This window comes from Pseudophryne corroboree, chromosome 12 (genome assembly GCF_028390025.1).
Source record: "Pseudophryne corroboree isolate aPseCor3 chromosome 12, aPseCor3.hap2, whole genome shotgun sequence".
Taxonomy (NCBI): Eukaryota; Metazoa; Chordata; class Amphibia; order Anura; family Myobatrachidae; genus Pseudophryne; species Pseudophryne corroboree.
In genome coordinates this window covers 1,242,286-1,314,374 of record NC_086455.1, presented here as the reverse complement: position 1 = coordinate 1,314,374, position 72,089 = coordinate 1,242,286, and the positions used below count along the sequence as shown (strand labels likewise).

Below are 72,089 nucleotides of genomic sequence, written 5' to 3'. Positions count from 1 at the left end.
GGCTGTGGGAGGAGTATTGGGAAGGGGTACACCAGGTATATCACCTGGGAGGGAGAGGCTGTGGGAGGAGTATTGGGGAGGGGTACACCAGGTATATCACCTGGGAGGGAGAGGCTGTGGGAGGAGTATTGGGGAGGGGTACACCAGGTATATCACCTGGGAGGGAGAGGCTGTGGGAGGAGAGTTGGGGAGGGGTACACCAGGTATATCACCTGGGAGGGAGAGGCTGTGGGAGGAGTATTGGGGAGGGGTACACCAGGTATATCACCTGGGAGGGTGAGGCTGTGGGAGGAGTATTGGGGAGGGGTACACCAGGTATATCACCTGGGAGGGAGAGGCTGTGGGAGGAGAGTTGGGGAGGGGTACACCAGGTATATCACCTGGGAGAGAGAGGCTGTGGGAGGAGTATTGGGGAGGGGTACACCAGGTATATCACCTGGGAGGGAGAGGCCGTGGGAGGAGTATTGGGGAGGGGTACACCAGGTATATCACCTGGGAGAGAGAGGCTGTGGGAGGAGTATTGGGGAGGGGTACACCAGGTATATCACCTGGGAGAGAGGCTGTGGGAGGAGAGTTGGGGAGGGGTACACCAGGTATATCACCTGGGAGAGAGAGGCTGTGGGAGGAGTATTGGGGAGGGGTACACCAGGTATATCACCTGGGAGAGAGGCTGTGGGAGGAGAGTTGGGGAGGGGTACACCAGGTATATCACCTGGGAGGGAGAGGCTGTGGGAGGAGTATTGGGGAGGGGTACACCAGGTATATCACCTGGGAGAGAGAGGCTGTGGGAGGAGTATTGGGGAGGGGTACACCAGGTATATCACCTGGGAGGGAGAGGCCGTGGGAGGAGTATTGGGGAGGGGTACACCAGGTATATCACCTGGGTGGGAGAGGCTGTGGGAGGAGTATTGGGGAGGGGTACACCTGGGAGAGAGGCTGTGGGAGGAGTATTGGGGAGGGGTACACCAGGTATATCACCTGGGAGGGAGACGCCATGGGAGGAGTATTGGGGAGGGGTACACCAGGTATATCACCTGGGAGGGAGAGGCTGTGGGAGGAGTATTAGGGAGGGGTACACCAGGTATATCACCTGGGAGGGAGAGGCTGTGGGAGGAGTATTGGGGAGGGGTACACCAGGTATATCACCTGGGAGGGAGAGGCTGTGGGAGGAGTATTGGGGAGGGGTACACCAGGGAGAGAGGCTGTGGGAGGAGAGTTGGGGAGGGGTACACCAGGTATATCACCTGAGTATTGGGGAGGGGTACACCAGGTATATCACCTGAGTATTGGGGAGGGGTACACCAGGTATATCACCTGGGAGGGAGAGGCTGTGGGAGGAGAGTTGGGGAGGGGTACACCAGGTATATCACCTGGGAGAGAGAGGCTGTGGGAGGAGTATTGGGGAGGGGTACACCAGGTATATCACCTGGGAGGGAGAGGCCGTGGGGGGAGTATTGGGGAGGGGTACACCAGGTATATCACCTGGGAGGGAGAGGCTGTGGGGGGAGTATTGGGGAGGGGTACACCAGGTATATCACCTGGGAGGGAGAGGCTGTGGGAGGAGTATTGGGGAGGGGTACACCAGGTATATCACCTGGGAGGGAGAGGCCGTGGGAGGAGAGTTGGGGAGGGGTACACCAGGTATATCACCTGGGAGAGAGAGGCTGTGGGAGGAGTATTGGGGAGGGGTACACCAGGTATATCACCTGGGAGGGAGAGGCCGTGGGAGGAGAGTTGGGGAGGGGTACACCAGGTATATCACCTGGGAGGGAGAGGCTGTGGGAGGAGTATTGGGGAGGGGTACACCAGGTATATCACCTGGGAGGGAGAGGCTGTGGGAGGAGTATTGGGGAGGGGTACACCAGGTATATCACCTGGGAGGGAGAGGCTGTGGGAGGAGAGTTGGGGAGGGGTACACCAGGTATATCACCTGGGAGGGAGAGGCTGTGGGAGGAGTATTGGGGAGGGGTACACCTGGGAGAGAGGCTGTGGGAGGAGTATTGGGGAGGGGTACACCAGGTATATCACCTGGGAGGGAGAGGCTGTGGGAGGAGTATTGGGGAGGGGTACACCAGGTATATCACCTGGGAGGGAGAGGCCGTGGGAGGAGTATTGGGGAGGGGTACACCAGGTATATCACCTGGGAGAGAGAGGCTGTGGGAGGAGAGTTGGGGAGGGGTACACCAGGTATATCACCTGGGAGGGAGAGGCTGTGGGAGGAGTATTGGGGAGGGGTACACCTGGGAGAGAAGCTGTGGGAGGAGAGTTGGGGAGGGGTACACCAGGTATATCACCTGGGAGGGAGAGGCTGTGGGAGGAGTATTGGGGAGGGGTACACCAGGTATATCACCTGGGAGGGAGAGGCTGTGGGAGGAGTACACCAGGGAGAGAGGCTGTGGGAGGAGTATTGGGGAGGGGTACACCAGGTATATCACCTGGGAGAGAGGCTGTGGGAGGAGTATTGGGGAGGGGTACACCAGGGAGAGAGGCTGTGGGAGGAGAGTTGGGGAGGGGTACACCAGGTATATCACCTGAGTATTGGGGAGGGGTACACCAGGTATATCACCTGGGAGGGGGAGCACCTGGGAATGAGCAGGTAGGTTCCGGGATGTGGAGGTGTAACGCTGTGTCTGCCTGTCCCTGCCAGTAACCTGGGGTGGCTGTACTATGGATATCTGAAGGAAGACGGGACGCTGATGGCCGTGAACACCATTGGAGCCTCCCTGCAGACACTGTACATTGCAGCCTATCTGGTCTACGCTGGGGACAAGGTAAATATGACACATGTAAGTAATCCTGCTTCTGATTGGCTCTATGATCGCTAATCTTCTCTCTCAGCGTTACCAGCTCTACCAAGTCCTCCTGGCCCTCGGGGTCCTGGTTCTGGGGTACAGTTACTTTTATCTGTGGATCCCTGAGGTCAGCGCTCGTCTCACCCAGCTGGGCCTGTTCTGCAGTGTATTCACCATCAGCATGTATCTATCACCACTGGCGGACCTGGTAAGTGGGTTCCTCACCCGCACACCACACTGGGGTAACTGCTAGTTATGGAATTGTACTCGTGACCTCTGCCTACTCATAACGGAGTACTAGTCATATGTTACTGCGGGATAAACACACTAGTAGTGTAATACAGGAGTGTTAGTGCACACTAGTAGTGTAATACAGGAGCGTTAGTGCGGGATAAGCACGCTAGTAATGTAATACAGGAGCGATAGTGCACACTAGTAGTGTAATACAGGAGTGTTAGTGCACACTAGTAGTGTAATATAGTAGTGTAAGTGCGGGATAAGCACACTAGCAGTGTAATACAGGAGTGTTATTGTACACTACTAGCGTAATACAGGAACGTTAGTGCGGGATAAGCACACTAGTAGTGTAATATAGTAGTGTAAGTGCGGGATAAACACACTAGTAGTGTAATACAGGAGTGTTATTGCACACTACTAGTGTAATACAGGAGCGTTAGTGTGGGATGAGCACAATGGCAGTGTAATACAGGAGTGTTATTGCACACTAGCAGTGTAATACAGGAACGTTAGTGCGGGATAAGCACACTAGTAGTGTAATATAGTAGTGTAAGTGCGGGATAAGCACACTAGCAGTGTAATACAGGAGTGTTATTGCACACTACTAGTGTAATACAGGAGCGTTCGTGTGGGATGAGCACAATGGCAGTGTAATACAGGAGTGTTATTGCACACTAGCAGTGTAATACAGGAACGTTAGTACGGGATAAGCACACTAGTAGTGTAATATAGTAGTGTAGGTGCGGGATAAGCACACTAGTAGTGTAATACAGGAGTGTTAGTGCGGGATAAGCTCACTAGTAGTATAATACAGGAGGGTTAGTGCACACTAGTAGTGTAATACAGGAGTGTTAGGGCAGGATAAGCTCACTAGTAGTGTAATACAGGAACATTAGTGCGGGATAAGCTCACTAGTAGTGTAATACAGGAGTGTTAGGGCGGGATAAGCACACAAGTAGTGTAATACAGGACTGTTAGTGCGGGATAAGCTCACTAGTAGTGTAACACAGGAGTGTTAGTGCGGGATAAGCACACTAGTAGTGTAATACAGGAGTGTTAGGGCGGGATAAGCACACTAGTAGTGTAATACAGGAGTGTTAGGGTGGGATAAGCTGAGCGTTAGTGCACACTAGTAGTGTAATACAGGAGTGTTAGGGCGGGATAAGCACACTAGTATAATAAAGGAGCGTTAGTGCACACTAGTAGTGTAACACAGGAGTGTTAGGGTGGGATAAGCACACTAGTAGTGTAATACAGGAGCGTTAGTGCGGGATAAGCACGCTAGTAATCTAATACAGGAGCGTAAGTGCACACTAGTAGTGTAATACAGGAGTGTTAGAGCACACTAGTAGTGTAATACAGGAGCGTTAGTGCACACTAGTAGTGTAATACAGGAGTGTTAGTGCACACTAGTAGTGTAATACAGGAGTGTTAGTGCACACTAGTAGTGTAATACAGGAGCGTAAGTGCGGGATAAGCACACTAGTTGTGTAATACAGGAGCGTTAGTGCGGGATAAGCACGCTAGTAATGTAATACAGGAGCGTTAGTGCACACTAGTAGTGTAATACAGGAGTGTTAGTGCACACTAGTAGTGTAATACAGGAGTGTTAGGGTGGGATAAGCACACTAGTAATGTAATACAGGAGCATTAGTGCACACTAGTAGTGTAATACAGGAGTGTTAGTGCACACTAGTAGTGTAATACAGGAGCGTTAGTGCACACCAGTAGTGTAATACAGGAGCGTTAGTGCGGGATAAGCACGCTAGTAATGTAATACAGGAGCATTAGTGCACACTAGTAGTGTAATACAGGAGTGTTAGTGCACACTAGTAGTGTAATACAGGAGCGTTAGTGCACACTAGTAGTGTAATACAGGAGCGTTAGTGCACACTAGTAGTGTAATACAGGAGCGTTAGTGCACACTAGTAGTGTAATACAGGAGTGTTAGTGCATACTAGTAGTGTAATACAGGAGTGTTAGGGTGGGATAAGCACGCTAGTAATGTAATACAGGAGCGTAAGTGCACACTAGTAGTGTAATACAGGAGTGTTAGTGCACACTAGTAGTGTAATACAGGAGTGTTAGTGCGGGATAAGCACACTAGTAGTGTAATACAGGAGTGTTAGGACGGGATAAGCACACTAGTAGTGTAAGACAGGAGTGTTAGGGTGGGATAAGCTCACTAGTAGTGTAATACAGGAGTGTTAGGGCGGGATAAGCACACTAGTAGTGTAATACAGGAGTGTTAGGGTGGGATAAGCTCACTAGTAGTGTAATACAGGAGCGTTAGTGCACACTAGTAGTGTAATACAGGAGTGTTAGGGCGGGATAAGCTCACTAGTAGTGTAATACAGGAGCGTTAGTGCGGGATAAGCACACTAGTATAATAAAGGAGCGTTAGTGCACACTAGTAGTGTAATACAGGAGTGTTAGGGTGGGATAAGCACACTAGTAGTGTAATACAGGAGCATTAGTGCGGGATAAGCACGCTAGTAATGTAATACAGGAGCGTAAGTGCACACTAGTAGTGTAATACAGGAGTGTTAGTGCACACTAGTAGTGTAATACAGGAGCGTTAGTGCACACTAGTAGTGTAATACAGGAGTGTTAGCGCACACTAGTAGTGTAATACAGGAGCGTAAGTGCGGGATAAGCACACTAGTTGTGTAATACAGGAGCGTTAGTGCGGGATAAGCACGCTAGTAATGTAATACAGGAGCGTTAGTGCACACTAGTAGTGTAATACAGGAGTGTTAGTGCACACTAGTAGTGTAATACAGGAGTGTTAGGGTGGGATAAGCACGCTAGTAATGTAATACAGGAGCATTAGTGCACACTAGTAGTGTAATACAGGAGCGTTAGTGCACACTAGTAGTGTAATACAGGAGCGTTAGTGCACACTAGTAGTGTAATACAGGAGCGTTAGTGCACACTAGTAGTGTAATACAGGAGCGTTAGTGCACACTAGTAGTGTAATACAGGAGCGTTAGTGCACACTAGTAGTGTAATACAGGAGTGTTAGTGCATACTAGTAGTGTAATACAGGAGTGTTAGGGTGGGATAAGCACGCTAGTAATGTAATACAGGAGCGTAAGTGCACACTAGTAGTGTAATACAGGAGTGTTAGTGCACACTAGTAGTGTAATACAGGAGTGTTAGTGGGGGATAAGCACACTAGTAGTGTAATACAGGAGCGTTAGTGCGGGATAAGCACACTAGTAATGTAATACAGGAGTGTTAGTGCACACTAGTAGTGTAATACAGGAGCGTTAGTGCACACTAGTAGTGTTATACAGGAGTGTTAGTGCACACTAGTAGTGTAATACAGGAGCGTTAGTGTGGGATAAGCACGCTAGTAATGTAATACAGGAGCATTAGTGCACACTAGTAGTGTAATACAGGAGTGTTAGTGCACACTAGTAGTGTAATACAGGAGTGTTAGTGCACACTAGTAGTGTAATACAGGAGCGTAAGTGCGGGATAAGCACACTAGTTGTGTAATACAGGAGCGTTAGTGTGGGATAAGCACGCTAGTAATGTAATACAGGAGCATTAGTGCACACTACTAGTGTAATACAGGAGTGTTAGTGCACACTAGTAGTGTAATACAGGAGCGTTAGTGCGGGATAAGCACGCTAGTAATGTAATACAGGAGCATTAGTGCACACTAGTAGTGTAATACAGGAGTGTTAGTGCACACTAGTAGTGTAATACAGGAGCGTTAGTGCACACCAGTAGTGTAATACAGGAGCGTTAGTGCGGGATAAGCACGCTAGTAATGTAATACAGGAGCATTAGTGCACACTAGTAGTGTAATACAGGAGTGTTAGTGCACACTAGTAGTGTAATACAGGAGCGTTAGTGCACACTAGTAGTGTAATACAGGAGCGTTAGTGCACACTAGTAGTGTAATACAGGAGCGTTAGTGCACACTAGTAGTGTAATACAGGAGCGTAAGTGCACACTAGTAGTGTAATACAGGAGCGTTAGTGCACACTAGTAGTGTAATACAGGAGCGTTAGTGCAGGATAAGCACACTAGTAGTGTAATACAGGAGCGTTAGTGCACACTAGTAGTGTAATACAGGAGCGTTAGTGCGGGATAAGCACGCTAGTAATGTAATACAGGAGTGTTAGTGCACACTAGTAGTGTAATACAGGAGCGTTAGTGCACACTAGTAATGTAATACAGGAGTGTTAGTGCACACTAGTAGTGTAATACAGGAGTGTTGGTGCACACTAGTAGTGTAATACAGGAGTGTTAGTGCGGGATAAGCACACTAGTAGTGTAATACAGGAGCGTTAGTGCGGGATAAGCACACTAGTAATGTAATACAGGAGTGTTAGTGCACACTAGTAGTGTAATACAGGAGCGTTAGTGTGGGATAAGCACGCTAGTAATGTAATACAGGAGCATTAGTGCACAGTAGTAGTGTAATACAGGAGTGTTAGTGCACACTAGTAGTGTAATACAGGAGCGTTAGTGCACACCAGTAGTGTAATACAGGAGCGTTAGTGCACACTAGTAGTGTAATACAGGAGCGTAAGTGCACACTAGTAGTGTAATACAGGAGCGTTAGTGCGGGATAAGCACACTAGTAATGTAATACAGGAGTGTTAGTGCACACTAGTAGTGTAATACAGGAGCGTTAGTGCACACTAGTAGTGTTATACAGGAGTGTTAGTGCACACTAGTAGTGTAATACAGGAGCGTTAGTGTGGGATAAGCACGCTAGTAATGTAATACAGGAGCATTAGTGCACACTAGTAGTGTAATACAGGAGTGTTAGTGCACACTAGTAGTGTAATACAGGAGTGTTAGTGCACACTAGTAGTGTAATACAGGAGCGTAAGTGCGGGATAAGCACACTAGTTGTGTAATACAGGAGCGTTAGTGTGGGATAAGCACGCTAGTAATGTAATACAGGAGCATTAGTGCACACTACTAGTGTAATACAGGAGTGTTAGTGCACACTAGTAGTGTAATACAGGAGCGTTAGTGCGGGATAAGCACGCTAGTAATGTAATACAGGAGCATTAGTGCACACTAGTAGTGTAATACAGGAGTGTTAGTGCACACTAGTAGTGTAATACAGGAGCGTTAGTGCACACCAGTAGTGTAATACAGGAGCGTTAGTGCGGGATAAGCACGCTAGTAATGTAATACAGGAGCATTAGTGCACACTAGTAGTGTAATACAGGAGTGTTAGTGCACACTAGTAGTGTAATACAGGAGCGTTAGTGCACACCAGTAGTGTAATACAGGAGCGTTAGTGCGGGATAAGCACGCTAGTAATGTAATACAGGAGCATTAGTGCACACTAGTAGTGTAATACAGGAGTGTTAGTGCACACTAGTAGTGTAATACAGGAGCGTTAGTGCACACTAGTAGTGTAATACAGGAGCGTTAGTGCACACTAGTAGTGTAATACAGGAGCGGTAGTGCACACTAGTAGTGTAATACAGGAGCGTAAGTGCACACTAGTAGTGTAATACAGGAGCGTTAGTGCACACTAGTAGTGTAATACAGGAGCGTTAGTGCGTGATAAGCACACTAGTAGTGTAATACAGGAGCGTTAGTGCAGGATAAGCACACTAGTAGTGTAATACAGGAGCGTTAGTGCACACTAGTAGTGTAATACAGGAGCGTTAGTGCGGGATAAGCACGCTAGTAATGTAATACAGGAGTGTTAGTGCACACTAGTAGTGTAATACAGGAGCGTTAGTGCACACTAGTAATATAATACAGGAGTGTTAGTGCACACTAGTAGTGTAATACAGGAGTGTTGGTGCACACTAGTAGTGTAATACAGGAGTGTTAGTGCGGGATAAGCACACTAGTAGTGTAATACAGGAGCGTTAGTGCGGGATAAGCACACTAGTAATGTAATACAGGAGTGTTAGTGCACACTAGTAGTGTAATACAGGAGCGTTAGTGTGGGATAAGCACGCCAGTAATGTAATACAGGAGCATTAGTGCACAGTAGTAGTGTAATACAGGAGTGTTAGTGCACACTAGTAGTGTAATACAGGAGCGTTAGTGCACACCAGTAGTGTAATACAGGAGCGTTAGTGCACACTAGTAGTGTAATACAGGAGCGTAAGTGCACACTAGTAGTGTAATACAGGAGCGTTAATGCGGGATAAGCACACTAGTAATGTAATACAGGAGTGTTAGTGCACACTAGTAGTGTAATACGGGAGCGTTAGTGTGGGATAAGCACGCTAGTAATGTAATACAGGAGCATTAGTGCACACTAGTAATGTAATACAGGAGCATTAGTGCACACTAGTAGTGTAATACAGGAGTGTTAGTGCACACTAGTAGTGTAATACAGGAGCGTTAGTGCACACTAGTAGTGTAATACAGGAGCGTTAGTGCGGGATAAGCACGCTAGTAATGTAATACAGGAATGTTAGTGCACACTAGTAGTGTAATACAGGAGCGTTAGTGCACACTAGTAATGTAATACAGGAGCGTAAGTGCACACTAGTAGTGTAATACAGGAGTGTTAGTGCACACTAGTAGTGTAATACAGGAGTGTTAGTGCACACTAGTAGTGTAATACAGGAGTGTTAGTGCGGGATAAGCACACTAGTAGTGTAATACAGGAGCGTTAGTGCGGGATAAGCACACTAGTAATGTAATACAGGAGTGTTAGTGCACACTAGTAGTGTAATACAGGAGTGTTAGTGCACACTAGTAGTGTAATAAAGGAGTGTTAGTGCACACTAGTAGTGTAATAAAGGAGTGTTAGGGTGGGATAAGCACGCTAGTAATGTAATACAGGAGCATTAGTGCACACTAGTAGTGTAATACAGGAGTGTTAGTGCACACCAGTAGTGTAATACAGGAGCGTTAGTGCACACCAGTAGTGTAATACAGGAGCGTTAGTGCACACCAGTAGTGTAATACAGGAGCGTAAGTGCACACTAGTAGTGTAATACAGGAGCGTTAGTGCGGGATAAGCACACTAGTAATGTAATAAAGGAGTGTTAGTGCACACTAGTAGTGTAATACGGGAGCGTTAGTGTGGGATAAGCACGCTAGTAATGTAATACAGGAGCATTAGTGCACACTAGTAGTGTAATACAGGAGCGTTAGTGCACACTAGTAGTGTAATACAGGAGCGTTAGTGCACACTAGTAGTGTAATACAGGAGCGTAAGTGCACACTAGTAGTGTAATACAGGAGCGTTAGTGCGGGATAAGCACGCTAGTAATGTAATACAGGAGCATTAGTGCACACTAGTAGTGTAATACAGGAGTGTTAGTGCACACTAGTAGTGTAATACAGGAGCGTTAGTGCACACTAGTAGTGTAATACAGGAGCGTTAGTGCACACTAGTAGTGTAATACAGGAGCGTTAGTGCACACTAGTAGTGTAATACAGGAGCGTTAGTGCGTGATAAGCACGCTAGTAATGTAATACAGGAGCGTTAGTGCAGGATAAGCACACTAGTAGTGTAATACAGGAGCGTTAGTGCACACTAGTAGTGTAATACAGGAGCATTAGTGCGGGATAAGCACGCTAGTAATGTAATACAGGAGTGTTAGTGCACACTAGTAGTGTAATACAGGAGTTTTAGGGTGGGATAAGCACACTGGTAGTGTAATAAAGGAGTGTTAGTGCACACTAGTAGTGTAATACAGGAGCGTTAGTGCACACTAGTAGTGTAATACAGGAGTGTTAGGGCGGGATAAGCACACTAGTAGTGTAATACAGGAACGTTAGTGCGGGATAAGCACACTGGTAGTGTAATACAGGAGTGTTAGGGCGGAATAAGCACACTAGTGGTGTAATACAGGAGTGTTAGTGCGGGATAAGCACACTAGTAGGGTAATACAGGAGTGTTAGTGCGGGATAAGCTCACTAGTAGTGTAATACAGGAGGGTTAGTGCACACTAGTAGTGTAATACAGGCGTGTTAGGGCGGGATAAGCACACTAGTAATGTAATACAGGAGTATTAGGGTGGGATAAGCACGTTAGTAATGTAATACAGGAGTGTTAGGGTGGGATAAGCACACTAGTAGTGTAATAAAGGAGTGTTAGTGCACACTAGTAGTGTAATACAGGAGCGTTAGTGCACACTAGTAGTGTAATAAAGGAGCGTTAGTGCACACTAGTAGTGTAATACAGGAGCGTTAGTGCGGGATAAGCACACTAGTGTAAAAGGAGTGTTAGTGCACACTAGTAGTGTAATAAAGGAGTGTTAGTGCACACTAGTAGTGTAATACAGGAGCGTTAGTGCACACTAGTAGTGTAATAAAGGAGCGTTAGTGCGGGATAAGCACACTAGTGTAATAAAGGAGTGTTAGTGCACACTAGTAGTGTAATACAGGAGTGTTAGGGTGGGATAAGCACACTAGTAGTGTAATAAAGGAGTGTTAGTGCACACTAGTAGTGTAATACAGGAGCGTTAGTGCGGGATAAGCACACTAGTGTAATAAAGGAGCGTTAGTGCACACTAGTAGTGTAATACAGGAGTGTTAGGGTGGGATAAGCACACTAGTAGTGTAATAAAGGAGTGTTAGTGCACACTAGTAGTGTAATACAGGAGCGTTAGTGCACACTAGTAGTGTAATACAGGAGCGTTAGTGCGGGATAAGCACACTAGTGTAATAAAGGAGCGTTAGTGCACACTAGTAGTGTAATACAGGAGTGTTAGTGCACACTAGTGTAATAAAGGAGCGTTAGTGCACACTAGTAGTGTAATACAGGAGTGTTAGGGTGGGATAAGCACACTAGTAGTGTAATAAAGGAGTGTTAGTGCACACTAGTAGTGTAATACAGGAGCGTTAGTGCACACTAGTAGTGTAATACAGGAGCGTTAGTGCGGGATAAGCACACTAGTGTAATAAAGGAGCGTTAGTGCACACTAATAGTGTAATACAGGAGCGTTAGTGCGGGATAAGCACACTAGTGTAATAAAGGAGCGTTAGTGCACACTAGTAGTGTAATACAGGAGTGTTAGGGTGGGATAAGCACACTAGTAGTGTAATAAAGGAGTGTTAGTGCACACTAGTAGTGTAATAAAGGAGTGTTAGTGCACACTAGTAGTGTAATACAGGAGCGTTAGTGCGGGATAAGCACACTAGTGTAATAAAGGAGCATTAGTGCACACTAGTAGTGTAATACAGGAGTGTTAGGGTGGGATAAGCACACTAGTAGTGTAATAAAGGAGTGTTAGTGCACACTAGTAGTGTAATACAGGAGCGTTAGTGCACACTAGTAGTGTAATACAGGAGCGTTAGTGCGGGATAAGCACACTAGTGTAATAAAGGAGTGTTAGTGCACACTAGTAGTGTAATAAAGGAGCGTTAGTGCACACTAGTAGTGTAATACAGGAGCGTTAGTGCACACTAGTAGTGTAATACAGGAGCGTTAGTGCACACTAGTAGTGTAATACAGGAGTGTTAGTGCACACTAGTAGTGTAATACAGGAGCGTTAGTGCGGGATAAGCACACTAGTGTAATAAAGGAGCGTTAGTGCACACTAGTAGTGTAATACAGGAGTGTTAGTGCACACTAGTAGTGTAATAAAGGAGTGTTAGGGTGGGATAAGCACACTAGTAGTGTAATAAAGGAGTGTTAGTGCACACTAGTAGTGTAATAAAGGAGTGTTAGTGCACACTAGTAGTGTAATAAAGGAGTGTTAGTGCACACTAGTAGTGTAATACAGGAGCGTTAGTGCACACTAGTAGTGTAATACAGGAGCGTTAGTGCACACTAGTAGTGTAATACAGGAGCGTTAGTGCACACTAGTAGTGTAATACAGGAGTGTTAGTGCACACTAGTAGTGTAATACAGGAGCGTTAGTGCGGGATAAGCACACTAGTGTAATAAAGGAGCGTTAGTGCACACTAGTAGTGTAATAAAGGAGTGTTAGGGTGGGATAAGCACACTAGTAGTGTAATAAAGGAGTGTTAGTGCACACTAGTAGTGTAATACAGGAGCGTTAGTGCACACTAGTAGTGTAATACAGGAGCGTTAGTGCACACTAGTGTAATAAAGGAGCGTTAGTGCACACTAGTAGTGTAATAAAGGAGTGTTAGGGCGGGATAAGCACACTAGTAGTGTAATAAAGGAGTGTTAGTGCACACTAGTAGTGTAATAAAGGAGTGTTAGTGCACACTAGTAGTGTAATACAGGAGTGTTAGGGTGGGATAAGCACACTAGTAGTGTAATAAAGGAGTGTTAGTGCACACTAGTAGTGTAATACAGGAGCGTTAGTGCACACTAGTAGTGTAATACAGGAGCGTTAGTGCGGGATAAGCACACTAGTGTAATAAAGGAGTGTTAGTGCGCACTAGTAGTGTAATAAAGGAGCGTTAGTGCACACTAGTAGTGTAATACAGGAGCGTTAGTGCGGGATAAGCACACTAGTGTAATAAAGGAGCGTTAGTGCACACTAGTAGTGTAATACAGGAGTGTTAGGGTGGGATAAGCACACTAGTAGTGTAATAAAGGAGTGTTAGTGCACACTAGTAGTGTAATACAGGAGCGTTAGTGCACACTAGTAGTGTAATACAGGAGCGTTAGTGCGGGATAAGCACACTAGTGTAATAAAGGAGTGTTAGTGCACACTAGTAGTGTAATAAAGGAGCGTTAGTGCACACTAGTAGTGTAATACAGGAGCGTTAGTGCACACTAGTAGTGTAATACAGGAGCGTTAGTGCACACTAGTAGTGTAATACAGGAGTGTTAGTGCACACTAGTAGTGTAATACAGGAGCGTTAGTGCGGGATAAGCACACTAGTGTAATAAAGGAGCGTTAGTGCACACTAGTAGTGTAATACAGGAGTGTTAGTGCACACTAGTAGTGTAATAAAGGAGTGTTAGGGTGGGATAAGCACACTAGTAGTGTAATAAAGGAGTGTTAGTGCACACTAGTAGTGTAATAAAGGAGTGTTAGTGCACACTAGTAGTGTAATAAAGGAGTGTTAGTGCACACTAGTAGTGTAATACAGGAGCGTTAGTGCACACTAGTAGTGTAATACAGGAGCGTTAGTGCACACTAGTAGTGTAATACAGGAGCGTTAGTGCACACTAGTAGTGTAATACAGGAGTGTTAGTGCACACTAGTAGTGTAATACAGGAGCGTTAGTGCGGGATAAGCACACTAGTGTAATAAAGGAGCGTTAGTGCACACTAGTAGTGTAATAAAGGAGTGTTAGGGTGGGATAAGCACACTAGTAGTGTAATAAAGGAGTGTTAGTGCACACTAGTAGTGTAATACAGGAGCGTTAGTGCACACTAGTAGTGTAATACAGGAGCGTTAGTGCACACTAGTGTAATAAAGGAGCGTTAGTGCACACTAGTAGTGTAATAAAGGAGTGTTAGGGCGGGATAAGCACACTAGTAGTGTAATAAAGGAGTGTTAGTGCACACTAGTAGTGTAATAAAGGAGTGTTAGGGCGGGATAAGCACACTAGTAGTGTAATAAAGGAGTGTTAGGGCGGGATAAGCATACTAGTAGTGTAATAAAGGAGTGTTAGGGTGGGATAAGCACACTAGTAGTGTAATAAAGGAGTGTTAGTGCACACTAGTAGTGTAATACAGGAGCGTTAGTGCACACTAGTAGTGTAATACAGGAGCGTTAGTGCACACTAGTAGTGTAATACAGGAGCGTTAGTGTGGCATCGGTGTAATACCGTGTTTTCGTATCTCTCCAGGCTCAAATCATCAGAACTAAGTCCACCAAATGCCTGTCCTTCCCCCTCACTATCACCACCTTCCTGGCCTCTACGTCCTGGGTCCTGTACGGCTTGCAGCAGAGTGACCCCTACATCACTGTGAGTACCGGCTGCGTCAGATAGGAATGACCCCTGCCGTTACCAGCATAATGACTACAGTCTGCTCTGTCTCCCCCAGGTGCCAAACCTTCCCGGCATCGTCACCAGCATTCTGCGCATCTGCCTGTTCTGGAGCTACCGCCAGGAGCAGAACCCGTACCGCTCCCTGCTGGCCTGATGCAGCACCTGAGCGCGGAGACTGGTTGTACTCGGCACTGCTTTACAGTGCTGCCTGCTATGTTCCTGGGCCTGTGGGGTTTGCACAGTTTTGCACTTTTCCTTTCCTCGGTTACTGGCACGGCGGCTGACGCTGCAGCTTCCATTGTCCTGTCACACTGACCCTGTGCACGGCTGAGTCAGCAGACAGGGGGGGGGGTGAGGGGGACAGGCCCACGCTCTATCATCACAGGAGCATTGTGCTGTGCTCCCGGGGGACAGGCCTCCCTTTGTGCGCACTGCTAAAGAGGAATAACAATTCCACCCTGCCGGAAACAAGAGGCTGCTCTGTCCACACACAAGGAGGGCTTCTATGTATTCCTACATGTGACGCTCATGATGCCACGATAAATCCGCAATGATCGCCTTCCACTCCAGCATTCCTTTCCACGGGCGCGGCTGCGATCTTCAGTCACGCTTAGCAGCCATTTTTATAACCGCAGAACGCCTCTCCGTGTGAAAGGGGAATTGTGTTTAAACCTCTTTTTCATGGATATTTGTTGACGGATTTGTCCCTGGAGCGGTACGTCTGCATCCCAGGGGTCGGCCATCTTGGAGCTGTCCAGTACATAAAATACATTTTGTGCCTTATTGATGCAGCTATCTCTGTCTGCCCCAGGAAAATGGCTTCCTCTGGCATGTGCAGACACCAGGACCCTCACACATTCCAGTCCCGTGACATAGGCTACAACAAAATGGCTGCTACAATGCTAAGGTTATGGACTTGTCAGAAACCGGACACTGAGATTATATATGTTATGTGAAGGGAATGACGCGTGGTTTATATCTGTATCTCCCCTGTAATGTGCTATGGTGGGTGGGAATAATTTATCCGAATTGTGAGCAATTGGTGGAAATAAGACAATCTGTGAAATGAATTTACCGATGTGCCTGATTCTTTATAAATCCTATTTCTAATAAATGTCTATTTTCCAATGCCTGTGTTCATGTTTAGAGAGTATTCTGCAGGCACAGGTGCCACGGGCGGCTCTGGATCCTCCTGTGTGGGAACGGGTACAGCCCCGTGGGACGTGGGTGAGACAGAGAGACGGGACATGTTGCTGCTTGTGTGATGAGGGAGCGTTCCCAGGATACTGGGATAAATGCACGGACGTGCTGCTGCAAGGGCTTCTGGGTAGCCTGTCAGAGATCAGTCCCTGCGTCACTCACTCTCCCCAGCGAGCCTGAGAATATCCCTCTCTTATTCCCACACGCGACAATGATAGCCATCAGCTGAGACGGGGAACCTCACGCACTTTGCCGCTAATTGTCGCCTTGGACCTATTCATGTAGGTCCGGCATCCCAGCGCCTGGCAAGGATCTTATCCCTGGAGATCTGGAGCTTTTCCCCGCACCTAATTGGATATTACTCATAATGGTAATAATGTATTCAGTCAGTAAACTGCGAGGTGGGTTTTATCAGAAATATGGCAGCAGCACTTGAGCAACAAACGTCTATTCAGTGGACCAAGGTCATCACCTTGCACAATACATAAAAAATAACTGGTTTAGATTATGTACAGCCATCCTTAGGGGGGGAACCGCCTTACACCCCTACTTCCCTTCATTAGTGCGCAGGCGTAGAACCATTCCACCACTGCCATTATACCGGGGCACTAGGGGTTCTGTCCCATCGGAGACTGGGAGGAAACGTAATGAGCTGCAATTTGTCAAAATCCCTGCTGCTGTTTCTCTGCACAACTTGTCCGTCAATAATCAACTCCTTCCCTCCCCCTGTGGCCGATATTTCCCCGGCTGCGGACCCCACATGGTAGCTCTCACACTTGGTGGTAATTCAGACCTGATCATAGCAGCAAATGTGTTAGTAGTTCGGCAAAACCATGTGCAGTGCAGGTGGGGCAGATGTAACATGTGCAGAGAGAGCTAGATGTGGGGGGGGGGTTTATATTGTTTCTGTGCAGGGTAAATATTGGCTGCTTTATTTTTACACTGCAATTTAGATTTCAGTTTGAACACACCCCACATAAAACTAACTCTCTCTGCACATGTTACATCTGCCTCCCCTGTAGTGCACACGGTTTTGCCCAACTGCTAACAAATTTGCTGCTGCGATCAGGTCTGAACTACCCCCTTTGTACACTTAGGGGCAGACTAAAGTCTTCAGGAGTGTGGCATGACGCGAGTGCGCAGTACCACACCGTAAGCTTATATTGGGTGGTTCCCACGGGACCTAGCACTTACTTCAACCCGCTGCTTACTGCCAACATCCCCGCACTTCTAGGCATGGTGGAGCGATCCGGGAAACACCCACACACATTCTGCCAGACAGCGAGGGTAAGACTGGCAGACGTACAGCAATAACAGGACTTCATCCTACACAAGATACAGTGGTTCCATCCCCTGGTACACAGGCTCCGGGTGCTGCGGTACGTGGGAGGGAGGGGACAGATGCAGTGTAAAAACCTTCCCTGGATAAGCTGCAGTATCCTCATGCCGCATATGTCATAGTCAGGTGCGAGCCTCATGCCTCCTACTACTTGGATATAACACATATTCATAACCTGTAGATTGCAAGCTCTTGTCACAAACAAAACACAGCTTTAATAGATGTCTAGGTACAGCTATAATGTACAGCGGGGGTGGGGACAAGTCACAGAACCTGAACCTCAGGGGCGGGGCGAGTCACAGAACCTGAACCTCAGGGGCGGGGCGAGTCACAGGGTCACAATCGCAGCCCCCTCCTGCTCAGGTCTCTCTTGGCCTCCTTGATCTGATCCTGCAGCTCCTGCGCTGCCTCCTCACAGTCGTTGAACGTGGCTACGCGGTAACCGACAGTGGCTAAGGAATAACAGCCGAATGTCACCAGAAGGTACACCGGAAGCGGCCAGATTACCTCCCGATAGGCCACAGGGAGCTCCAAACCCAGAAGGTCTAAGGTCAGAGTAACCCAGACTCCACCAAGAAGCATCAGTCCCAGCAGCCACTCTGCCAGTTTCGTCATGTCTGAGGCTACAGAGAGAGGAAAGGGACAAACTGTATCAGTGATCTCTATGAGGCCGCCACATAACACCCCTCCCCCAACACTCTGCATGATGGAAGTGCAGCAGCCCCCTCTCCCCAATATCTCTGCACAGCAACAGTCTCCACCCCTATCTCTCTATAAGGGTCGTCACCCTCCCTCTCTGTACAGGCAGTTACCCCCTCTATTCTTCTACCTGTGTTGAGGAAGACATGTACATCCCTCTCAGTATATAAGGAAGTCCCCCCTCTCAGTATATAAGGACAGTCCCCCCCTATCTCTCGGTATATAAGGACAGTCCCCCCCCTATCTCTCGGTATATAAGGACAGTCCCACCCCTATCTCTCGGTATATAAGGACAGTCCCCCCCCCTATCTCTCGGTATATAAGGACAGTCCCTCCCTATCTCTCAGTATATAAGGACAGTCCCCCCCCTATATCTGTATATAAGGACAGTCACCCCTATCTCCGTTTATAAGGAAAACACCCCCCTCTGTATATACGGAAAACACCCCCCTGTATATAAGGACAGTCCCCCCCCCCATCTCTCAGTATATAAGGACAGTCCCCCCCCTATCTCTCAGTATATAAGGACAGTCCCCCCCCTATCTCTCAGTATATAAGGACAGTCCCCCCCTATCTCTCAGTATATAAGGACAGTCCCCCCTCTATCTCTCAGTATATAAGGACAGTCCCCCCCCTATCTCTCAGTATATAAGGACAGTCCCCCCCATCTCAGTATATAAGGACAGCCCCCCCATCTCAGTATATAAGGACAGTCACCCCCTATCTCTGTACATAAGGACAGTCCCCCCCATCTCAGTATATAAGGACAGTCACCCCCTATCTCTGTATATAAGGACAGTCACCCCCTATCTCTGTATATAAGGACAGTCACCCCCTATCTCTGTATATAAGGACAGCACCCCCCCTCTCTGTATATAAGGACAGCACCCCCCCTCTCTGTATATAAGGACAGTCCCCCCTCTCTGTATATGGACAGACCCCCTCTCCTTGTATATAAGGACAGCCCCCCTCTCTCTGTATATAAGGACAGCCCCCCATCTCTGTATATAAGGACAGCCCCCATCTCTGTATATAAGGACAGCCCCCCATCTCTGTATATAAGGACGACCCCCCTCTCTGTATATAAGGACAGACCCCCCTCTCTGTATATAAGGACAGTGCCCCTTTCTGTATATAAGTATAGTCCCCCCTCTCTCTGTATATAAGGACAGTCCCCCCCCCCACTATGTATATAAGGATAGTCACCCCCCTATCTCTGTATATAAGGGCAGTCCCCCATCTCTGTATAAGGACAGTTCCACCTCTGTATATAAGGACAGCCCCCCTCTCACTATGTATAAGGACAGCCCCCCTCTCTCTCTCTGTATAAGGGCAGTCCCCCTCTCTCTCTTTCCCTGTATAAGGACAGCCCACTCTCTGTATAGGGACAGCCCTTCTCTCAATGTATAAGGACAGTCCCCCTCTCTCTCTACATAAGGACAGCCCTCCTCTCTCCCTGTATAAGGACTACCAAACCCCTCTGTATATAGGGACATCCCCCCTCTCTCTTTTCCTGTATAAGGCCAGCCCCCACTCTCTGCATATAGGGACATCCCCCTCTCTTTCCCTGTATAAGGCCAGCCCCAACTCTCTGTATATAGGGACATCCCCCCTCTCTCACTTTATAATGACAGTCCCCCCCCCATCTCTGTATATAAGGACAGTCCCCCCCTATCTCTGTATATAAGGACAGTCCCCCCCTATCTCTGTATATAAGGTCGGTTCCCCCTATCTCTCAGTATAAGGACAGTCCCCCCTATCTCTGTATATAATGTCCTTATAAGGGCAGTCCCCCATCTCTGTATAAGGACAGTTCCACCTCTGTATATAAGGACAGCCCCCCTCTCACTATGTATAAGGACAGCCCCCCTCTCTCTCTCTGTATAAGGGCAGTCCCCCTCTCTCTCTTTCCCTGTATAAGGACAGCCCACTCTCTGTATAGGGACAGCCCTTCTCTCAATGTATAAGGACAGTCCCCCTCTCTCTCTACATAAGGACAGCCCTCCTCTCTCCCTGTATAAGGACTACCAAACCCCTCTGTATATAGGGACATCCCCCCTCTCTCTTTTCCTGTATAAGGCCAGCCCCCACTCTCTGCATATAGGGACATCCCCCTCTCTTTCCCTGTATAAGGCCAGCCCCAACTCTCTGTATATAGGGACATCCCCCCTCTCTCACTTTATAATGACAGTCCCCCCCCATCTCTGTATATAAGGACAGTCCCCCCCTATCTCTGTATATAAGGACAGTCCCCCCCTATCTCTGTATATAAGGTCGGTTCCCCCTATCTCTCAGTATAAGGACAGTCCCCCCTATCTCTGTATATAATGTCCTTATAAGGGCAGTCCCCCATCTCTGTATAAGGACAGTTCCACCTCCGTATATAAGGACAGCCCCCCTCTCACTATGTATAAGGACAGCCCCCCTCTCACTATGTATAAGGACACATACTGTCCGTACCCCCTATCTCTCAGTATAAGGACAGTCCCCCCCCCTATCTCTCAGTATAAGGACAGTCCCCCCTATCTCTCAGTATAAGGACAGTCCCCCCTATCTCTGTATATAAGGACAGTACCCCCTATCTCTGTATATAAGGACAGTCCCCCTATCTCTCAGTATAAGGACAGTCCCCCCCTCTCTCTGTATATAAGGACAGTCCCCACTATCTCTCAGTATAAGGACAGTCCCCCCCTATCTCTGTATATAAGGACAGTCCCCCCTATCTCTCAGTATAAGGACAGTCCCCCCCATCTCTCAGTATAAGGACAGTCCCCCCCCCTATCTCTGTATATAAGGACAGTCCCCCCCCCTATCTCTGTATATAATGACAGTCCCCCCTATCTCTCAGTATAAGGTCGGTTCCCCCTATCTCTCAGTATAAGGACAATACCCCTATCTCTCAGTATAAGGTCGGTTCCCCTTATCTCTCAGTATATGGACAGTCCCCACTATCTCTGTATATAAGGACAGTCCCCCCTATCTCTGTATACAAGGACAGTCCCCCTCTATCTCTGTATATAAGGACAGTCCCCCTCTATCTCTGTATATAAGGACAGTCCCCCTATCTCTCAGTATAAGGACAGTCCCCCCCTATCTCTGTATATAAGGACAGTCCCCCTATCTCTCAGTATAAGGACAGTCCCCACCTATCTCTGTATATAAGGACAGTCCCCCCTATCTCTCAGTATAAGGTCGGTTTCCCCTATCTCTCAGTATAAGGACAGTACCCCTATCTCTCAGTATAAGGTCGGTTCCCCTTATTTCTCAGTATATGGACAGTCCCCCCCTATCTCTGTATATAAGGACAGTCCCCCCTATCTCTGTATATAAGGACAGTCTCCCTCTATCTCTGTATATAAGGACAGTCCCCCTATCTCTCAGTATAAGGACAGTCCCCCCCTCTCTCTGTATATAAGGACAGTCCCCCTATCTCTCAGTATAAGGACAGTCCCCCCCTATCTCTGTATATAACAACAGTCCCCCCTATCTCTCAGTATAAGGTCGGTTTCCCCTATCTCTCAGTATAAGGACAGTCCCCCTATCTCTCAGTATAAGGACAGTCCCCCCTATCTCTCAGTATAAGGACAGTACCCCTATCTCTCAGTATAAGGACAGTCCCCCTTATCTCTCAGTATAAGGACAGTATCCCTATCGCTCAGTATAAGGACAGTCCCCCCCCTATCTCTCAGTATAAGGACAGTCCCCCCTATCTCTGTATATAAGGACAGTCTCCCCCCCTATCTCTGTGTATATAAGGACAGGTACAGGACATACCCGGCGCTTCCTCTCCACCTGTCCTCTCCTCCCCAGCCGAGTCCCTGTCCTCCAGGATGTAGCTGGCGAGGGCGGAGCTTTCACATCGCATGGCATGCCGGGAGATGTAGTATTAGAGAGGTCACCTGACGCGTCCTAGATCGCGTTGGTAACCATATCGCGTCTAGTTTCCCTTCGTGGAGAGGAGTGATGACCTTTCCCTTGCGTCGTAACTCCTCCCCCTTACGGAAAAGGTCCCTTAGCCCACTTGATTCTAGCATCTACCTTTCCCATAAGCCCCTGGGTCCATGTCACAAACTATTCCTATCACTGTCCACGATCCGTCACCATCAGATCATACTTGCCTACCTGCCTGACCCTCTCCATGAGGGAGAAAATGCTCTGTTCCTGGACTCTCCTGGTAATGTATGATTGCCATCACCTGTGGTGAGCTGGGTAATTGATAAGAAAGGTGTTTCACCACAGGTGATGGCAATCATACATTACCAGGACAGTCCAGGAACAGAGCATTTTCTCCCTCATGGAGAGGGTCAGGTAGGCAAGTATGCATCAGTATCACCTTCACATATAATACAGTATATTATATATATATATATATATATATATATATATTATGCACAGTGCTCCCGCCTCCCCACTATATATATATATATATATATACTATACACAGTGCTCCCGCCTCCTATATATATACTATACACAGTGCTCCCACCTCACCACTATATATATATATATATACTATACACAGTGCTCCCGCCTCACCACTATATATATATATATATATATATATACTATACACAGTGCTCCCGCCTCCCAACTATATATATATATATATATATATATATATATACTATCCACAGTGCTCCCGCCTCCCCACTATATATATATATATATATATATATATATATACTATACACAGTGCTCCCGCCTCCTATATATATATATATATATATATTATACACAGTGATCCCGCCTCACCACTATATATATATATATATATATATATATATATATATATACTATACACAGTGCTCCCACCTCACCACTATATATATATATATATACTATACACAGTGCTCCCGCCTCACCACTATATATATATATATATATATATATACTATACACAGTGCTCCCGCCTCCCAACTATATATATATATATATATATATATATACTATCCACAGTGCTCCCGCCTCCCCACTATATATATATATATATATATATATACTATACACAGTGCTCCCGCCTCCTATATATATATATATATATATATTATACACAGTGATCCCGCCTCACCACTATATATATATATATATATATATATATATATATATACTATACACAGTGCTCCCGCCTCCCCACTATATATATATATATATATATATATATATATATATACTGTACACAGTGCTCCCGCCTCCTATATATATATATATATATATATATATATATATATATATAGTGGGGAGGCGGGAGCACTGTGTATAGTATATATATATATATATATATATATATATAGTGGTGAGGCGGGATCACTGTGTATAGTATACACAGTGATCCCCACCGACCATTACATACCCTGCTATTACCTACCTCATCTCTCAGTGTATATATATATATATATATATACTATACACAGTGCTCCCACTGACCATTATATACCCCGCTATCACCTACCTCATCCTTCAGCTCTGCAGGTTGGTTCCTCAGAACCTGGTGATGGATGTGACAGTGTGACGAGCGGTTTATGTTCTGCATCGCAACTATGGCCTAGTGCTCTGTACATATGTAGCTTGTGCATGAGGCATGAGGCACGAGGCTCACCTGCATGGAAGCTGCTGTATCAGGTGTGTCCGGGAGGCAATCACGAGACCGCATGTCGGGATCCCTGTACTCACAATGCCAATGCCAGAATCCTGACAGGCGGTGAAATGCCGCCGCCGGAATACCGGCTATACAGTCTATTCTCCCTCTCTGGGCGTCCACGACACCCATGGAGGGGGACTATAACCTGAGGCGAGCGCAGCGAGCCATTGTGCCCGCATGGGGCTTTCTAGCGCTCGCCCCCCCTACCGGCATACTGCGACTGGGATGCCTGTGTCAGAGTCTTGACAGCCGGCCACCGGTAAATAGTATGTATTCCGGCGTGTCCATTACCTGTGCAGTGCCCCCTAGTGGCTGCTCTCCTCATACTCACACTGAGGACTTGTTATTCCAGGTTTTCCCCTGGTGTAAGAGATAGTGTGAGAGGAGACCCCCAGTGCCAGGGACGCATCTCCTGTGACCCCCAGGCCTGGCCACAATAACAGGAAGGCCCTGTTTGTGCAGAAGAGTGTGAGACAGGAAGCAGCTGGCCTTCCTGACTGGGCGTAATGGATAATAAGTCAGGGTTCCCAGTCTGTGTACAGCACTTTATTCCATACTCTGTGTGACCTCCTCTCCCCCCGCAGCACGCCTGTATTCCAGGTATCAGTGGGGTACTAGGCCGAGAATTCCGCGCATGGTATTGCCCCCCACAGATACATACATGTATTCCGGTCATATACAACCGTCCCCTCTGCTACATGTGTGTCACACTCCCGTCACCATTTCCTCTGCTACATGTGTGTCCCACTCCCGTCACCGTGCCCTCTGCGCCATGTGTGTCACACTCCCTTCACCGCCCCCTCTGCTCCATGTGTGTCCCACTCCCGTCACCGTCCCCTCTGCTACATGTGTGTCCCACTCCCGTCACCGTCCCCTCTGCTACATGTGTGTCACACTCCCGTCACCGTCCCCTCTGCTACATGTGTGTCCCACTCCCGTCACCGTGCCCTCTGCTCCATGTGTGTCCCACTCCCGTCACCGTCCCCTCTGCTCCATGTGTGTCACACTCCCTTCACCGCCCCCTCTGCTCCATGTGTGTCCCACTCCCGTCACCGTCCCCTCTGCTACATGTGTGTCCCACTCCCGTCACCGTCCCCTCTGCTACATGTGTGTCACACTCCCATCACCATTTCCTCTGCTACATGTGTGTCCCACTCCCGTCACCGTGCCCTCTGCTCCATGTGTGTCCCACTCCCGTCACCGTCCCCTCTGCTACATGTGTGTCCCACTCCCGTCACCGTACTCTCTGCTCCATGTGTGTCCCACTCCCGTCACCGTCCCCTCTGCTACATGTGTGTCCCACTCCCGTCACCGTACTCTCTGCTCCATGTGTGTCCCACTCCCGTCACCGTCCCCTCTGCTACATGTGTGTCACACTCCCTTCACCGCCCCCTCTGCTCCATGTGTGTCCCACTCCCGTCACAGTCCCCTCTGCTACATGTGTGTCCCACTCCCGTCACCGTCCCCTCTGCTACATGTGTGTCACACTCCCGTCACCATTTCCTCTGCTACATGTGTGTCCCACTCCCGTCACCGTGCCCTCTGCTCCATGTGTGTCACACTCCCGTCACTGCCCCCTCTGCTCCATGTGTGTCCCACTCCCGTCACCGTCCCCTCTGCTACATGTGTGTCCCACTCCCGTCACCGTACTCTCTGCTCCATGTGTGTCCCACTCCCGTCACCGTCCCCTCTGCTACATGTGTGTCCCACTCCCGTCACCGTGCCCTCTGCTCCATGTGTGTCACACTCCCGTCACCGCCCCCTCTGCTCCATGTGTGTCCCACTCCCGTCACCGTCCCCTCTGCTTCATGTGTGTCCCACTCCCGTCACCGTACTCTCTGCTCCATGTGTGTCCCACTCCCGTCACCGTCCCCTCTGCTACATGTGTGTCCCACTCCCGTCACCGTCCCCTCTGCTACATGTGTGTCCCACTCCCGTCACCGTCCCCTCTGCTCCATGTGTGTCACACTCCCGTCACCGTCCCCTCTGCTACATGTGTGTCACACTCCCGTCACCGTCCCCTCTGCTACATGTGTGTCACACTCCCGTCACCGTCCCCTCTGCTCCATGTGTGTCCCACTCCCGTCACCGTCCCCTCTGCTACATGTGTGTCCCACTCCCGTCACCGTACCACTCCCGTCACCGTACTCTCTGCTCCATGTGTGTCACACTCCCGTCACCGTCCCCTCTGCTACATGTGTGTCACACTCCCGTCACCGTCCCCTCTGCTACATGTGTGTCACACTCCCGTCACCGTCCCCTCTGCTCCATGTGTGTCCCACTCCCGTCACCGTCCCCTCTGCTACATGTGTGTCCCACTCCCGTCACCGTGCCCTCTGCTCCATGTGTGTCACACTCCCGTCACCGCCCCCTCTGCTCCATGTGTGTCCCACTCCCGTCACCGTCCCCTCTGCTACATGTGTGTCCCACTCCCGTCACCGTCCCCTCTGCTTAATGTGTGTCCCACTCCCGTCACAGTCCCCTCTGCTCCATGTGTGTCACACTCCTGTCACCGTCCCCTCTGCTCCACGTGTGTCCTACTCCCGTCACCGTCCCCTCTGCTACATGTGTGTCCCACTCCCGTCACCGTCCCCTCTGCTCCATGTGTGTCACACTCCCATCACCGTCCCCTCTGCTCCATGTGTGTCACACTCCCGTCACCATCCCCTCTGCTCCATGTGTGTCACACTCCCGTCACCGTCCCGTCTGCTCCATGTGTGTCACACTCCCGTCACCGTCCCCTCTGCTCCATGTGTGTCACACACCCGTCACCGTCCCCTCTGCTTCATGTGTGTCACACTCTCGTCACCGTCCCCTCTGCTCCATGTGTGTCACACACCCGTCACCGTCCCCTCTGCTTCATGTGTGTCACACTCTCGTCACCGTCCCCTATGCTCCATGTGTGTCCTCCTGTCACCGTCCCCTCTGCTCCATGTGTGTCCCACTCCCGTCATCGTCCCATCTGCTCCATGTGTGTCCCACTCCCGTAACCGTCCCCTCTGCTCCATGTGTGTCACACACCCGTCACCGTCCCCTCTGCTCCATGTGTGTCCTCCTGTCACCGTCCCCTCTGCTCCATGTGTGTCCCACTCCCGTCACCGTCCCATCTGCTCCATGTGCGTCACACTCCCGTCACCGTCCCCTCTGCTCCATGTGCGTCACACTCCCGTCACTGTCCCCTCTGCTACATGTGTGTCACACTCCCGTCACCGTCCCCTCTGCTCCATGTGTGTCACACTCCTGTCACCGTCCCCTCTGCTTCATGTGTGTCACACTCCCGTCACCGTCCCCTCTGCTACATGTGTGTCACACTCCCGTCACCGTCCCCTCTGCTACATGTGTGTCACACTCCCGTCACCGCCCCCTCTGCTCTATGTGCGTCCCACTCCCGTCACCGTCCCCTCTGCTCCATGTGTGTCACACTCCCGTCACCGTCCCCTCTGCTCCATGTGTGTCACACTCCCGTCACCGTCCCCTCTGCTCCATGTGTGTCACACTCCTGTCACCGTCCCCTCTGCTCCATGTGTGTCACACTCCCGTCACCGTCCCCTCTGCTACATGTGTGTCACACTCCCGTCACCGCCCCCTCTGCTCCATGTGCGTCCCACTCCCGTCACCGTCCCCTCTGCTCCATGTGTGTCACACTCCCGTCACCGTCCCCTCTACTCCATGTGTGTCACACTCCTGTCACCGTCCCCTCTGCTCCATGTGTGTCACACTCCCGTCACCGTCCCCTATGCTCCATGTGTGTCACACTCCCGTCACTGTCCCCTCTGCTACATGTGTGTCACACTCCCGTCACCGTCCCCTCTGCTCCATGTGTGTCATACTCCTGTCACCGTCCCCTCTGCTCCATGTGTGTCACACTCCCGTCACCGTCCCCTCTGCTACATGTGTGTCACACTCCCGTCACCGTCCCCTCTGCTACATGTGTGTCACACTCCCGTCACCGTCCCCTCTGCTCCATGTGTGTCACACTCCCGTCACCGTCCCCTCTGCTACATGTGTGTCACACTCCCGTCACCGTCCCCTCTGCTACATGTGTGTCACACTCCCGTCACCGTCCCCTATGCTCCATGTGTGTCACACTCCCATCACCGTCCCCTCTGCTCCATGTGTGTCACACTCCCGTCACCGTCCCCTCTGCTCCATGTGTGTCACACTCCTGTCACCGTCCCCTCTGCTCCATGTGTGTCACACACCCGTCACCTTCCCGTCTGCTTCATGTGTGTCACACTCTCGTCACCGTCCCCTCTGCTTCATGTGTGTCACACTCCCGTCACCGCCCCCTCTGCTCTATGTGCGTCCCACTCCCGTCACCGTCCCCTCTGCTCCATGTGTGTCACACTCCCGTCACCGTCCCCTCTGCTCCATGTGTGTCACACTCCTGTCACCGTCCCCTCTGCTCCATGTGTGTCACACTCCCGTCACCGTCCCCTATGCTCCATGTGTGTCACACTCCCGTCACTGTCCCCTCTGCTACATGTGTGTCACACTCCCGTCACCGTCCCCTCTGCTTCATGTGTGTCACACTCCCGTCACCGTCCCCTCTGCTCCATGTGTGTCACACTCCTGTCACCGTCCCCTCTGCTCCATGTGTGTCACACTCCCGTCACCGTCCCCTCTGCTACATGTGTGTCACACTCCCGTCACCGTCCCCTCTGCTCCATGTGTGTCACACTCCTGTCACCGTCCCCTCTGCTCCATGTGTGTCACACTCCCGTCACCATCCCCTCTGCTCCATGTGTGTCACACTCCTGTCACCGTCCCGTCTGCTCCATGTGTGTCACACTCCCGTCACCGTCCCCTCTGCTCCATGTGTGTCACACTCCTGTCACCGTCCCCTCTGCTCCATGTGTGTCACACTCCCGTCACCGTCCCCTCTGCTACATGTGTGTCACACTCCCGTCACCGTCCCCTCTGCTTCATGTGTGTCACACTCTCGTCACCGTCCCCTCTGCTCCATGTGTGTCACACACCCGTCACCTTCCCGTCTGCTCCATGTCATACTTGCCTACTTTTGAATAAGCATTTCAGGGAGACTGTGAGAGTAACACCTATCAGCGCGGACAAGTACTGCTACATCTGAGAGGCGTATCATAAAAATTACTTACTGTACATCCAAATGTAAATGAGCCCCAAGGTTTGTAATATCTACTTGTTGAAGAAAAGACACTGATATTTTTCAGGATGTGTTTGTGTATTGTGTTTTAGAAGAGCTTCCATATACTGTAAGTGGTCAAGAGAAACTTTATTTAAAATGCATGTAGCCATAGGGATCATTGTGCCTTATAACAATGCAGGGAAATGGCGCTGATGAACTCATTTGAATGTATCTATCTCTGATTTATTTTTTTACTCCAAGAATGTAAAGTAAAATCAGGGAGATTGCTGGTCTATTCAGGGAGTGAGGGAGATTGCTACTATTTCAGGGAGTCTCCTGCAGAATGAGGGAGAGTAGGCAACTTTGCTCCATGTGTGTCACACACCCGTCACCGTCCCCTCTGCTCCATGTGTGTCACACTTCGGTCACCACCCCTCTGCTCCATGTGTTTCCCACTCTTTGTGTGCCACATCCATTACTGTCCCCTGTGTGTGGCACGTCCAATACTGTCCCCTGTGTGTGCCACGTCCATTACTGTCCCCTATGTGTGCAACATCCATTACTTTCCCCGTGTGTGCGACGTCCATTACTGTCCTCTTTGTGTGCCACATCCATTACTGTCCCCTGTGTGTTCCACGTCCATTACTGTCCTCTGTGTGTGCGACGTCCATTACTGTCCCGTGTGCCACGTCCAATACTGTCCTCTGTGCATGCCATATACATTACTGTCCCCTGTGTGTGCCACGTCGAATACTGTCCCCTGTGTGCCGCGTCGAATACTGTCCCCTGTGTGTGACACGTCGAATACTGTCCCCTGTGTGTGCCACGTCCATTACTGTCCCCTGTGTGTGTCACGTCAATTACTGTCCCCTGTGTGTGCCACGTCCATTACTGTCCTCTTTTTGTGCCACATCCATTACTATCCTCTGTGTTTGATACATCCATTACTGTCCCCTGTGTGTGCCACGTCCATTACTGTCCCCTGTGTGTTCCACGTCCATTACTGTCCCCTGTGTGTGCGACGTCCATTACTGTCCCCTGTGTGCCACGTCCAATACTGTACTCTGTGCGTGCCACATACATTACTGTCCCCTGTGTGTGCCACGTTGAATACTGTCCACTGTGTGTGCCACATCCATTACTGTCCCCTGTGCGCCGCGTCCAATACTGTCCTCTGTGCATGCCATATACATTACTGTCCCCTGTGTGTGCCACGTCGAATACTGTCCCCTGTGTGCCACGTCGAATACTGTCCCCTGTGTGTGACACGTCGAATACTGTCCCCTGTGTGTGCCACGTCCATTACTGTCCCCTGTGTGTGTCACGTCAATTACTGTCCCCTGTGTGTGCCACGTCCATTACTGTCCTCTTTTTGTGCCACATCCATTACTATCCTCTGTGTTTGATACATCCATTACTGTCCCCTGTGTGTTCCACGTCCATTACTGTCCCCTGTGTGTTCCACGTCCGTTACTGTCCCCTGTGTGTGCGACGTCCATTACTGTCCCCTGTGTGCCACGTCCAATACTGTACTCTGTGCGTGCCACATACATTACTGTCCCCTGTGTGTGCCACGTCCAATACTGTACTCTGTGCGTGCCACATACATTACTGTCCCCTGCGTGTGCCACGTTGAATACTGTCCACTGTGTGTGCCACGTCCATTACTGTCCCCTGTGCGCCACGTCCAATACTGTCCTCTGTGCGTGCCACATACTGTACATTACTGTCCCCTTTGTGTGCCACGTCCATTACTGTCCTCTGTGTGTGTCACATCCGTTACTGTCCCGTGTGTGTCAATTCCATTACTGTCCTATGTGTGTGTCACATCCGTTACTGTCCCCTTAGTGTGTGTCACGTCCATTACTGTCCCCTGTGTGTGCCACGTCCATTACTGTCCCCTGTGTGTGCTACATCCCAGAGCCGGGCATAGGCAAACTAGGCAATTGCCTAAGGCATTTCATATGCCTAGGGGCATCAGCAGCTTCTGCTGATTAAAATGATATGCGGCATGCCTATATTCTGTGTGTAGCATTTCATATGCAGATACGGCCACTGTCTCACCCAGTATATTGGCATGCTGCATATCATTGTAATCAGCAGAAGCTGCTTGTGCATCCTAGCCACATAGCAATGCAAATAATATGCAATTTCATAAAATAAGGTGCCCGACATTAGCATTGAAGTAAGATTTATGAGGACACATCTGTATCCAAGCAGAGGCAGAGGCAGGGCCGGTTCTTGGCCTTGTGGCGCCCCGGGCAAAATATAGGGGCATGGCTTCAAATGGGGGCGTGGTCACGACGCTGAAAGAAAAAATTAAATAAAAAAAAAGTATACTTACCATCCCCGTTCCTGATCCAGACCGCTGCAGACCCCCTCCGCCGGCGGCGCCGCTCTTCTCCTCTCCTCTCTTCGATCTATGGGAGAGACATTATTACGTCTCTCCCATAGAACAGCATAGACACTAGAGGTCAATTATGACCCCTAGTGTCTGTGCCACTATGCTGTGCGGTGCGCGATGACGTAATCGCGCATCGCACAGCAAATGTCCTCTACATGAAGGGAAACTAGACCATAGCGTCTAGTTTCCCTTCATGGAGAGGACCTTTGCTGTGCGGTGCGCGATGACGTCATCGCGCACCGCACAACTAAGGTCCTCTCAATGAAGGGAAACTAGACGCTACGCGTCTGGTTCCCTTCAAAGCGGGGGGGGGGGCACAGCAGGGCACTGCGGGGGGCACAGTGGCGGATCTTGCCCTGGTGCGGCGCCCTCCGGATGGCGCCGGCGCCCTCCGGAAGGCGGTGCCCCGGGCAAAAGTACCGCTTGCCCGTGGCAAGAACCGCCACTGGGCAGAGGTCACAGTGTTAGTGGCAGTGTGAGTGCTGTGTGCATGTGAGTGGGTTGGTTGTGCAGTAATGTTCAGAATATGTGTAAGGAGCATTATGTGTGTCATGTAAAAATGCATTAATAATGTGCAACATGTGTAAGGGCCACTATGTGTGTCATTATGTGTATAAGGGCATTAATAATGTGCAGCATATGTGCAACAGGGTTCTACTATATGTGTGTCATTATGTATATGGGGCACTAATAATGTGCAGCAAATGTGTAGGGGGCTCTATGTACGTCATTATGTGTATAAGGGCATTAATAATGTGCGGCATATGTGTAAGGGACATTATGTGTAAAAGGGCATTAATAAAGGTTGTCATAAATGTGTAAGGCGCATTATGTTTATAAGGACAGTAAGGTGTCTCATATGTGTAAGGAGCATTATTGTGTGGAATTATGTGTATAAATGCATTACTAATGTGTGGCATTATGTGTATAAGGTGCTCTACTATGTGGCATTGCGTATAGAAAGGGCACTACTGTGTCGTCTAATGTGAATAAAGAGCAATAGGGTGTGGTGTAATGTGAATAAGGAGCAATTCAGTGTGATATAATGTGAATAAGGGGCTCTACTGTGAGGAGTAACGTTTATAAGGTAAAGTGATACTACTGTGGGATTTAATATGAATTATGGACACTATCACATGATCAAATGTGAATAAAGTTGCAGTACTGTGTGGCGTAATTGGAATTGGGGTTATTGTGTGGCCATGCTCCTTGCCAGCAAAAACACACCCCTTTTTGGGCTGTGCGCCAAATGTGCGAACTGTTACTATTTAAAATATAGGGGGTGCAAGGTCAGAGGCGGAACCAGCGGTGGTGCTAGGGGGCACCAGCCAAAATCTTGCCTAGGGCATCATGGCCCTCATTCCGAGTTGTTCGCTCGCTAGCTGCTTTTAGCAGCATTGCACACGCTAAGCCGCCGCCCTCTGGGAGTGAATCTTAGCTTAGCAGAATTGCGAATAGAAATTTCTTAGCAGTTTCTGAGTAGCTCCAGACTTACTCTGCCACTGCGATCAGTTCAGTCAGTTTCGTTCCTGGTTTGACGTCACAAACACACCCAGCGTTCGCCCAGACACTCCTCCGTTTCTGCAGACACTCCCGCGTTTTTCCCAGAAACGCCAGCGTTTTTTCGCACACGCCCAGAAACACCCACTTCCTGTCAATCACATTACGATCACCAGAACGATGAAAAATCCTCGTTATTCCGTGAGTTAAATACCTAACTTTTGTGTAAAATAACGAAGCGCATGCGCAGTAACAGACTAATCGCAATATAGAGAAAATCGGCAACGAGCGAACAACTCGGAATGACCACCCATATTGGTTAGGGCTGGCTGTGCTACATCCATTACTGTCCCGTGTGTGCCACGTCCAATACTGTCCTCTGTGTGTGCTACGTCCTTTACTGTCCCCTGTGTGTGTCACGTCCATTACTGTCCCCACTGTGTGCCACATTCTGTTAGTTCTCTCTGAGGCTACGTGTCCTATGTGTGCCACGTCCAATGCTGTCCTCTGTGTGTGCTACGTCCTTTACTGTCCCCTGTGTGTGCCAGGTCCATTACTGTCCCCTGTGTGTGCCACATCCATTACTGTCCCGTGTGTGCCACGTCCATTATTGTCCCCACTGTGTGCCACATTCTGTTGGTTCTCTCTGAGGCTATGTGTCCTGGGCCCTTCTGCTGGTGGGAAATGCCACAATCACTGTATTACCAGACTGACTGGTGCTTAATAAGAACTTTTACCCTGAGACGTTATAATACACAATAAGAGAAAATAAACCTTATACTAATTTAGTTTATTGTGTCAAAATATTTATTTCTTTAGAAATACAACAGGTAATGCCAGATGCCCAGATATTGAGTCTCCTGCTCTGTAGTGATTGATATCACAGTACCGCCTCCCTGCTGACCACCAGGAGGTACTGCACCATACAATCCCTCTTTTTCTGCATGTGAGACGTAAAGCTGTGTACACACGGTGAGACAGAGCCGACCCTAGGCATAGGCAAACTAGGCAAATGCCTAGGGGCACAAGCAGCTTCTGCTGATTAAAATGATATGCGGCATGCCTATATTCTGTGTGTGGCTGCTGCTGTATCTGCATACAAAATACTATGTTACAGTGTATACCTGGAAATCACTGTAATGTACAGTAGCATTTTGTATGCAGATACAGTCACATCACATATAGAATATAGGCATGCCGCATATCATTTTAATCAGCAGAAGTTACTTGTGCGTCCTAGTCACATAGTTCATAAAACAAAAGGCGCCCAATGTTAGCAGAGCTGCAAGCTAACTCACACCAGACATCTCCTGCTGCATGGCGTATTGAGGCAAGATGTATGAGGACACATCTGTACCCAAGCAGAGGCAGAGGTCACAGTGTTAGTGGCCGTGTGAGTGCTGTGTGCGGGGCAGGTGGGTTGGTTGTGTAATAGTGTTCGGCTTATGTGTAAGGGGCATTATGTGTGTCATGTGTATAAATGCATTATTAATGTGTGGCAAATGTGTAAGGGGCATTATGTGTATAAGTTTTAAAAAGAAAGAGGAAAAGCAAATCAACTTTTAATAGCAGCACTCATTCCCTGAATTATTTTTTGATTACAAATATGATTTATTCAGATATTTTATTAGTAATAGTGTAAACTACGAAAAAGATATCAAAGAATAATTTGTCAGCGTGTAATCGTATACCGGCATTATTGAAGGCAATAATAACCTCATGTTTATAACAGACAGATAAACTATCATCCGGATATTTCAGTGTTGTTCCTAACATTCTCATTACTTCACTACATAGCAACAAATGTTGCATTGTGATCTACAAAATGGAGAATTCCTCAGAAATGTTACAACACTGATACATTCTGTAACCCTGTATACACATCACTGGCTAGAAAGAGTCAGCGGTGCTTTCAACATATTAAATAAACTATTTAAACATTCTTTGAATCACAGGTATTTATTGATCAATCAAGACAGCGTACTAGCACTTTCTTTTAAATACATCTGTATACACATAAATTTAATTTATTTTTTCTTACACGTTATTCTGTCTCTATTGTTTTAATATTTCACTCAGTTGTCCCCTTTATAATAAAGGGGGCATATAATACATCATATGTGGTAATAATAAAGGCACCTATATCACATGTGGGTATTGAGAATCTTTTTCGTAGTTTACACTATTACTAATAAAATATCTGAATAAATCATATTTGTAATCAAAAAATAATTCAGGGAATGAGTGCTGCTATTAAAAGTTGATTTGTTTTTCCTCTTTCTTTTTAAATCTGTATATTTAGAACAACAAGCAGCACCACTTTCATACAATTGTGTTGAAATATTTGTTTGGTCAGCACAATACGTTATATCATAAATATTCCCTACAAAGGATCATTTATCTATAATCTGGTGCAGGAGTCTCTCTAACTTGAAACATTATGTGTATAAGGGCATTAATAATGTGTGGCATATGTGTAAGGGGCACTATGTGTGTCATTATGTGTATAAGGGCATTAATAATGTGTGGCATATGTGTAAGGGGCACTATGTGTGTCATTATGTGTATAAGGGCATTAATAATATGTGGCATATGTGTAAGGGGCACTATGTGTGTCATTATGTGTATAAGGGCATTAATAATGTGTGGCGTATGTGTAAGGGGCACTATGTGTGTCATTATGTGTATAAGGGCATTAATAATGTGTGGCATATGTGTAAGGGGCACTATGTGTGTCATTATGTGTATAAGGGCATTAATAATGTGTGGCATATGTGTAAGGGGCACTATGTGTGTCATTATGTGTATAAGGGCATTAATAATATGTGGCATATGTGTAAGGGGCACTATGTGTGTCATTATGTGTATAAGGGCATTAATAATGTGTGGCGTATGTGTAAGGGGCACTATGTGTGTCATTATGTGTATAAGGGCATTAATAATGTGTGGCATATGTGTAAGGGGCACTATGTGTGTCATTATGTGTATAAGGGCATTAATAATGTGTGGCATATGTGTAAGGGGCACTATGTGTGTCATTATGTGTATAAGGGCACTAATAATGTGTGGCATATGTGTAAGGGGCACTATGTGTGTCATGTGTATAAGGGCACTAATAATGTGCGGCATATGTGAAAGGGGCATTATGTATATAAGGTGCTCTCCTGTGTGGCGTAACGTATAGAAAGGGCACTACTGTGTGATCTAATGTGAATAAAGAGCAATATGGTGTAATGTGAATAAGGAGCAATTCAGTGTGATGTAACGTGAATTAGGGAGACTATGGGGGTCATTCCGACCTCATCGCACGCTAGCTATTTTTTGCAGCACTGCGATCAGATAGTCGCTGCCCACGGGGGAGTGTATTTTTGCTTTGCAAGTGTGCGAACGCTTTTGCAGCCGAGCGGTACAAAAAAGTTTTGTGCAGTTTCTGAGTAGGTCAGGACTTACTCAGCCGCTGCGATCACTTCAGCCTGTCCGGGACCGGAATTGACGTCAGACACCCGCCCTGCAAACGCTTGGACTTGCCTGCATTTTTCCAACCACTCCCAGAAAACGGTCAGTTGACTCCCAGAAACGCCCTCTTCCTGTCAATCTCCTTGCGATCGGCTGTGCAAATGAATTATTCATAAAATCCATCGCCCAGCAACTATCCGCTTTGTACTCGTACGACGCGCCTGCGCATTGCGGTGCATACACATGTGCAGTTTTGGCTCTGCGGTGAGATATATCCTTTCTATATATATCTTTTTATATCGCAAGGACAGTTAGTGGAAATGGCGCTGTTAGGCAGCTGGCGATACGGATTGAATCCCGATGCGCGCTCACCTGGGGTCGGTATCACAAGGCTAGGTGGACAGTGCAGGTAAGTCACCATGGAATATGTAGGGCGTAGTATAGTGAAAATGTAACGTACAGATAGTGAGTATCGGTGGTTCCAGGCTCCGGGGGTCAGAATCGGGCACAGCAAGGATCTCACCCTGTGTACCCCTCCAGGGTGTGTGCTATGGATGATCATAATAACCACTTGCTGGGGATTGTAGTTCTCCGCATCAGGTGATAAGCTGTGGGGAACCGGCGGATTATGGGACAGATGATTAATATGGCACCATGTAATGACGGCAGAAGAGCTTGCACTTGTAGACGTTGCCGGGGTATGTACTGTTTATCCCCGTTTTATGGGGACTGTGGGGGATAGCAAAGCTTGGAGAGAGATAAAGTGGTGAGAGATAAAGAGGTCTATGTACTAAGCCATGGAGAGAGATAAAGTGGTGAGAGATAAAGAGGTCTATGTACTAAGCCATGGAGAGAGATAAAGTGGTGAGAGATAAAGAGGTCTATGTACTAAGTAACGGAGAGAGATAAAGTGGTGAGAGAAATAGAGGTCTATGTACTAAGCCATGGAGAGAGATAAAGTGGTGAGAGATAAAGGTCTATGTACTAAGCCATGGAGAGAGATAAAGTGGTGAGAGATAAAGAGGTCTATGTACTAAATAATGGAGAGAGATAAAGTGGTGAGATAAATAGAGGTCTATGTACTAAGCCATGGAGAGAGATAAAGTGGTGAGAGATAAAGAGGTCTATGTACTAAGCCATGGAGAGAGATAAAGTGGTGAGAGATAAAGGTCTATGTACTAAGTAACAGAGAGAGATAAAGTGGTGAGAGATAAAGGTCTATGTACTAAGCCATGGAGAGAGATAAAGTGGTGAGAGATAAAGAGGTCTATGTATTAAGTAACGGAGAGAGATAAAGTGGTGAGATAAAGAGGTCTATGTACTAAGTAACGGAGAGAGATAAAGTGGTGAGATAAAGAGGTCTATGTACTAAGTAACGGAGAGAGATAAAGTGGTGAGAGAAATAGAGGTCTATGTACTAAGCCATGGAGAGAGATAAAGTGGTGAGAGAAATAGAGGTCTATGTACTAAGCCATGGAGAGAGATAAAGTGGTGAGAGATAAAGGTCTATGTACTAAGTAACGGAGAGAGATAAAGTGGTGAGAGATAAATGAGCCTATGTACTAATGCTGGGTACACACTGGCAATACATTGGGCGTTCTATAATGTGTGTACCAGTGATACGTCTGTGACCGCCATCGTTCACTGACACATCGCGTCGGCCCTGCAGCACAGTGATACCGGTATATTGGCGCTTCGCGGTGTGTACGGGCGGTTGGAGAGATGTACTAAGCAGTGAGCCTGATGCTCTGTATAATTTTATAGTATTCAAATGATGTCACGTCAATGCTGATTGGTTGCCATGGGCGACTTCTCCACTTTTATCACTGCTTAGTACATCTCCCCCAAAGTGTCAAGATAAAGTACCAGCCAATCAGCTACTAACTGTCATGTTACAGGCTGTGTACTTTATCTCTCTCCCCCTGTGTGGAAGGCAGTACAGCGCACCCTCAGCGGGACACCCTATACCCCAGCCCCGTCTGCTACAAGTGACCCCGCGGCCGGACAATGCAGCAATAACAGGCTGAGGGGAAATGAAACACTTTCCCACTGAGCCGCTGCCAACACTTACTATTCCCACGCAGGAGGAGGGAGCCGACATCAGGACTGAGTATTACAGGAAGTCAACAACCTGTGAGCACAATATAATGCCTGGGAGAGAACCTGCTGATCCTGTTATCCTCACGCACAGTCCTAACCTCCTCATCACAGTGTCTGGGCTCCAGAGCTGACAATCTGCTGGGCATGCAACAGCAGCATGGTCACTGATTGTCCGTCTGTCCTGGCCCCGGTCGGTCACTGATTGTCCGTCTGTCCTGACCACGGTCGGTCACTGATTGTCTGTCTGTCCTGGCCCCGGTCGGTCACTGATTGTCCGTCTGTCCTGGCCCCGGTCGGTCACTGATTGTCTGTCTGTCCTGGCCCCGGTCGGTCACTGATTGTCTGTCTGTCCTGGCCCCGGTCGGTCTCTGATTGTCCGTCTGTCCTGGCCCCGGTCGGTCTCTGATTGTCCGTCTGTCCTGACCCCGGTCGGTCTCTGATTGTCTGTCTGTCCTGGCCCCGGTCGGTCACTGTCTGTCTGTCTGTCCTGGCCCCGGTCGGTCACTGATTGTCTGTCTGTCTGTCCTGACCTTGGTCGGTCACTGATTGTCCGTCTGTCCTGGCCCCGGTCGGTCACTGATTGTCCGTCTGTCCTGGCCCCGGTCGGTCACTGATTGTCCGTCTGTCCTGGCCTCGGTTGGTCACTGATTGTCTGTCTGTCTGTCCTGGCCTCGGCCGGTCAATGTCTGTCTGTCCTGGCCCCGGTCGGTCACTGTCCGTCTGTCCTGGCCCCGGTCGGTCACTGTCCGTCTGTTCTGGCCTCGGTCGTTCACTGATTGTCCGTCTGTCCTGGCCCCGGTCGATCACTGATTGTCTGTCTGTCCTGGCCTCGGTCGGTCACTGATTGTCCGTCTGCCCTGGCCCCGGTCGGTCACTGATTGTCTGTCCTGGCCTCGGTCGGTCACTGATTGTCCGTCTGTCCTGGCCCCGGTCGGTCACTGATTGTCTGTCTGTCCTGGCCTCGGTCGGTCACTGATTGTCCCTCTGTCCTGGCCCTGGTCGGTCACTGAATGTCCGTCTGTCCTGGCCTCGGTCGGTCACTGTCTGTCTGTCTGTCCTGGCCTCGGTCGGTCACTGATTGTCTGTCCTGGCCTCGGTCGGTCACTGATTGTCCGTCTGTCCTGGCCCCGGTCGGTCACTGATTGTCTGTCTGTCCTGGCCTCGGTCGGTCACTGATTGTCCCTCTGTCCTGGCCCCGGTCGGTCACTGAATGTCCGTCTGTCCTGGCCTCGGTCGGTCACTGTCTGTCTGTCCTGGCCTCGGTCGGTCACTGTCTGTCTGTCCTGGCCCCGGTCGGTCACTGTCCCTCTGTCCTGGCCCCGGTCGGTCACTGTCTGTCTGTCCTGGCCGCGGTCGGTTACTGTCCGTCTGTCTGTCCTGGCTCCGGTCGGTTACTGTCCGTCTGTCCTGGCTCCGGTCGGTCACTGTCTGTCTGTCCTGGCCTCGGTCGGTCACTGTCCCTCTGTCCTGGCCCCGGTCGGTTACTGTCTGTCTGTCCTGGCCTCGGTCGGTCACTGTCCCTCTGTCCTGGCCTCGGTAGGTCACTGTCCCTCTGTCCTGGCCTCGGTCGGTCACTGTCTGTCTGTCCTGGCCTCGGTTGGTCACTGTCTGTCTGTCCTGGCCCCGGTCGGTCACTGTCCCTCTGTCCTGGCCTCGGTCGGTCATTGTCTGTCTGTCCTGGCCCCGGTCGGTCACTGTCTGTCTGTCCTGGCCCCGGTCGGTCACTGATTGTCCGTCTGTCCTGGCCCCGGTCGGTCACTGTCCGTCTGTCCTGACCCCGGTCGGTTACTGTCTGTCTGTCCTGGCCCCGGTCGGTCACTGATTATCTGTCTGTCCTGGCCTCGGTCGGTCACTGTCCCTCTGTCCTGGCCTCGGTTGGTCACTGTCCCTCTGTCCTGGCCTCGGTCGGTCACTGTCTGTCTGTCCTGGCCTCGGTTGGTCACTGTCTGTCTGTCCTGGCCCCGGTCGGTCACTGTTCCTCTGTCCTGGCCTCGGTTGGTCATTGTCTGTCTGTCCTGGCCCCGGTCGGTCACTGTCTGTCTGTCCTGGCCCCGGTCGGTCACTGATTGTCCGTCTGTCCTGGCCCCGGTCGGTCACTGTCTGTTTGTCCTGGCCCCGGTCGGTCACTGTCTGTCTGTCCTGGCCTCGGTCGGTCACTGTCCCTCTGTCCTGGCCCCGGTCGGTCACTGATTCGTCTGTCCTGGCCTCGGTCGGTCACTGATTGTCCATCTGTCCTGGCCCCGGTCGGTCACTGATTGTCCGTCTGTCCTGGCCTCGGTCGGTCACTGATTGTCCGTCTGTCCTGGCCTCGGTCGGTCACTGATTGTCCGTCTGTCCTGGCCTCGGTCGGTCACTGATTGTCCGCCTGTCCTGGCCTCGGTCGGTCACTGATTGTCCGTCTGTCCTGGCCCCGGACGGTCACTGATTGTCTGTCTGTCCTGGCCCCGGTCGGTCACTGATTGTCCGTCTGTCCTGGCCTCGGTCGGTCACTGATTGTCTGTCTGTCCTGGCCCCGGTCGGTCACTGTCCCTCTGTCCTGGCCTCGGTCGGTCGCTGTCTGTCTGTCCAGGCCTCGGTCAGTCACTGTCCCTCTGTCCTGGCCTCGGTCGGTCACTGTCTGCCTGTCCTGGCCCCGGTCGCTCACTGTCTGTCTGTCCTGGCCCCGGTCGGTTACTGTCCCTCTGTCCTGGCCTCGGTCGGTCACTGTCTGCCTGTCCTGGCCCCGGTCGCTCACTGTCTGTCTTGGCCCCGGTCGGTCACTGTCTGTCTGTCCTGGCCCCGGTCGGTTACTGTCTACCTGTCCTGGCCTCGGTCGGTCACTGTCTGTCTGTCCTGGCCTCGGTCGGTCACTGTCTGTCTGTCCTGGCCTCGGTCGGTCACTGTCTGCCTGTCCTGGCCCCGGTCGGTCACTGTCTGTCTGTCCTGGCCTCGGTCGGTCACTGTCTGTCTGTCCTGGCCTCGGTCGGTCACTGTCTGCCTGTCCTGGCCCCGGTCGGTCACTGTCTGTCTGTCCTGGCCTCGGTCGGTCACTGTCTGTCTGTCCTGGCCTCGGTCGGTCACTGTCTGCCTGTCCTGGCCCCGGTCGCTCACTGTCTGTCTTGGCCCCGGTCGCTCACTGTCTGTCCTGGCCCCGGTCGGTTACTGTCTACCTGTCCTGGCCTCGGTCGGTCACTGTCTACCTGTCCTGGCCTCGGTCGGTCACTGTCTGCCTGTCCTGGCCCCGGTCGCTCACTGTCTGTCCTGGCCCCGGTCGGTTACTGTCTACCTGTCCTGGCCTCGGTCGGTCACTGTCTGCCTGTCCTGGCCTCGGTCGGTCACTGTCTGTCTGTCCTGGCCCCGGTCGGTCACTGTCTGCCTGTCCTGGCCCCGGTCGCTCACTGTCTGTCCTGGCCCCGGTCGGTTACTGTCTACCTGTCCTGGCCTCGGTCGGTCACTGTCTGCCTGTCCTGGCCTCGGTCGGTCACTGTCTGCCTGTCCTGGCCTCGGTCGGTTACTGTCTACCTGTCCTGGCCTCGGTCGGTCACTGTCTGCCTGTCCTGGCCCCGGTCGGTCACTGTCTGCCTGTCCTGGCCCCGGTCGGTTACTGTCTGCCTGTCCTGGCCCCGGTCGGTCACTGTCTGCCTGTCCTGGCCCCGGTTGGTCACTGTCTACCTGTCCTGGCCCCGGTCGGTCACTGTCTGCCTGTCCTGGCCTCGGTCGGTTACTGTCTACCTGTCCTGGCCTCGGTCGGTCACTGTCTACCTGTCCTGGCCTCGGTCGGTCACTGTCTACCTGTCCTGGCCTCGGTCGGTCACTGTCTACCTGTCCTGGCCTCGGTCGGTCACTGTCTGCCTGTCCTGGCCTCGGTCGGTTACTGTCTACCTGTCCTGGCCTCGGTCGGTCACTGTCTGCCTGTCCTGGCCTCGGTCGGTTACTGTCTACCTGTCCTGGCCTCGGTCGGTCACTGTCTGCCTGTCCTGGCCCCGGTCGGTCACTGTCTGCCTGTCCTGGCCCCGGTCGGTTACTGTCTGCCTGTCCTGGCCCCGGTCGGTCACTGTCTGCCTGTCCTGGCCCCGGTTGGTCACTGTCTACCTGTCCTGGCCCCGGTCGGTCACTGTCTGCCTGTCCTGGCCTCGGTCGGTTACTGTCTACCTGTCCTGGCCTCGGTCGGTCACTGTCTACCTGTCCTGGCCTCGGTCGGTCACTGTCTACCTGTCCTGGCCTCGGTCGGTCACTGTCTACCTGTCCTGGCCTCGGTCGGTCACTGTCTGCCTGTCCTGGCCTCGGTCGGTTACTGTCTACCTGTCCTGGCCTCGGTCGGTCACTGTCTGCCTGTCCTGGCCCCGGTCGGTCAGGGTAGCCTGTGTGCTGTGATCAGTAGACTGGAGCAGCGAGCACTATGTGCGTCTCCTATGAGCTCTCCCTCCAGGTGCTCTGTGGCTACGAGTCTAGACAGCTGTGAGGCGCAGTACGATGACTCCCTATCATCCTGTCACATTCCTGCTGACTCCGCCATCACCTGGGGACACGCAGGACTCCTGTCTCAGCGTCTGCGGAGCAATGCTCCCTATTCCCGGTCACACAGCTGGGAGACTCCATAGGAATGACTGACAGCATCGCCCATAGCCATTACTCCGTCAGACTGACAGGAAAATAACCCTGCGTGGGGTAACTAAGGCCGTCAGCGGGCGGAGAGCGGTTCCCTCAGTCACCCCAGATCCTGCCGCACTCAGGCAGCCCAGTATAATTATACCCCAGATGTGACACAGGGGGTGACGTGACCCGAGACCCAACACAAGGCGTGGGCGGCAGGACCGCGTGACTCTCAGCCACATGTGGAACGTACTCCGGGACTGATTCTGATTGGGAGGTAAAGCAAAAAAACAACACCAGTAACTGTGCCCCTGGGTAACACCACGCTGCAGTGCAGGGGGGGCGGATGTAACATGTGCAGAGAGTTAGGTGTGGGGGCTACATACAGAAGCAGCCAGTAACTGTGCCCCTGGGTAACACCACGCTGCAGTGCAGGGGGGGGCGGATGTAACATGTGCAGAGAGTTAGGTGTGGGGGCTAAATACAGAAGCAGCCAGTAACTGTGCCCCTGGGTAACACCACGCTGCAGTGCAGGGGGGGGGCGGATGCAACATGTGCAGAGAGTTAGGTGTGGGGGCTACATACAGAAGCAGCCAGTAACTGTGCCCCTGGGTAACACTACGCTGCAGTGCAGGGGGGGCGGATGTAAAATGTGCAGAGAGTTAGGTGTGGGGGCTACATACAGAAGCAGCCAGTAACTGTGCCCCTGGGTAACACCACGCTGCAGTGCAGGGGGCGGATGTAACATGTGCAGAGAGTTAGGTGTGGGCTACATGTAGAAGCAGCCAGTAACTGTGCCCCTGGGTAACACCACGCTGCAGTGCAGGGGAGAAGGGGGGGGGGGGGGTGTAACATGTGCAGAGACTCCACACTGAGAGCTACATTGCAGTGTGAGAATAAATCTAATAGATCTGCCTGACGTGTGGGCTACATGCAGAAGCAGCCGGTATTTACCCTGCACAGAAAGTGTAAGTGTGTTTCCTCCCCCTGCGAGGCATCGCGGTGTGTTCCAGACACACTTACCTACGTTTTTGCTTTACTTACACTGAGAATCAGGCCCTCTTTCCGGCGCAACCCCCCCCCCCTTCCCCTGCACACACGCACGCACACACATATATGTAGCGACGGCTTGTGGGCTGGAGGTATATGACATATGCACATCCCAGGGCCCCAGATCATGGGGTATAGAGAAATATAATAATATAATCCCAGCACTATATCATAAATTAGGGGCGGCACCGGAGGAACTATCTGTGTGGAGTTTGTAAGTTCTTGTTGTGCTCCTGTGGGTTCGGGGGGGGGGTGTGTGGTGTGTGTGTGTACATGTTATAGGGAATATAGAGTGTAAGCACCACAGGGGCAGGGCGTGATATACTCTCTGTACAGCGCTGCTGCGTGTGTGTGTGTGCTATATGAGTAGCTGGTAATTGGGGTACGGGGTCCATCGGTCACAGCTCGTGCTATCGCTGACTTAGAGGAGAGCGCTGTATGGAGACAGCGCAGAGGCTCCTGTATAGACAAGCGCAGTCTCCCATCCATCCCTCTGAGCGCCTTATCCCCCGGATCTCATGAGGGCCGGATTACTCCTCAGGAATTCTGCTAATTACCTCAGGAAAATAAATGTAGTTGGGGGTCAGTGACCCTCGTTATCCGGGTGAAAGCTTCCGTGATCTCCACATTCCTTATACTCACGTCTACAATTGGAGTGTCAGCTCAGTGTGCCTAAACGCCTGGGATTACCCTAATGAGATCATCTGCCCCAGAGATGTGTGTACCCCACAGAGTCTGACACACAGGCATGGGCTTCCATGGGACGCTTTATACAAGGCTGCCCTCGTGTGGTCATAAAGGGACATTACACTCTCATGGAAGATGGCTGGAGAGCAGGGCCCTGCGCAGTATAATAATAATAATAATAATAATAATAATAATGTTATTTATATAGCGCTTTTTCTCCAATAGGACTCAAGGTGCGTAACAGATACATAGCATAATATAGTACAGAAAATAATGAAGTACATTTTCATACAATACAGAAGCATGAAGATACTATGGGGACACTATGGAAATGCTGAGTAACAGGAAAGTCTTGAGTCTACTTTTGAAGGATTCTATAGTTGGGGCCTCTCGCACTGTGCGGGGAAGTGAGTTCCATAGAGTCGGAGCCGCATGACTAAAAGCTCGACCCCCATACGAATTACGGTAGATTCTAGGTACTGCTAAAAGTCCTTCATCTACAGATCGCAGTAATGGAGTGGGGCAGTATGGGGTCAGAAGCTGTTTCAGGTACCTTGGGCCTTGGTCATGTAATGCTTTGAAACTCAGTAAGCCAATCTTGAAGATGATTCGCCATCTTACAGGCAGCCAGTGAAGGGAGTAGAGGATGGGTGTTATGTGGCTGGAACGGGGCTGGTTGGGTAACAGCCTGGCCGCTGTGTTCTGCACCAGCTGTAAGCGCTGCAATTCTTTTGCTGGGAGACCAAGGTAGAGGGCATTACAGTAGTCTAATCGAGATGATACCAATGCGTGTATTGTATGACAGACCTGGCCAACCTGTGGCTCACCAGCTGTTGTGAAACTACAAGTTCCAGCATGCTCTGCCACAATTTCACTACTAGGGAATGCTAAAGCTGTGACAGGGCATGCTGGGATGTGTAGTTTCACAACAGCTGGAGAGCCACAGGTTTGCCAGACCTGATGGATGACTTTTGGCAGATCATCTGAGGGAATTAAGTGCTTGATTCTGGCTATGTTCCTCAGGTGAAAGAATGAGGATTTGATGTGGCTGATATCTGATGTTTAAGTGTCAGATGCCACCATCCAGGACAAAGCCGAGATTCCGCACACGATCACTGGTCTGTAATTCGGAATCCCCAAGTGGAAGTCCAGTTGGTTGGCTATGCTGCAGTCGTGTCCTTTGATGTTGCGGTCCTATCACAAGCTGACTTTGATACTGGTTTACAGTCTTCTGACACGTTCATTGGTCAGTCACTGGGCTGCGGTCACTGATGTTACAGCATCTAGCTGCTTCCTCCACTGATTCTATTATGTGGTCCATGAAAACGGCCCCTTTGTGTCACAGCTTCCCGTATCTCCGCAGCAATGCTCCATTCTGGGGTAGCGCTAGAATGACCCCAGAACTTACACCCGCTCATGTGATATTATGTCATAGGTCAGTATCCTCTGGGTCCCAGCTCCCTACAGGAACGCCTGGCCTTTCTCTTCCTTTCATTCCTTTAGGCCAACCATGCCTGTCCCATAGACTGGGAATGGATCATCGGTCAGAACTTGCTCCTCTCTGTCTACAGCTACTTATTTACCTCAGCGCAATAGGTTATCGCTTCACAAATGCGACACCAGAGACTACTTCACCAGCAAACGCATAATACTCCTGGCGGTCACACAGGGCCCATGGTAATGGGGTCATCTCTTGAGGGAGATACAGGAGTCCAGTCATGTGGGGAGTATGTGAGGAAATGCAGGAGCAGAAATACATGGTCTACAGTCTATGAACAACAAGAACCGGGCATAACAGAAGCCAATATTAAAATGGTCTACTGACAATGTCACCCTGTGTCACAGTGTCTGAGGCCGCATCAGATGGGTGTTTGAGGCCGCATCAGCCATCTATAGGAGCCCATCAGGTGGGTGTCTGTGGCTACATCAGATAGGTGTCTGAGGCTGCATCAGCCATCTATAGGAGCCCATTAGGTGAGTGTCTGAGGCCCCATCAGCCATCTATAGGAGCCCATCAGGTGGGTGTCTGTGGCTACATCAGATAGGTGTCTGAGGCTGCATCAGCCATCTATAGGAGCCCATTAGGTGAGTGTCTGAGGCCCCATCAGCCATCTATAGGAGTCCATCAGGTGGGTGTCTGTGGCCGCATCAACCATCTATAGGAGCCCATTAGGTGGGTGTCTGAGGCCCCATCAGCCATCTATAGGAGCCCATCAGGTGGGTGTCTGTGGCCGCATCAGATGGGTGTCTGAGGCCACATCAGCCATCTATAGGAGCCCATTAGGTGAGTGTCTGAGGCCCCATCAGCCATCTATAGGAGCCCATCAGGTGGGTTTCCGAGGCCACATCAGCCATCTGTAGGAGGCCATCGGATGCGTGTCTGAGTCCCCATTAGCCATCTATAGGAGTCCATCAGGTGGGTGTCTGTGGCCGCATCAACCATCTATAGGAGCCCATTAGGTGGGTGTCTGAGGCCCCATCAGCCATCTATAGGAGCCCATCAGGTGGGTGTCTGAGGCCCCATTAGCCATCTATAGGAACTTATTAGGTGGGTGTCTGAGGCCCCATCAGCCATGTATAGGAGCCCATTAGGTGGGTGTCTGAGGCCCCATCAGCCATCTATAGGAGCCCATCAGGTGGGTGGCTGAGGCCGCATCAGCCATCTTTAGGAGCTCATCAGGTGGGTGGCTGAGGCCACATCAGCCATCTTTAGGAGCCCATCAGGTGGGTGGCTGAGGCCACATCAGCCATCTATAAGAGCCCATCAGGTGGGTGGCTGAGGCCACATCAGCCATCTATAGAAGCCCATCAAGTGCGTGGCAGAGGCCACATCAGCCATCTATAGGAGACATCAGGTGGGTGGCTGAGGCCGCATCAGCCATCTATAGGAGCCCATCAGGTGGGTGGCTAAGGCCACATCAACCATCTATAGGAGCCCCTCAGGTGGGTTTGTGAGGCCACATCAGCCATATATAGGAGCCCCTCAGGTGGGTGTTTGAGGCCAAATCCACCATCTATAGGAGCCCATCAGGTGGATATCTGAGGCCACATCAGCCATCTATAGGAGCCCATCAGGCACATCAGCCATCTATAGGAGCTCATGAGGTGAGTTTGTGAGGCTACATCAGCCATCTATAGGAGGCCATCAGGGGGGTGTCTGAGGCCATACCAGCCATCTATAGGAGCCCATCAGGGGGTGTTTGAGGCCACATCAGCCATGTATAGGAGCCCATTAGGTGGGTGTCTGAGGCCCCATCAGCCATCTATAGGAGCCCATCAGGTGGGTGTCTGTGGCTGCATCAACCATCTATAGGAGCCCATCAGGTGGGTGTCTGTGGCCGCATCAGCCATCTATAGGAGACATCAGGTGGGTGTCTGTGGCTACATCAGATAGGTGTCTGAGGCTGCATCAGCCATCTATAGGAGCCCATTAGGTGAGTGTCTGAGGCCCCATCAGCCATCTATAGGAGCCCATCAGGTGGGTGTCTATGGCTACATCAGATAGGTGTCTGAGGCTGCATCAGCCATCTATAGGAGCCCATTAGGTGAGTGTCTGAGGCCCCATCAGCCATCTATAGGAGTCCATCAGGTGGGTGTCTGTGGCCGCATCAGCCATCTATAGGAGCCCATCAGGTGGGTGTCTGTGGCTACATCAGATAGGTGTCTGAGGCTGCATCAGCCATCTATAGGAGCCCATTAGGTGAGTGTCTGAGGCCCCATCAGCCATCTATAGGAGCCCATCAGGTGGGTGTCTGTGGCTACATCAGATAGGTGTCTGAGGCTGCATCAGCCATCTATAGGAGCCCATTAGGTGAGTGTCTGAGGCCCCATCAGCCATCTATAGGAGTCCATCAGGTGGGTGTCTGTGGCCGCATCAACCATCTATAGGAGCCCATTAGGTGGGTGTCTGAGGCCCCATCAGCCATCTATAGGAGCCCATCAGGTGGGTGTCTGTGGCCGCATCAGATGGGTGTCTGAGGCCACATCAGCCATCTATAGGAGCCCATTAGGTGAGTGTCTGAGGCCCCATCAGCCATCTATAGGAGCCCATCAGGTGGGTTTCCGAGGCCACATCAGCCATCTGTAGGAGGCCATCGGATGCGTGTCTGAGTCCCCATTAGCCATCTATAGGAGTCCATCAGGTGGGTGTCTGTGGCCGCATCAACCATCTATAGGAGCCCATTAGGTGGGTGTCTGAGGCCCCATCAGCCATCTATAGGAGCCCATCAGGTGGGTGTCTGAGGCCCCATTAGCCATCTATAGGAACTTATTAGGTGGGTGTCTGAGGCCCCATCAGCCATGTATAGGAGCCCATTAGGTGGGTGTCTGAGGCCCCATCAGCCATCTATAGGAGCCCATCAGGTGGGTGGCTGAGGCCGCATCAGCCATCTTTAGGAGCTCATCAGGTGGGTGGCTGAGGCCACATCAGCCATCTTTAGGAGCCCATCAGGTGGGTGGCTGAGGCCACATCAGCCATCTATAAGAGCCCATCAGGTGGGTGGCTGAGGCCACATCAGCCATCTATAGAAGCCCATCAAGTGGGTGGCAGAGGCCACATCAGCCATCTATAGGAGACATCAGGTGGGTGGCTGAGGCCGCATCAGCCATCTATAGGAGCCCATCAGGTGGGTGGCTAAGGCCACATCAACCATCTATAGGAGCCCCTCAGGTGGGTTTGTGAGGCCACATCAGCCATATATAGGAGCCCCTCAGGTGGGTGTTTGAGGCCAAATCCACCATCTATAGGAGCCCATCAGGTGGATATCTGAGGCCACATCAGCCATCTATAGGAGCCCATCAGGCACATCAGCCATCTATAGGAGCTCATGAGGTGAGTTTGTGAGGCTACATCAGCCATCTATAGGAGGCCATCAGGGGGGTGTCTGAGGCCATACCAGCCATCTATAGGAGCCCATCAGGGGGTGTTTGAGGCCTCATCAGCCATGTATAGGAGCCCATTAGGTGGGTGTCTGAGGCCCCATCAGCCATCTATAGGAGCCCATCAGGTGGGTGTCTGTGGCTGCATCAACCATCTATAGGAGCCCATCAGGTGGGTGTCTGTGGCCGCATCAGCCATCTATAGGAGACATCAGGTGGGTGGCTGAGGCTGCATCAGCCATCTATAGGAGCCCATCAGGTGGGTGGCTGAGGCTGCATCAGCCATCTATAGGAGCCCATCAGGTGGGTGCCTGAGGCTGCATCAGCCATCTATAGGAGCCCATCAGGTGGGTGGCTGAGGCTGCATCAGCCATCTATAGGAGCCCATCAAGTGGGTGGCTGAGGCTGCATCAGCCATCTATAGGAGCCCATCAGGTGGGTGCCTGAGGCTGCATCAGCCATCTATAGGAGCCCATCAGGTGGGTGGCTGAGGCCGCATCAGCCATCTTTAGGAGCTCATCAGGTGGGTGGCTGAAGCCACATCAGCCATCTATAGGAGCCCATCAAGTGGGTGGCTGAGGCCACATCAGCCATCTATAGGAGCCCATCAGGTGGGTTTGTGAGGCCACATCAGCCATCTATAGGAGCCCATCAGGTGGGTTTGTGAGGCCACATCAGCCATATATAGGAGCCCCTCAGGTGGGTGTCTGAGGCCACATCAGCCATCTATATGAGCCCATCAGGTGGGTGGCTGAGGCCACATCAGCCATCTATAGCAGCCCATCAGGTGGGTGGCTGAGGCCACATCAGCCATCTATAGGAGCCCATCAGGTGGGTTTGTGAGGCCACATCAGCCATATATAGGAGCCCCTCAGGTGGGTGTCTGAGGCCACATCAGCCATCTATAGGAGCCCATCAGGTGGGTGGCTGAGGCCACATCAGCCATCTATAGCAGCCCATCAGGTGGGTTTGTGAGGCCACATCAGCCATCTATAGGAGGCCATCGGATGGGTGTCTGAGGACCGCACTAGCATCTATATGACCAGTGAGGTGGATGTCTGTGGCCACATCAGCCATCTATAGGACCCGTCAGGTGGGTGTCTGTGGCCACATAAGTCATCTATAGAACCCGTCGGGTAGGTGTTTGAGGCTTAGGTGCACATCGCTGTTACAACGGCTGACAAGTGATTGATGACGTTCCGTGGTACACTACCTGTGATCTTAGTGATCTAGCTCCAGACTTGTAGCTTGTGATGTAGCACCAGGTGAGAATTGACTCTCCTCTCTCTTGGGTATAGGGATAGGTGGCATAGATGTCTAGCAGACATGAAACTCGTTTCCATTGATGCTGGAGGTCTTTCCATCCATGTAGTGCCTTGTTACGACGTACCATGCTGATTTATATTAATGATGACACAGGAGCCGGCAGAGATGACTGAGGCTCCTGCGGTTACTTCTCAGGCAGTCGCTGGGCACAAGGCTGGTTTGTGTTACTGGTAACAATAAGAACTGGGCTTGAGGTCCAGAGCGGTAGTGACAGTGATGGGATGCCAGTATAGGCTAGGAGTGGTCCTCTGCCTTACAATATAAATCCTAAGCTGTCTCATTGGCCTTTGCAGCGGTGTCCAGGCCCGACTCCACATGGAAGATGCCCTTCAGTACTTAGTGTATTGCACCAGCTTGTTCTTATTTTGCAGACACTGAGAAACATTCCCACCCTTACTCAAAGCAGAAGCTGGTCCAGTGCTTCAGTAGTCAGCAACTCCAGCAATTAACCTTATTCTACTCCATTTAGGTATTTATACACAGTTCACACAAAACTTACATGTGTTCCACCTTACCGACCGGCAAAGCAACATTACTGTATCATATCACCCACTAAGCACTTATTACTCCTGGAATTTACATGTACCAATATGTAATATCCTCACATGTCACACCACTGTTCTCCTAGAGTGTAAGCTTGCGAGCAGGGCCCTCCTACCTCTCGGAGGTGTGGTTTCATTACTGTATTCCCAACTGCACAGCACTGCAGAGTATGCCGGAGTTCTGGTCATCTAGTTATATAATAAGTGAGGAGCATCTTTCAGCACATTAATGAAGAATGTTCTACGGACAGATAAGACGTGTGGCACTTTCTGGGTACGATATGGCAGCGTGCACAGGGCTCGGCCCAGGTGCTGAGAATACCTGTAGGGCGCACACCTGCAGCGGTACAGATCTGTGTAAATGACAAATCGTGTTTAGAGGAAAGGAGATACTTCCAACAGGCCGAACCCCACCCCAGCCACCACAAGTTGGTGCTGGAGTATACTGGTCATAGATTATAGCGGAATCCCACCGTCTCCAGCTGTGGCCCTCTATGGGATCCGTAGCAGACAGGGCCCCTTGGTCAGAAAGTAATGCAGTGATATGTAAATGAGCGATGGCCACTGGCAGACCTTCCCAGAGTTCTAACAGAGCAGTCACTAACCTCGTATGTGAGAAGCACTTCCACAGAAAGATGGCTGTGTGCGGTGAACAACAGACTAGTTTTATATTACTTATGTGACGATCCAGAAAAACCAGTGTGCCCATCGCTATATGCTGAGGTCTGGTTTCACAGCGCAGATATGAAGCCATGGCCAACATGTGACCCCCACATCACGTCCCCTCCCGGGGCACGTGACGGAATAACTGCCCCCACACATAGCTCTACAAAGAGACGGCACTTTATTTGCATATGCATGGTGTGGAATGTAGGAGAAAGGGGGGCAGGGATCAGCTGCGTTTCTTGCTCTTCCCGACCACCTTCCCAGGGAGCACAGCGGAGACCACCGCCTGGTACAGCCCGGAGGAGATCTTGTTGACGTAGTACAGATCCACCAAGGAGAAGATGAAGCTGAGGAGACAAGCAGCGGAATCAGGAACTGCTGTATTACCCCACAATAACCGTACCCTCTGTCACGATATATACAGATACTGACCATGTGGTGACGCAGACTCTATGTACCAACCCCGAGGCAAAGAGAGCAAGCGACAGGCAGAAGAGGACTGCAACAAAGAGAGAGAGATCATTGTACTCATACCCCATATCCCCATCATCCAGAGTAACATGTCTCCGTATCCCCCATCATCCAGAGTAACATGTCTCCGTATCCCCAATCATCCAGAGTAACACGTCTCTGTATCCCCCCATCATCCAGTGTAACACGTCTCCTTATCCCTAATCATCCAGAGTAATACGTCTCCATATCCCCTACCCTCCATCATCCAGAGTAACATGTCTCCGTATCCTCCATCATCCAGAGCAACACGTCTCCTTATTCCCTATCCCCCATCATCCAGAGTAACACGTCTCCGTATCCCCTACCCTCCATCATCCAGAGTAACTCATCTCCATATCCCCCATTATCGAGTAACACGTCTCCTTATCCCCTATCATCCAGAGTAACACGTCTCCATATCCCCCATCATCCAGAGTAACACGTCTCCGTATCCCCCCCATCATCCAGAGTAACACGTCTCCTTATCCCCCATCATCCAGAGTAACACGTCTCCTTATCCCCCATCATCCAGAGCAACACGTCTCCATATCCCCCATCATCCAGAGCAACACGTCTCCATATCCCCAATCATCCAGAGCAACACGTCTCCTTATCCCCTATCCCCCATCATCCAGAGTAACACGTCTCCTTATCCCCCATCATCCAGAGTAACACGTCTCCTTATCCCCCATCATCCAGAGTAACACGTCTCCATATCCCCTACCCTCCATCATCCAGAGTAACACATCTCCATATCCCCCATTATCGAGTAACACGTCTCCTTATCCCCTATCATCCAGAGTAACACGTCTCCTTATCCCCCATCATCCAGAGTAACACGTCTCCTTATCCCCCATCATCCAGAGTAACACGTCTCCTTATCCCCCATCATCCAGAGTAACACGTCTCCTTATCCCCCATCATCCAGAGTAACACGTCTCCTTATCCCCCATCATCCAGAGTAACACGTCTCCGTATCCCCCCATCATCCAGAGTAACACGTCTCTTTATCCCCCATCATCCAGAGCAACACGTCTCCATATCCCCCATCATCCAGAGCAACACGTCTCCATATCCCCCATCATCCAGAGCAACACGTCTCCTTATCCCCTATCCCCCATCATCCAGAGTAACACATCTCCATATCCCCCATTATCGAGTAACACGTCTCCTTATCCCCTATCATCCAGAGTAACACGTCTCCTTATCCCCCATCATCCAGAGTAACACGTCTCTGTATCCCCCCATCATCCAGAGTAACACGTCTCCTTATCCCCCATCATCCAGAGTAACACGTCTCCATATCCCCCATCATCCAGAGCAACACGTCTCCTTATCCCCTATCCCCCATCATCCAGAGCAACACGTCTCCATATCCCCCATCATCCAGAGCAACACGTCTCCTTATCCCCTATCCCCCCATCATCCAGAGTAACACGTCTCCTTATCCCCCATCATCCAGAGTAACACGTCTCCATATCCCCTATCCTCCATCATCCAGAGTAACACATCTCCATATCCCCCATTATCGAGTAACACGTCTCCTTATCCCCTATCATCCAGAGTAACACGTCTCCTTATCCCCCATCATCCAGAGTAACACGTCTCCTTATCCCCCATCATCCAGAGTAACACGTCTCCTTATCCCCCATCATCCAGAGTAACACGTCTCCTTATCCCCCATCATCCAGAGTAACACGTCTCCTTATCCCCCATCATCCAGAGTAACACGTCTCCTTATCCCCCATCATCCAGAGTAACACGTCTCCGTATCCCCCCATCATCCAGAGTAACACGTCTCTTTATCCCCCATCATCCAGAGCAACACGTCTCCATATCCCCCATCATCCAGAGCAACACGTCTCCATATCCCCCATCATCCAGAGCAACACGTCTCCATATCCCCCATCATCCAGAGCAACACGTCTCCATATCCCCCATCATCCAGAGCAACACGTCTCCATATCCCCCATCATCCAGAGTAACACGTCTCCTTATCCCCCATCATCCAGAGTAACACGTCTCCTTATCCCCCATCATCCAGAGTAACACGTCTCCTTATCCCCCATCATCCAGAGTAACACGTCTCCTTATCCCCCATCATCCAGAGTAACACGTCTCCGTATCCCCCCATCATCCAGAGTAACACGTCTCTTTATCCCCCATCATCCAGAGCAACACGTCTCCATATCCCCCATCATCCAGAGCAACACGTCTCCATATCCCCCATCATCCAGAGCAACACGTCTCCATATCCCCCATCATCCAGAGCAACACGTCTCCATATCCCCCATCATCCAGAGCAACACGTCTCCATATCCCCCATCATCCAGAGTAACACGTCTCCTTATCCCCCATCATCCAGAGTAACACGTCTCCTTATCCCCCATCATCCAGAGTAACACGTCTCCTTATCCCCCATCATCCAGAGTAACACGTCTCCTTATCCCCCATCATCCAGAGTAACACGTCTCCGTATCCCCCCATCATCCAGAGTAACACGTCTCTTTATCCCCCATCATCCAGAGCAACACGTCTCCATATCCCCCATCATCCAGAGCAACACGTCTCCATATCCCCCATCATCCAGAGCAACACGTCTCCATATCCCCCATCATCCAGAGCAACACGTCTCCATATCCCCCATCATCCAGAGCAACACGTCTCCTTATCCCCTATCCCCCATCATCCAGAGTAACACATCTCCATATCCCCCATTATCGAGTAACACGTGTCCTTATCCCCTATCATCCAGAGTAACACGTCTCCTTATCCCCCATCATCTAGAGTAACACGTCTCCTTATCCCCCATCATCCAGAGTAACACGTCTCCTTATCCCCCATCATCCAGAGTAACACGTCTCCTTATCCCCCATCATCCAGAGTAACACGTCTCCGTATCCCCCCATCATCCAGAGTAACACGTCTCCTTATCCCCCATCATCCAGAGTAACACGTCTCAATATCCCCTACCCTCCATCATCCAGAGTAACACATCTCCTTATCCCCCATTATCGAGTAACACGTCTCCTTATCCCCTATCATCCAGAGTAACACATCTCCTTATCCCCCATCATCCAGAGTAACACGTCTCCTTATCCCCCATCATCCAGAGCAACACGTCTCCATATCCCCCATCATCCAGAGCAACACGTCTCCTAATTCCCCATTATCCAGAATAACATGCCTCCGTATTCCCCATCATCCAGAGTAACACGTCTCCTTATTCCCTATCCCCCATCATCCAGAGCAACACGTCTCCTTATCCCCTATCCCCCATCATCCAGAGTAACACGTCTCCATATCCCCCATTATCCAGAATAACATGCCTCCGTATTCCCCATCATCCAGAGCAACACGTCTCCTTATTCCCTATCCCCCATCATCCAGAGTAACAAGTCTCCTTATTCCCTATCCCCCATCATCCAGAGCAACACGTCTCCTTATCCCCTATCCCCCATCATCCAGAGCAACACATCTCCTTATCCCCTATCCCCCATCATCCAGAGTAACATGTCTCCTTATTCCCTATATCCCATCATCCAGAGCAACACGTCTCCTTATCCCCTATCCCCCATCATCCAGGACAACACGTCTCCTTATCCCCTATCATCCAGAGTAACTTGTCTCCTTATTCCCCATCATCCAGAGTAACAAGTCTCCTTATTCCCTATCCCCCATCATCCAGAGCAACACGTCTCCTTATCCCCTATCCCCCATCATCCAGAGCAACACATCTCCTTATCCCCTATCCCCCATCATCCAGAGTAACATGTCTCCTTATTCCCTATATCCCATCATCCAGAGCAACACGTCTCCTTATCCCCTATCCCCCATCATCCAGAGCAATACGTCTCCTTATCCCCTATCCCCCAGAGTAACACGTCTCCTTATCCCCCATCATCCAGAGTAACACGTCTCCTTATTCCCTATCATCCAGAGTAACACGTCTCCTTATTCCCCATCATCCAGAGTAACACGTCTCCTTATTCCCCATCATCCAGAGTAACACGTCTCCTTATTCCCCATCATCCAGAGTAACACGTCTCCTTATCCCCTATCATCCAGAGTAACACGTCTCCGTATCCCCTATCATCCAGAGTAACACGTCTCCTTATTCCCCATCATCCAGAGTAACACGTCTCCTTATCCCCTATCCCCCATCATCCAGAGCAATACGTCTCCTTATCCCCTATCCCCCATCATCCAGAGCAACACGTCTCCTTATCCCCTATCCCCCATCATCCAGAGTAACACGTCTCCTTATCCCCTATCCCCCATCATCCAGAGTAACACGTCTCCTTATCCCCTATCATCCAGAGTAACACGTCTCCGTATCCCCTATCATCCAGAGTAACACGTCTCCTTATTCCCCATCATCCAGAGTAACACGTCTCCTTATCCCCTATCCCCCATCATCCAGAGCAATACGTCTCCTTATCCCCTATCCCCCATCATCCAGAGCAACACGTCTCCTTATCCCCTATCCCCCATCATCCAGAGCAACACGTCTCCTTATCCCCTATCCCCCATCATCCAGAGTAACACGTCTCCTTATCCCCTATCATCCAGAGCAACACGTCTCCTTATCCCCTATGCCCCATCATCCAGAGCAACACGTCTCCTTATCCACTATCCCCCATCATCCAGAGTAACACGTCTCCGTATCCCCTATCATCCAGAGAAACACGTCTTTGTATCCCCCATCATCCAGAATAGCACGTCTCTGTATCCCCCCATCATCCAGTGTAATACGTCTCCGTATCCCCCATCATCCAGAATAGCACGTCTCCGTATCCCCTATCATCCAGAGAAACACGTCTCCGTATCCCCCATCATCCAGAATAACACGTCTCTGTATCCCCCACCATCCAGAGTAACACGTCTCTGTATCCCCTATCATCCAGAAAAACATGTCTCCGTATCCCCCATCATCCAGAGTAATACGTCTCTGTATCCCCCATCATCCAGAGTAACACGTCTCTGTATCCGAAGTAAGAAGAAACAATTTGTGTTCCCTAATGCACACTGAGTGAGAAATAATAATACTACATAATAGTCAGATAATACGGAGATCTTAGTTGCGTATATCTGCAGATATAGGGTTAAGCCCCCAGGCCGTTCGGCAAGGCGTCTCCGTCACGGGGGGTCCCTAACACTAGGTATGGGTCCGGGGTGCAGGACCCCATCACGTCGGCACAGGTCGGCTACCCCAGGTCAGCACACAAGTGAAAGTTAATATGGGTTAATAAGAAGCACATAAGTGATATGTAAGTGAAGTGCGATTAAAAGAATACAAACATATATACAAAGTGATAGGGAAAAGCATAAGTGTTAATAAAGTGTTAGGGTGTGCCGACCTGAAGCGGCCCAGCCATACCGACACAGGGGCCCCGGCACCCCATAAATAATTACATATATGTCTGGGTCTGAATGCCCAGTGTAAGGCCACATGATAATGGCTCCTACAAAATCTGAGAGCCAGCTTACCTGGTGATACCCCTGACTTCTCCAATGGCACTCTGGAGTCAGCAATCCCTCCTAATGCTGACCCATCCATGCCTCTCTAAATACAATGCACAAAATGGAAAGCTGCTCAATCAGATGTAATATCACTCAGGTGCTAAAAGGGAGGGGTAATTCTGTGTAAGAAAAAACAATGTGTTCCCTAATGCACACTGAGTGAAAAATAATAATACTACATAATAGTCAGATAATACGGAGATCTTAGTTGCGTATATCCTGCACCTCGGACCCATACCTAGTATTAGGGACCCCCAGTGATGGAGATGCCTTGCCGAACGGCCTGGGGGCTTAACCCTATTTTCGCAGATATACGCAACTAAGATCTCCGTATTATCTGACTATTATGTAGTATTATTATTTCTCACTCGGTGTGCATTAGGGAACACAAATTGTTTTTTCTTACACAGAATTACCCCTCCCTTTTAGAACCTGAGTGACATCACAATCTGATTGAGCAGCTTTCCATTTTGTGCAACGTCTCTGTATCCCCCATCATCCAGAGTAACTCGTCTGTGTATCCCCTATCATCCAAAATAACATGTCTCCGTATCCCACACCCCCATCATCCACAGTAACACGTCTCTGTATCCCCATCATCCAGAGTAACTCGTCTGTGTATCCCCCATCATCCAGAATAACATGTCTCCGTATCCCACACCCCCATCATCCAGAGTAACACGTCTCTGTATCCCCCATCATCCAGAGTAACTCGTCTGTGTATCCCCCATCATCCAGAGTAACACGTCTCTGTATCCCCATCATCCAGAGTAACTCGTCTGTGTATCCCCCATCATCCAGAGTAACACGTCTCTGTATCCCCATCATCCAGAATAACTCGTCTGTGTATCCCCTATCATCCAGAATAACATGTCTCCGTATCCCACACCCCCATCATCCAGAGTAACACGTCTCTGTATCCCCATCATCCAGAGTAACTCGTCTGTGTATCCCCCATCATCCAGAATAACATGTCTCCGTATCACACACCCCCATCATCCAGAGTAACACGTCTCTGTATCCCCATCATCCAGAGTAACTCGTCTGTGTATCCGCTATCATCCAGAATAACTCGTCTGTGTATCCCCTATCATCCAGAATAACATGTCTCCGTATCCCACACCCCCATCATCCAGAGTAACACGTCTCTGTATCCCCCATCATCCAGAGTAACTCGTCTGTGTATCCCATCATCCAGAATAACATGTCTCCGTATCCCACACCCCCATCATCCAGAGTAACACGTCTCTGTATCCCCATCATCCAGAGTAACTCGTCTGTGTATCCCCCATCATCCAGAATAACATGTCTCCGTATCCCACACCCCCATCATCCAGAGTAACACGTCTCTGTATCCCACACCCCCATCATCCAGAGTAACACGTCTCTGTATCCCCATCATCCAGAGTAACTCGTCTGTGTATCCCCTATCATCCAGAATAACATGTCTCCGTATCCCACACCCCCATCATCCAGAGTAACACGTCTCTGTATCCCCCATCATCCAGAGTAACTCGTCTGTGTATCCCCTATCATCCAGAATAACATGTCTCCGTATCCCACACCCCCATCATCCAGAGTAACACGTCTCTGTATCCCCCATCATCCAGAGTAACTCGTCTGTGTATCCGCTATCATCCAGAATAACTCGTCTGTGTATCCCCTATCATCCAGAATAACATGTCTCCGTATCCCACACCCCCATCATCCAGAGTAACACGTCTCTGTATCCCCATCATCCAGAGTAACTCGTCTGTGTATCCCCTATCATCCAGAACAACATGTCTCCGTATCCCACACCCCCATCATCCAGAGTAACACGTCTCTGTATCCCCCATCATCCAGAGTAACTCGTCTGTGTATCCCCTATCATCCAGAATAACATGTCTCCGTATCACACACCCCCATCATCCAGAGTAACACGTCTCTGTATCCCCATCATCCAGAGTAACTCGTCTGTGTATCCCCTATCATCCAGAATAACATGTCTCCGTATCCCACACACCCATCATCCAGAGTAACACGTCTCTGTATCCCCCATCATCCAGAGTAACTCGTCTGTGTATCCCCTATCATCCAGAATAACATGTCTCCGTATCCCACAGCCCCATCATCCAGAGTAACATGTCTCTGTATCCAACACCCCCCCATCATCCAGAGTAATGCCTCTCTGTATTCCACAACCCATACATGCCAGACTAGAAGGAGATCAGTGAACCCCCACAGTGCCAGTCAGATAATGAAGAGCCCCTGTCCTTACACTTTGCTGATCCCCTAACTCTGACAATGCCAGTCTCCACCCCAGAAGTCAGACCACCGACGCACCCTCCAATGTCAACTCATATGACCACCTCAGCACAGAAAACCGCTTTCCTGAGCCCACCACGCAGACGAAACCACAGCTGACGCCTTTACCTCACTCCCACGCAGATCGCGGATGGATGCAGGTCTACTCACCCTCGGGGAACACCTTGGCCTGGAAGCCCTTACCAAACACAATGTTCTCCAGGTTGTTCACGGCCTGAGGTCACAGCTAAGGAAACGCGTACTGGACTGAGAGCGTGGTAGCGTCATCTCCGTTCTGCGTATTGCCATACAGGATCAGTCGTGGACAGGGAGTGCTGGTCCTTGTAATGCCTGCTTATTGGAGGCTTCAGGGAAGCCCCTGGTAAGAGTACACAACAGTATATCAGACAGCCTGGCTTATGAGCGCTGTGCCGGGGGGACCAGTCTCTCTCACACTACGTCCCTCCTACAGCACCCATGATGGCGGTCACAGCGTCACATCAGATAAAGGATACGGTGACAGAGAATAAGAAGATGCCGGATCCCAGGAGACCGCCCAGGATGGTCAGCCACTCGGAGGAAGCCAGGTGCTTGCTGTACATCTGCATCCCAGCAAAGAGCAGGAGAGACACCAGGGAGGAGAGCGCCAGGGAGATCTTAGTGCTGACCGCTGCGGGGGAGAGGCACAGCGCCAATCACTACTAATCAATACCCCCCCACACACACACACTCCACGTCTCCCTACCAGGGTACATACATACTCACACTCCACGTCTCCTTACCAGGGTACATACATACTCACACTCCACATATCACCACCCGAGTACATACATACTCACACTCCACGTCTCCCTACCAGAGTACATACATACTCACACTCCACGTCTCCTTACCAGGGTACATACATACTCACACTCCACATATCACCACCCGGGTACATACATACTCACACTCCACGTCTCCCTACCAGAGTACATACATACTGAGACTCCACGTCTCCCTACCAGGGTACATACAAACTCACACTCCACATATCACTACCCGGGTACATACATACTCACACTCCACATATCACCACCCGGGTACATACATACTCACACTCCACGTCTCCCTACCAGGGTACATACATACTCAAACTCCACATATCACCACCCGGGTACATACATACTCACACTCCACGTCTCCCTACCAGGGTACATACATACTCACACTCCACGTCTCCCTACCCGGATACATACATACTGACACTCCACGTCTCCCTACCAGGGTACATACATACTCACACTCCACATATCACAACCCCGGTACATACATACTCACATTCCACATATCACTACCCGGGTACATACATACTCACACTCCACGTCTCCCTACCAGGGTACATACATACTCACACTCCACATATCCTTACCCGGGTACATATACTCACACTCCACGTATCACTACCCGGGTACATATATATTCACACCCCACGTATCACCATCCGGGTACATATATACTCACACCCCACGTATAACCACCCGGGTACATATATACTCACACCCCACGTATCACCACCCGGGTACATATATACTCACACCCCACGTATCACCACCCGGGTACATACATACTCACAATCCACGTCCCCCTACCAGGGTACATACATACTCTCACTCCACATATCACTACCCGGGTACATATACTCACACCCCATGTATCCTTACCCGGGTACATATACTCACACCCCACATATCACTACCCGAATACACATATACTCACACCCCACGTATCACTACCCGGGTATATATATATATATATATATATATATATATATATATATATATATACACACACACACACACACACGACATATCACTACCCGGGTACATATATACTCACATTCGACATACCACTACCCGGGTACATATACACTCACATTCGACATATCACTACCAGGGTACATATACACTCACATTCGACATATCACTACCCGGGTACATATATACTCACATTCGACATATCACTACCCGGGTACATATATACTCACATTCGACATATCACTACCCGGGTACATATATACTCACATTCGACATATCACTACCCGGGTACATATATACTCACATTCGACATATCACTACCCGGGTACATATATACTCACACCCCTCGTATCACTACCCGGGGACATATATACGCACACTCCACATATCACTACCCGGGTACATACCCCCACACACACTCCACGTATCACTACCCGGGTACATACCCCCACACACTCCACGTATCACTACCCGGGTACATACCCCCACACACTCCACGTATCACTACCCGGGTACATACCCCCACACACTCCACGTATCACTACCCGGGTACATACCCCCACACACTCCACGTATCACTACCCGAGTACATGCCCCCACACACTCCACATATCACTACCCGGGTACATACCCCCACACACTCCACGTATCACTACCCGGGTACATACCCCCACACACTCCACGTATCACTACCCGGGTACATAACCCCACACACTCCACGTATCACTACCCGGGTACATACCCCCACGTATCACTACCCGGGTACATATATACTCACACCCCACGCAGTACTACCCGGGTACATACCCACACACACACACACACACACACACACACACACTCCACATATCTCTACCCGGGTAAATACACACTCATCACTACCCGGGTACATACCTGCTCACACGCCATGTATCACTACTCGGGTACATACCCGCTCACACGCCACATATCACTACCCGGGTACATACCCGCTCACACGTCATGTATTACTACCCTTACCCGGGTACATACATACCCACTCTCCACGTATCACTACCCGGATACATACCCGCTCACACTCCACGTATCACTACCCGGGTACATACCCGCTCACACTCCACGTATCACTACCCGGGTAAATACCCGCTCACACGCCACGTATCACTACCCGGGTACATACACACACTACACGTATCACTACCCGGGTAAATACCTGCTCACACGCCACGTATCACTACCCGGGTAAATACCTGCTCACACGCCACGTATCACTACCCGGGTACATACACACACTACACGTATCACTACCCGGGTAAATACCTGCTCACACGCCACGTATCACTACCCAGGTACATACACACACTACACGTATCACTACCCGGGTACATACCTGCTCACACGCCACGTATCACTACTCGGGTACATACACACACTACATGTATCACTACCCGGGTACATACCTGCTCACACGCCACGTATCACTACCCGGGTACATACCCGCTCACAAGCCACGTATCTCTACCCGGGTACATACCTGCTCACACGCCACACATCACTACCTGGGTACATACCTGCTCACACGCCATGTTTATATATAGTCAGTGAGTGTACACAGTATACACGCACAATATATATATATATATATAAAGCAAATTCAGGCGGCACTCCACGGATTTTCAAAACAAAATGAGACAGCTACACAGGCTTGATTGTCAACGTTTCAGGTGTGATTAAACAGCACCTGAAACGTTGACAATCAAGCCTGTGTAGCTGTCTCATTTTGTTTTGAAAATCCGTGGAGTGCCGCCTGAATTTGCTTTTTGTATCTGCTCTGCTTGGACCGTGGGAGGGCACCCAGGTATTTAAATAAGCTGTTTGGAGTGACGGTCATACTGGAAATATATATATATATATATATATATATATATATATATATATATATATATACACATACACACACACACATACATACATACATACACACACATACATACATATATACACACAGTGTATATACATACAGTATATCAGTGAGAGTGTATGATATATATATATATATATATATATATATATATATGAGTCAGTGACAGTGTATATACAATGTGCGAGTGTACAGTATAATAAATGTATATATATATTTATATTATACTGTACACTCGCACATTGTATATACACTGTCACTGACTCTATCTATCTATCTATATATATATAGCTACCAGTGTCTTTTCTTGAAAAAATTTAATTTGTGCGAGTCCGGAGTGCCAAGCTATATTGCAAATAGAGAGAGAGAGACAGTGAGGGTGTACAGTGTGTCTATACATATATACACACACACACACACACACAACTAGTCAGTGAGGGTGTATACATTATATATACAGGCAGTGAGAGTGTATACAGTATATATACACAAGCAGTGAGGGTGTTTACAGTATATATACAGGCAGTGTGTATACAGTATATGTAGTCAGTGATAGTGTATATACATAGAGTACACAGGCAGTGAGGGTGTATATAGTATATACAGTATAGTAAGTGAAGGTGTATATACATAGAGTATATAGTCGGTGAGGGTGTATATGCAGTATATATAATTAGTGAGAGTGTATATACAGTATACAGGCAGTGAGGGTGTATATATATATATATATATATATATACACACACAAAGAGTATACAGGCAGTGAGGGTGTATATACAGTATATAGTCAGTGAGGATGTATATACATAGAGTATACAGGCAGTGAGGGAGTATTTACAGTATATATACAGTCAGTGAGGGTGTATATAGTATATACAGGCAGTGAGGGTGTATACATAGAGTAGGACACGTCAGCAGTCTCCCTCTCTCCCTCCTCCCCAGCTCTGCCCCTCTCCCCCTCACATCCCCGGTCACTCTCTCAGCTCATTCTCTCCCCGCCCCGGGTGTGACTGGAGAGAAGACTCCTGTATGCCGGTCACGGCTCTCACCCATCGCCTCCTTCCTGTCAGGAACCGGCTGCTGCTGCTGCTTCCACCTGGCGCTGTACGGAGCCGGGAGGAGGAGGAGCGCCACCTGACGGGGGGAGGAGTCACCGCTGTACAGAGCCGAGAGGAGGAGGAGCGCCACCTGGCGGGGGGGAGGAGTCACCTGTGTACAGAGCCGGGAGGAGGAGCGCCACCTGGCGTGGGGGAGGAGTCACCGCAGTATAGAGCCGGGAGGAGGAGGAGCGCCACCTGGCGGCGGGAGGAGGAGGAGCAGCATAGAATATGGCGGGAGATCAGCGCTGGGCCCCTGTATTATCCATATACTGTGACGTCACATCCTATTATATCCTTATTTCTCTAACGTCCTAAGTGGATGCTGGGGACTCCGTAAGGACCATGGGGAATAGCGGCTCCGCAGGAGACTGGGCACATCTAAAGAAAGCTTTAGGACTATCTGGTGTGCACTGGCTCCTCCCCCTATGACCCTCCTCCAAGCCTCAGTTAGATTTCTGTGCCCGAACGAGAAGGGTGCACACTAGGGGCTCTCCTGAGCTCTTTGTGAAAGTTTTAGTTTAGGTTTATTATTTTCAGTGAGACCTGCTGGCAACAGGATCACTGCATCGAGGGACTAAGGGGAGAAGAAGCGAACTCACCTGCGTGCAGAGTGGATTGGGCTTCTTAGGCTACTGGACATTAGCTCCAGAGGGACGATCACAGGCCCAGCCATGGATGGGTCCCGGAGCCGCGCCGCCGGCCCCCTTACAGAGCCAGAAGACAGAAGAGGTCCGGAAAATCGGCGGCAGAAGACATCCTGTCTTCAACAAGGTAGCGCACAGCACTGCAGCTGTGCGCCATTGCTCTCAGCACACTTCACACTCCGATCACTGAGGGTGCAGGGCGCTGGGGGGGAGCGCCCTGAGACGCAATAATAAACACCTTGGATGGCAAAAAAAAAAAAAAAAAATGCATCACATATAGCTCCTGGGCTATATGGATGAATTTAACCCCTGCCAGAATACACAGAAAAACGGGAGATAAGGCCGCCGAGAAGGGGGCGGAGCCTATCTCCTCAGCACACTGGCGCCATTTTCCCTCACAGCTCCGTTGGAGGGAAGCTCCCTGGCTCTCCCCTGCAGTCACTACACTACAGAAAGGGTTAAAAAAGAGAGGGGGGCACAAATTAGGCGCAGTATTAACTATACAGCAGCTATAAGGGGAAAAACACTTATATAAGGTTATCCCTGTATATATATAGCGCTCTGGTGTGTGCTGGCAAACTCTCCCTCTGTCTCCCCAAAGGGCTAGTGGGGTCCTGTCCTCTATCAGAGCATTCCCTGTGTGTGTGCTGTGTGTCGGTACGTTTGTGTCGACATGTATGAGGAGAAAAATGATGTGGAGACGGAGCAGATTGCCTGTAATAGTGATGTCACCCCCTAGGGGGTCGACACCTGAGTGGATGAACTGTTGGAAGGAATTACGTGACAGTGTCAGCTCTGTATAAAAGACAGTGGTTGACATGAGACAGCCGGCTACTCAGCTTGGGCCTGTCCAGACGTCTCATAGGCCGTCAGGGGCTCTAAAGCGCCCGTTACCTCAGATGGCAGATATAGACGCCGACACGGATACTGACTCCAGTGTCGACGGTGAAGAGACAAATGTGACTTCCAGTAGGGCCACACGTTACATGATTGAGGCAATGAAAAATGTTTTACACATTTCTGATAATACGAGTACCACCAAAAAGGGGTATTATGTTCGGTGAGGAAAAACTACCTGTAGTTTTCCTGAATCTGAGAAATTAAATGAGGTGTGTGATGATGCGTGGGTTTCCCCCGATAACAACTGATAATTTCTAAAATGTTATTGGCATTATATCCTTTCCCGCCAGAGGTTAGGGTGCGTTGGGAAACACCCCCTAGGGTGGATAAAGCGCTCACACGCTTGTAAGGGCTCTATCCTCTCCTGAGATGGCCGCCCTTAAGGATCCTGCTGATAGAAAGCAGGAGGGTATCCTAAAATGTATTTACACACATACTGGTGTTATACTGCGACCAGCAATCGCCTCAGCCTGGATGTGCAGTGCTGGGTTGGCGTGGTCGGATTCCCTGACTGAAAATATTGATACCCTAGATAGGGACAGTATATTATTGCCTATAGAGCATTTAAAAGATGCATTTCTATATATGCGTGATGCACAGCGGAATATTTGCCGACTGGCATCAAGTCTAAGTGCGTTGTCCATTTCTGCCAGTAGAGGGTTATGGACACGACAGTGGTCAGGTGATGCGGATTCCAAACGGCATTTGGAAGTATTGCCTTATTAAGGGGAGGAGTTATTTGGGGTCGGTCTTTCAGACCTGGTGGCCACGGCAACAGCTGTGAAATCCACGTATGTACCCCAGGTCGCCTCTCAACATGAGAAGACGCCGTATTATCAGGCGCAGTCTTTTCGCGGATAAGCGGGCAAAAGGTTCCTCATTTCTGCCCCGTGACAGAGGGAGAGGAAAAAGGCTGCAGAAATCAGCCAGTTCCCAGGAACAGAAACCCTCTCCCGCCTCTGCCAAGCCCTCAGTATACGCTGGGGCTTTACAAGCAGAATCAGGCACGGTGGGGGGCCTGTCTCAATGAATTTCAGCGCGCAGTGGGCTCACTCGCAAGTAGACCCCTGGATCCTTCAGGTGATATCTCAGGGGTACAAATTAGAATTCGAGACGTCTCCCCCTCGCTGTTTCCTAAAGTCGGCTTTACCGATGTCTCCTTCTGACAGGGAGACAGTTTTGGAAGCCATTCACAAGCTGTATTCCCAGCAGGTGATAATCAAGATACCCCTCCTGCAACAGGGAACGGGGTATTATTCCACACTGTTGTGGTACCGAAGCCGGACGGCTCGGTGAGACCGATTCTAAATCTAAAATCTTTGAACACTTACATACAGAGGTTCAAATTCAAGATTGAGTCACTCAGAGCAGTGATTGCGGACCTGGAAGAAGGGGACTACATGATGTCTCGGGACATCAAGGATGCTTACCTTCATGTCAAAATTTACCCTTCTCACCAAGGGTACCTCAGGTTTATGGTACAGAACTGTCACTATCAGTTTCAGACGCTGCCGTATGGATGGTCCACGGCACCCCGGGTCTTTACCAAGGTAATGGCCGAAATGATGATATTCCTTCAAAGGAAGGGAATTTTAGTTATCCCTTACTTGGACAATTCCCTGATAAGGGTAAGATCCAGGGAACAGTTGGAGGTCGGTGTAGCACTATCTCAGGTAGTGTTGCTGCAGCACGGTTGGATTCTCAATATTCCAAAATCGCAGCTGGTTCCGACGACTTGTCTTCTGTTCCTAGGGATGATCCTGGACACAGTCCAGAAAAAGGTGTTTCTTCCGGAGGAGAAAGCCAGGGAGTTATCCGAGCTAGTCAGGAACCTCCTAAAACCGAGCCAAGTCTCAGTGCATCAATGCACAAGGGTTCTGGGTAAAATGGTGGCTTCCTACGAAGCAATCCCATTCGGCAGATTCCACGCAAGAACTTTCCAGTGGGACCTGCTGGACAAATGGTCCGGGTCGCATCTTCAGATGCATCAGCGGATAACCCTGTCACCAAGGACAAGGGTGTCCCTCCTGGGGTGGTTGCAGAGTGCTCATCTTCTAGAGGGCCGCAGATTCGGCATTCAGGACTGGGTCCTGGTAACCACGGATGCCAGCCTGCGAGGCTGGGGAGCAGTCACACAGGGAAGGAATATCCAGGACTTATGGTCAAGCCTGGAGACATCACTTCACATAAATATCCTGAAGCTAAGGGACATTTACAATGCTCTAAGCTTAGCAAGACCTCTGCTTCAAGGTCAGCCGGTGTTGATCCATTCGGACAACATCACGGCAGTCACCCACGTAAACAGACAGGGTGGCACAAGAAGCAGGAGGGCAATGGCAGAAGCTGCAAGGATTCTTCGCTGGGCGGAAAATCATGTGATAGCACTGTCAGCAGTATTCATTCCGGGAGTGGATAACTGGGAAGCAGACTTCCTCAGCACGACCTCCACCCGGGAGAGTGGGGACTTCACCCGGAAGTCTTCCACATGATTATAAACCGTTGGAAAAAACTCGACAGGTATTGCGCCAGGTCCAGGGACACTCAGGCAATAGCTGTAGACGCTCTGGTAACACCGTGGGTGTACCAGTCAGGGTATGTGTTCCCTCCTCTGCCTCTCATACCCAAGGTACTGAGATTGATAAGATGGTGAGGAGTAAGCACTATATTCGTGGCTCCGGATTGGCCAAGAAGGACTTGGTAACCGGAACTTCAAGAGATGCTCACGGAGGATCCGTGGCCTCTACCTCTAAGAAGGGACCTGCTCCAGCAAGGACCCTGTCTGTTCCAAGACTTACCGCGGCTGCGTTTGACGGCATGGCGGTTGAACGCCGGATCCTGAAGAAAAAAAAGGCATTCCGGATGAAGTCATCCCTATCCTGATCAAAGCCAGGAAGGATGTAACCGCAAAAACATTATCACCGCAATTGGCGAAAATATGTTGCGTGGTGCGAGGCCAGTAAGGCCCGACGGTGGAAATTCAACTGGGTCGATTCCTACATTTCCTGCAAACAGGAGTGTCTATGGGCCTGAAATTGGGGTCCATTAAGGTTCAAATTTCGGCCCTGTCAATTTTCTTCCAAAAAGAACTAGCTTCAGTCCCTGAAGTTCAGACGTTTGTAAAAGGGGTACTGTATATACAGCCTCCTTTTGTGCCTCCAGTGGCACTTTGGGATCTCAATGTAGTTTTGGGTTCCAAAAGTCACATTGGTTTGAACCACTTAAATCTGTGGAGTTAAAATATCTCACATGGAAAGTGGTCATGCTGTTGGCCCTGGCCTGGGCCAGGCGCGTGTCAGAATTGGCGGCTTTATCCTGAAAAAGCCCTTATCTGATGTTCCATTCGGACAGGGCGGAATTGAGGACTCGTCCTCTGTTTCTCCCTAAGGTGGTTTCAGCGTTTCACCTGAACCAACCTATTTGTGGTTGCTAGACGTTGTCAGGGCCCTGAAAATATATGTTTCCAGGACGGCTGGAGTCAGGAAATCTGACTCGCTGTTTATCCTGTATGCACCCAACAAGCTGGGTGCTCTTGCTTCTAAGCAGACTATTGCTCGTTGGAATTGTAGTACAATTCAGCTTGCACATTCTGTGGCAGGCCTGCCACAGCCAAAAATCTGTAAATGCCCATTCCACAAGGAAGGTGGGCTCATCTTGGGCAGCTGCCCGAGGGATCTCGGCTTTACAACTTTGCCGAGCAGCTACTTGGTCAGGAGCAAATACGTTTGTAAATTCTACAAATTTGATACCCTGGCTGAGGAGGACCTGGAGTTCTCTCATTCGGTGCTGCAGAGTCATCCGCACTCTCCCGCCCGTTTGGGAGCTTTGGTATAATCCCCATGGTCCTTTCGGAGTTCCCAGCATCCACTAGGATGTTAGAGAAAATAAGAATTTACTTACCGATAATTCTATTTCTCATAGTCCGTAGTGGATGCTGGGCGCCCATCCCAAGTGCGGATTGTCTGCAATACTTGTACATAGTTACAAAAATCGGGTTATTATTGTTGTGAGCCATCTTTTCAGAGGCTCCTCTGTTATCATGCTGTTAACTGGGTTCAGATCACAAGTTATACGGTGTGATTGGTGTGGCTGGTAGGAGTCTTACCCGGGATTCAAGATCCTTCCTTATTGTGTACGCTCGTCCGGGCACAGTATCCTAACTGAGGCTTGGAGGAGAGTCATAGGGGGAGGAGCCAGTGCACACCAGGTGATCCTAAAGCTTTTACTTTGTGCCCAGTCTCCTGCGGAGCCGCTATTCCCCATGGTCCTTACGGAGTCCCCAGCATCCACTACGGACTATGAGAAATAGAATTATCGGTGAGTAAATTCTTATTATCTGTGTATTGATCCCTATGTCTCTCCCAGGCGTGTTACATTGCTCTACTGTCTTACCCCTTACCACCTCTGCTGGGAGGCTGTTCCAGTCACCCACTACCCTGTGTGTGAGGTGATGTTCCCTCAGCTTTCCCCGGCAGGCGGCACAGTGCAGCACAGTGCGATACAGAAGATCATATATATACATATGTTTCGGCAGCGGGGTACACTGTGTTCCACAGGGAATACATTGGGGTGTAGAGTTGAATCTTGATCCAGAGGCACCATCAGGCTAAAGCACAGGTTCTCAAACTCTGTCCTCGGGGGCCCACACAGTGCATGTTTTCCAGGTCTCACAGAATCGCAAGTGAAATAATTAGCTCCACCTGTGGACCTTTTAAAATCATACCCTCCAACATTTTACACAGAAAAATCGGTACAAATCCGAAAAAGGGGCGTGACCGCGTGTAAAAGGGGCGTGGCCACGCCCCTTTTCCTATACTTTCAATGGAAGTTTGGAGAGGCAAAAATCGGTACAGACCATGAAAAAAAGGTACTGTACCTATTAAAAAGGTACAGTTGGAGGGTATGTAAAATGTGTCAGTGAGTAATGAATACACCTGTGCACCTGCTGGGTTACCTGCAAAACATGCACTGTGTGGGGTTCTGAGGACAGAGTTTGAGAACCCCTGGGCTAAAGCCTTGACTGTCCCAGGATGCATTGGGGCCTCCCCTATATCCCCGCCTCCAGGCACTGTGAGCTCAGTTTTAGAGTTGGTACCTGCATGAAGCAGGTCACATAACGGGGGCTTCTCGGCCTTTTGGCTAAGATGAAGTGTAGCACCTGCTGGAGGGAAACACTTGGTGGAGGACCTGTTCTTATAGGCCCTACACACTGGCCGATTTTCTGAAAGATATGAACGATCTTGTTCATAAATGAACGAGAACTCGTTCATATCTTTCAGTGTGGAGACTCCTGCGATGAACGATGTGCGTCCCCGCGCTCGTTCATCGCTGGTCTCCCGTCGGCTGTGCATGCAGGCCAATATGGACGATCTCGTCCATATTTGCCTGCACTTCAATGCAGCCGCGTGACGGGGGGAGTGAAGAAACTTCACTCCCCC

The 72,089-nt window shown here is 49.9% G+C and overlaps 4 protein-coding genes across 4 annotated transcripts in view; 1 reads left to right on the top strand and 3 right to left on the bottom strand.

Moving 5' to 3' along the window:
- The window catches only part of SLC50A1 (solute carrier family 50 member 1), a 44,915-nt gene extending 28,935 nt beyond the window's left edge, over positions 1–15,980 (top strand). Inside the window, exons 3-6 of the mRNA XM_063946628.1 lie at positions 2,648–2,771; positions 2,839–3,000; positions 14,709–14,828; positions 14,908–15,980. Coding sequence (XP_063802698.1) covers positions 2,648–2,771; positions 2,839–3,000; positions 14,709–14,828; positions 14,908–15,006 — 505 coding nt within the window. The 3' untranslated portion in view covers positions 15,007–15,980. The remainder of the gene's footprint in view (positions 1–2,647; positions 2,772–2,838; positions 3,001–14,708; positions 14,829–14,907) is intronic.
- Positions 15,981–17,583: 1,603 nt separating this feature from the next.
- Positions 17,584–21,989, bottom strand: DPM3 (dolichyl-phosphate mannosyltransferase subunit 3, regulatory). Its single transcript, XM_063946629.1, has 2 exons — positions 21,865–21,989; positions 17,584–18,014 (listed from the first exon to the last, which is right to left on the bottom strand). Exons 1-2 carry the CDS (start codon positions 21,953–21,955, stop codon positions 17,728–17,730), a joined length of 378 nt encoding a protein of 125 aa, XP_063802699.1. The 5' UTR covers positions 21,956–21,989; the 3' UTR covers positions 17,584–17,727.
- Positions 21,990–41,553: 19,564 nt separating this feature from the next.
- On the bottom strand, positions 41,554–42,901 carry LOC134980770 (skin secretory protein xP2-like). Its single transcript, XM_063947727.1, has 2 exons — positions 42,884–42,901; positions 41,554–42,639 (listed from the first exon to the last, which is right to left on the bottom strand). Exons 1-2 carry the CDS (start codon positions 42,899–42,901, stop codon positions 41,554–41,556), a joined length of 1,104 nt encoding a protein of 367 aa, XP_063803797.1.
- Positions 42,902–52,172: 9,271 nt separating this feature from the next.
- On the bottom strand, positions 52,173–65,171 carry KRTCAP2 (keratinocyte associated protein 2). The gene is made up of 5 exons (XM_063946627.1): positions 65,060–65,171; positions 60,830–60,984; positions 60,486–60,549; positions 52,446–52,512; positions 52,173–52,360 (listed from the first exon to the last, which is right to left on the bottom strand). The coding sequence occupies exons 1-5, from the start codon at positions 65,061–65,063 to the stop codon at positions 52,240–52,242; spliced, it is 411 nt and encodes a 136-aa protein (XP_063802697.1). The 5' UTR covers positions 65,064–65,171; the 3' UTR covers positions 52,173–52,239.
- Positions 65,172–72,089: the final 6,918 nt, after the last annotated feature.

Bases quoted from the DNA above. Each gene is read 5' to 3' on its own strand.
- DPM3 (XM_063946629.1), bottom strand. From the start codon at position 21,955: ATGCGATGTGAAAGCTCCGCCCTCGCCAGCTACATCCTGGAGGACAGG. The intron at 18,015-21,864 runs GTATGTCCTGTA...CTCTCTCTGTAG, and splicing joins AGGTGGAGAGGAAGCGCCGG to CCTCAGACATGACGAAACTG.
- KRTCAP2 (XM_063946627.1), bottom strand. The intron at 60,550-60,829 runs GTATCCTTTATC...CTGTGACCTCAG, and splicing joins TCTTCTTATTCTCTGTCACC to GCCGTGAACAACCTGGAGAA. The intron at 52,361-52,445 runs GTCAGTATCTGT...TTGTCTCCTCAG, and splicing joins AGAGTCTGCGTCACCACATG to CTTCATCTTCTCCTTGGTGG.